The following is a 72,089-nucleotide window of genomic DNA, read 5'->3' as shown; positions in this document are numbered from 1 at the left end:
AAGTCACCACTTATCATAGGACGTAATGAGGCATCGTTTGATGGCTTGTTCTCTTGATAACTCAGTGCGTAGCAACTCAACAGGCTGAGTGGGGTGTTTTGACAAATATGAATTCGAATGTTTCCCAGGAACAAGGCATCGTGAGAACTTCAGTTGCTAAAGGCTCTTGCAACAGGTCTAAGTCCAAGCGGTCATAACTTAGAGCCAGTGACATGAACATGGCATCTAAGCATCTAAGACAAGCAATAATGTCATCCCATGTGTCTTTGGCTAGGTTTGTGGCTAGAGTTAAGAATGATCTCCGCTCGTAGGAGGGTTTGATCCCCCATTTTTTGAAGGGTTGTCGTGTAATGATTGGGGTCAACTCCATTTGATCCTTGCAAATCGGGAACTTTGTTCGCTGACGCTCATCACAATGCTTTACGAATCCTGTTGTGTCATGAAAAAGCATGGGCCACCACAGTTGAGACTGTAGCACCTTGCGGGATGTCGTGGCTCCGTCAAAGTGCCCTCCAGCAATTCCGTTGTGCACCTCTGTGAGTACATCATGCATCTCATGCTCGCATACGCATCTACGCAACAACCCATCTTGCCCTAGCCTATATAGTTGGCCTGCTATCAACTGATAGGGTTGGATTTTGAGGATACATCACCTAAGTTAGGATTTTTTTATCTATCGCTCAGGCACCAGCACCTAGATGATGTCATCTGCCCAATATGGCATTACATCAGCCTTGAATAAATCTCTCTCGTTGGGAAGGTTAAACAGATGGGTGTCCTGGCAATTCATCGGCAATGCCTTGTCCAGTGGCCTCTCTCGTGGGGATGCCTGACATGTGGTCAGCCATGTAGTGTTGTTTTCCCTTCCCTACAACCACAGAGAAGTCAAATTCTAAAAGTAGAAGGAGCCATCGAGCTATGCATCCTATAGCGCAGGGTTTGTTTACTAGATATAGCAAGGCTTGATGGTCCACAAAGAAAGTAAAAGGCGTAGCCAACAGATAATGCCGAAACTTCTTTATAGCAAATACCATGGCTAAACCCTCTCTCTTAGTCATCGAGTATTTCATTTCAACCTCAATGAGTTATCTACTAGCAAAGCTCACTGGATAGTCAAGGTTGTGTTCACCAGGTTGGCACAACACTATCCCCACGGTGAATTTCGAAGCATCAATATGCACGTGGAAGGTAATGGTCCAATCTGGGGCTCGTAGAATGGGTGCAGTAGTCAAAGCCTTTTTCAATTCCTCATACACTCATTGGCATGCTTCAGTCCACTCGAAGACAATCAACAGCTTCTACAAAGGCCTGGCAATCAATGCATAGTTCAGCTTAAACCGACGATAGTAACCCATATGGCCTAAGAAGCATTAAACTCCCTAATAGTTGATTGGGGGCAGAAGATCAATAATAACCCTGACTTTCGAGAAGTTAGTGGCAATGCCGTACTTGACACCACGTGCCCTAGGATGCATCCATGTTTCACCCAAAACTGGCACTTTAAGGTATTCAAGGAGAGATGATATATGCGACACCGCTCAAAGACTGCTCGGAGTTTGTCTAAGTGTTCTCTCTAGGTCAAGTGAACACACAAGTCATCCATGAAAACTTCCAATTCCTTGTGAAGCATGTCTTTAAATATGGTGCACATGAGGCGTTGAAAGATGACTGGGGCACCATTCAACCCGAGGGCATGACTATGTAAGCAAAGAAGCCCCACTCATCAGTGGCGAAGGCAGTCTTATGCATGTTGTTGGCAGGATGCACTTGCACCTGATTATATCCAAAGAAGCCGTCCAAAAAGTTGTAGGCCTCTTTGCCTGCCACTCTTTCGAGCATGTGCTCAGTGTACGGCAATGGGTAGTTGTCTCTCTTAGTGGCAGCGTTCACCTTCTTGTAATTGAGCTAATCTTTCCGTTTTTCTTCATCACTATGACTATGCGCGACACCCAATCTGTGTGCTCAATTTCGTAAATGAATCCTGCTCTCATCAGCTTGTCAATCTCCTCTTTGATTGTATGAGCGTGTTTTGGATTCATCAGGTACAGTCGTTGCTGCTTGACCGGCATTGCGTCTGGTGTCATGGGTATGTTATGAGTCACTACACTCGAATCTACCCCTTAAGCTCTTCTAAGGGCCAAGCGAATACATCTATATACTCTCGCAAGAGAGTAACAAGACTCATCTCCTCTTCCTCAGTCAAGTCATTAGCAATAAGGACCAATCAGGGTGTCTCCCCTTCCTGTGCTAGGTTCACCTCCTTGGTCCCTCGATGGGTTCACTCATTTGCCCTTGGCGTTTGGCACCCAATAGGATTACTACCCTGTCACCCTTCTTGAATTTCATAAATCTCTTCCAGAGATCCTGCAGCTTTCTTTGCTCTTCCGTTTGTGTGTCCCTAGGCTGTTTCGCCCTTTCTTCCTTCAACCGTCTGTGCCTCAGGTGGACAGGTAGGTCCCCCTTGGTGCGTCTTGGTCTAGGTATTTCTGGGTCGCTATCTAAGCTTAATTCTAACTTAGAATCGAACTCACCATTTTTGCTAAAAGAGGTGGTTTCTCCTAGCAATCGCAGCTCAAAGGGTGACTCTGTTCTAAGCACTGGTGTCGTACCTGGTTGGATTAGGCCTGCTTGTTCAAAATCTATGGCTCCTATGTGTTCCAACCAAGCGTGGTCACAATCCATGTGCATGACCCCTCGCTCTATCTTAATGACACTCTCTTTCTGTGGCTTGGAGTTTGCTTGTATCTGTTCTATTTCTCGTCCCTCAGTGTCGTATTCCACTGTGTCTATCTCACCCTCACTTTCGTCCTGAAAGAACGATACTCTTCGTACTCGTCATTGGAGTCATCTTCGTCCGCCGACTACTCATCATCTCCTAGGTTTTGGTATATCTCTTGTCTCTGATCGAGGACTAGGGCCCAATTGTACATGAGGTTTAAGTCATGCACCCTGGTCCATTGCCACCTTGGTTTGTCTAACAGATCTTAGAGTGGCTTGAAGTTTGCTGCTGGATTGCCAGCTAGCTTTCCAGTCAAATACTCCAGAATCTCTTAGGGTTCCCTCTTGTTATTTGGCACTTGGAATGTGACAGGTTTAGATCGCCCACGAAGGGTTCCTGCCATCATGCATACTGGTACGAAGGATGTGTCTTTTGACTTGCCAACTGTCTTGATGGCTTGCTCGTATGCCTCATGATCCGAGAATGGCAAGTTGATCATAGCAAGGACATGCATCCAATCTCGCTCATCCTCCGAGCATGGGATATACTTGGTCAAGGGCCCATAGGACTTCTTGACTTGAGTGTTACCTTTAAGCATCACAGAGATGGCATCCAAGTCAACTCGTGAGGTCTTCCAAGTGTCCATCTCTACCCTCACAGCTTTTGTTCTATTGCTAAGGAAAATTAAGCCATTAACCCAATCTTCGATGACTCTAGCATTGCGCATCCAGGGTCGGTCTAATAGGATATCATAGTCCACTCCCTTCATGACTATAAAGTCAACCGAGAAATGGATGCTTGCAATTTTTATCAGCCAATTTTTAAGTACCCGAAAGGGTTTCACTCTCATACCATTTGCTAGTGTGACATTGAACTCGGCAGTCTTGACAGGCGGGTTTTCCCAAGTCTGAAGCACTGTGTGGCTCAGTACACTAATCCCCGCTCATGTGTCTACAATCCCCTTTCTTGTTGTGTCACCTAGGGCTAAGATAGATAAGACCGCATGCATCTCGGTGCCTTCCTAGAAAGCATTAACGTGCAAGGAATTAGGCACAGAGTGTAGCATCAGACTCGGTATTTGTGACTCTTCATCATGATCATGCAGGTCTGCAATAGCTTGCTCTCATGATCCTTCAACCCACTGCTTCAGGTCTTGCCATAGGGTGGAATGCTACCTAAGCAGGTCTCCCAGGCTCAGTGCCACAGGGGTGGTCACTAGAGTGGTAAGGAGGTCGTTGGTTGCTCATCTTTCTCCTATTCCAAATAGCATCAAGGCTTTGCCTAAGCGGTACCTCTTGCGGCGTAGTCGCATCTCTCGATTTTGGTCGAGGGGTGAGACTAGTGTGCTTATACTAGAGAGATCTTTAATCTCATCCTCTAGGATGGCCTCAGCATCTTTTAGGTGCTCTTGGGCCTCTTTTACCCATTCCTTCACTTTCTCGATAGCCTCTAGTTGGCGCTTCAGATGCAGGTATTTCCCTACCTTAGCACTTCCCTTTTCGGCCATCTTAGGAGTTGAGATTTCAGGCTCTGCATTAGTGACCTTCTTTCCAGTAGGCAAAGTCGTGACACTCTCAGGTTTCAATGTGATCTTAGCTTCGGGTTTCTTCTTTCTCCGTCCACGGCTCTTCTTCCCGATCGATGCTGCATCGAGGTTGCTAGGACCTAGCAACAATATGCCATCCTACTTTGTCAGTGCTTGTGTCATGACATGCAATGGGATAGGTTTGGCCTTCCCATCGAGGTTCTCAATGCCAAACATCCCCAATGGGATAGATTGCACACTGGCTGAACTTGAGGATGGTTTTCGCTTGGGACAGCCAATGAAGAGATGAGTGATTCTGCCCTCACGGCACCTTAGGTCTACCTTGTCTCTATTTGGTTGCTCCTTTTCAAGACAAGGTGATTAGATGTGCCATGGATGACCGCAAGTCCAACATATGATTGGATCCTGCGTCTGCTCTCCTAGGCCTCTACCTCGGCCTCTTCCTAATGCCATCACCGGTACTAGTCGATAGTCCATAAGGACTGTGTTTCCCTCATCGTCATGTGAGACATATGGGTATACGTAAGTCTCTTCCTCATTTGGCTCCTCCATGTAGTGGACTGGAGCGTCACTCGGTGGATGGGTCACGTAGGGACCAGGCGGTCTAGGTATGCCTGTAGGGTTTAATTTCATTCTATGAACATCCGATTTAACATCGTTAGGTGCAGAAAGGACCAATGGGGCTCCCCTTCCGAAAAATTGTTGGGGTCTTCTCGCTAGATATGGCTGGACGTATGGCTGTGAGTACGGAAGTCTTGTCGATAATCCACAATGCACGACATCATGACCGAATCTACTGCAATTAGCACAAGGTTGTGACCTAGGGTCTTGACACTCGCCTGACAAGTGGTTTTTGCACCACAGTACATGCATTGGACGTGTGGGCACGTTGGTCGTCTCAACATATCCTGCATTTTGGTTGTCTCCTTTTTACCTCAGCCAAGTCTTGGTTTGTCTCAATGGCTTTCCCTTTGTCTTGGGCCCTTGGACCTAATCGTTCACTAGAGGCTCATGCTCTCTCTGAACTCTGTGAGTTGGTCTCTTCTAAATTTGAGCTCCTAGATCTCCGCTCTTTCAGCTGGTCATCTACTCGAATGGCCTCTTCAAACACCCTAGCTAGCGACTCTCGCTACAAGCTCGAGTTGCCTGCCAAGGCCTTATATAGCTCCTCACTCTGCATTCCACTAATAAACATGGTGGACACTACTCTTTTAGTAGGTCATTCACCCATGGGGATTCTCTTAAAGAGGCTCCTCACGTGGGTGACATAGGCGTGGATGTCCTCTTTCTCTTTCTGCTTGACATTCATCATTCTTACTAGCAGATTGTCAGAGTATCCAGGCTTGGAGAATCTCTTGATGAAGAGGTTTTTGAGGCCGTTATAGTCCGCTCGTTCTCCGACATCTAGACTCGTGTCTCCTTCCAGGGCTCTCTCATGATCGGTCTGATTCCCACCTACTAGGTTCAGCACCCACTGTACCTCGCGCAATTCTGTGTTCGGCCTAAGGCTCCTAGCAAACTGGTCTTAGTTGTATTTCATTATGCCTTGCAGCACCTAGTGGTCTAGCTTTCGTTCCTCTTCCAAGTCTGTTATGATGGCCTCTATCGTTTTGCCACGGTGCTCATACCGAGCGTGTGCATCGTAGCTGCTCACTAGCTGTCGAATTGCCTCTAGAAAAACTCCTAAGTCGAGTTCCTCATTCGGCCTGCAATTTGAGCTTTCCCCTATCATAATCACGTTCTCATGCTCCACCAAGGTGTCGATCAGGTTGAGCAAGTTGGTCAGATCCACTTCTCTAGCGCCGCTTGCTTGTTTCTACTCTGTACTTTGGTCATCCGTCTATGTCTTGGGATCTTCTCCTATTAATGGGTTCCTTGAGGTGTTTATCTGAGTGAGTTCCTTGACTTATTGCATCCAATCCTCAATTTATCTCTACTCAATGTATGTGTGTTCTTTTCCGTGTACTTGTGCTCGATCAAGCTTTCAGCTGTCCTTAAGTGTATTTCAAGTGCAGAAATTCAAGATGAGTGGGAAAAATAAGTATCTAAGCGGCTTACTCACTCTCGCTTCATTTTAGTCCTGATAGGCTTGTTGACCCACTTCTAGCCATCTTGTTAGATTTTAGGGTTTCTCATTGCGTTGTCTTACCCATTTTAGGTTTGTTCAAGGTCTTTGGCTCAGCTAGCTGTCTCTAGGACTTTGGGTCTCGCAATAGCCTACTCGAGCTGCTAAGTGGATGCGTCCTACGAATTTGCATATTCCCTTTTCCAGGAGCGAGTTCTGTGTGTCGTGAGGACTCATGAAGGTTTACGCGGCCAAACTCTAGCCAACGGGTCTAGTCTAATTTCTTGAAAATTTGGAAAAATCCTGACTCGGCCCAACTCGTCCGAATTGCAAGGGTCAAGTGATGGATTTGGATGGGCCAAGGGCCGAATGGAAATTGTGGGCCGAGTGTGTCGCTCGAAAGGGCTGAGTTGTCATGGCCGAGGGCCAAATGGGAAGCTCAGACAGGGTGACTCAGATGGGGTGATTCAGACAGGCCGAGGAGATTCACTCAAACGGGCTGTGGGGGTCTATTCGGACATGAGCCAAGACATGCGGGCCGAGGGCTAGAAGCCTGTTACTCCAAATTCATAACACTTCTAAAATATCCACCTACGATGGATGTTTCATAGTAAGTATCCAAATTTTGCAATGGTTTAAATCCACCCCTAATACGCATCTTGAATCAATGAGACCATCGGATTTACAAGATGCATTGATTCAAGTAGCTCCAATAGTTCAGGAGATTGAATAAAGGGACCAAGAAATGTAAAATTTTAGAACCAAAACAGTCAAAATAAGGGAAATTTCCAAGGTTATGCAAAAAAAGCCCAAGGACAGTACCAACCAAACAAAACAAAGAAGGCCAAATCAAATGTCGTGGGAAGCTTTATACCCCCACAAGAAGGAGCAATGAGACTCCAAGGTATTTCTATTGTAAGGAACTAGGACATTTTAAGAGGTAGTGCCCAAAGCTTGGCCAAGGTCAATTTCGCCGGGCAAAGCCAAGATGTCAGGGAAAAGGTCACTGGAATAAACCTAAAGGAAATCAATAACAATAAAGACCCCACGATGGAATCCGATATGGAAAGAGCCAGAGTACACGCCACTCTCAATAAGAAGGGTCTAACTCTCCAAGTCTAAGTAATTCAAACATTAGCAATTTATCAAGGTAAACCCTTTCGAATTTTAATTGACTATGGAAGTACCCACTCTTTCGTATTACTAAAATGGGTAGAAAGACTAGGCATAAACACTATTCTCGCACCTAGAATGCTTGTGGAATTAACATACGGCAAAGAAGTTCTATCAAAAGAACAAACTAGCATGGTAAAATTCAGCTTGGGTGGCAATTCTTCCAAAATGAACTTCTGAATTATGAATCTCGGGGCTTATGAATGTTTGTTAGGTATGGATTGGTTAATTCCAAATAATGCCCATATCCATTGCGGAAAAATGGCCAAATCACATTCCAGAACTCAAAGGGAGAACAAGTAACCCCTCAAGGAGAAGCAGGAAACCTTAAGGTTCGGCTGGCTAAAGCCTCCCGAATAGTAAAGGGACTGAAGAAAGGATTACTTGTCTATCTAATTCAACTCAACAAGGCTAAGCAGGATAGTTAAACCAAGGATCTACCGTCTTGGCTAAAAGAAATATGTGGATGTTTTTCCAAAAGACCTGACAGAGTTCCCATCCTTTTAGCCAAGGATCAACCATCTTCGCTAAAAGAATATGTGGATGTTTTTCCAGAAGACCTGATAGAGCTCCCACTAGCAAGGGAAGTAGATCATGAAATTCAACTTATTCTAGGCATTGCGCCCATCTCGCCAAACGGCCTTATCGAATGTGGATTCCTGAAGCCATTGAGCTAAAAGAACAATTCAAGCATCTATTAGACCAGGGATGCATTTGGCCAAGTAATTCACCATGGGAAGCCCCAATTTTATTTCAGAAAAAGAAAGACGAAACACTCCATCTTTGTATTGATTATCATGGATTAAACCAGGTGACAGTGAAAAACAAATATCCAATTCCTAGGATATATGAGTTGCTTGACTGACTACATGGAGCAAAGGTCTTCTCAAAGATTGATCTCAGATCAAGATATTATCAAATAAGAATTAGGGAAGAATTTATCCCTAAAACTACTTTTAACACGAGGTACGGTCATTATGAGTTTATTGTGATGTCATTTGGGTTAACAAATGCTCATGCCACCTTCAATAGGTTGATGCAATACATTTTTCAACCCTACCTTGACGACTTTGTCATCGTCTTCTTTGATGATATCCTAACATATTCCAAGGATGAAGAAGACCATGAACCATAGTACGAATAGTTCTTGAAACAATGAGAGCCCACAAACTCTATGCTAAAAAGAAGAAATGTGCTTTCTTCAAGAAGCTGATTGAATATCTAGGGTTCATAGTATCATCAAATGGCATTTTAGTGGATCCTGCCAAGGTCCAAGATGTACAAGATTGGCCACCCCCAACAACGGTCAAGGAAGTGCGAAGCTTTCTAGGGCTAATGGGTTGGTATAGAGTCTTCATTAAACACTATGTCTCAATCATCGCACCTCTCACCGACCTTCTTAAAAAGAGGTTGGATGTTCGGCAGCAATCTAGCTTTGAGAAGCTTAAGCAGATTTTGGTAACTGCCCTTATCCTAAGGCTACCCAACTTCAGCAAAGAATTCGAAGTCATATTAACTAACGCAAGCTCTCTTGCTTTGGGTTGTGTGCTTATGCAAGAAGGACATCCAGTAGCCTTGCTTCAAGAAAATCAAAGATCCATGAAAGAAACTATGCCATACATGATCTAGAATTACTTACTGTAATTCATGCCTTTAAACTATGAAGACATTACCTGCTTGGTAATAGGTTTTCTCTAGTCATCACTGATCCTAAAGTGGATTTTTACTAACCATATCTCAATATGAGACAACACCGATGGATTGAGTCCTTGCAAGAATTTAACTTTGAAATCAAGTATAGACTAGGCAAGGAGAATGTGATTGCATATGCCCTAAGCCGTAAATAATTCCTTAATGCTCTAATCTTAGAAGAACCCCCTAGGGCTAGAAATCTTGCCACAATGATTTCAATGCCCAGTAACCCTCTCATAGAAATGGCAAGAGAAGAGGCAGCAAAGGTTCCAAGCTATCAGAACTTGTTAAGAGAAATTTCTTTCAAGGATTCAAATCCAAAACTCAAGACTAAGTATCAAGATTTTTCCATAAACGAGGAGCTTTCCTATTACAGGACAAGACTATGTATTCCTACAAGTCAGGAACTCAAAAGGAAAATACTCTGGGAAGCTCACAATTCCCCGTTTTTGGGTCATCTTAGTTATGCTAAGACTCTTAATACAGTCAAAAGAAGCTTCTACTAGAAAAGACTCAAGGGTGATGTACTCAAGTATGTCACCGAATGCCTAAACTATCAACAAATTAAGGCCAAGTATGTCAAGTTTCCAGGAAAGCTCCAGCCACTTGACATCCCTCAAATGAAATGGGAGTATATCAGCATGGACTTCATAGTTGGATTACCCCAAGTACAAGGAGGATATAACTCCATAATGGTAGTCATTGATATGCTAACAAAAGTTACACGCCTTATTGTTGAGAAATGACAAATGATGTATGATCCAAGAAGAGATTTCCTAAATCCCATATGCACAGTGGAGAACAAGGGAACGATCATAAGCCTATAAAGTGATGTACCTTCTTATCATTCAATGATGGAATACAATTGTCCTTTGTCCTTACAACTGTCATTTTTCCTTTCAATCATAGTCAGCGTCATACTCAAGATTGTGTTTATGAGTCCAAGCTTCCATCTTGAAACCTAATTCACTTGAGTAACAGTTGGTCTATCTAATCTATGTTATCATGAACATTGTCTTTGTGTTCCATCCGCCATAGCCATGCTCTAGATCCATGCATTTCAACATGGTATCAGAGCTCAGCTAAGCATGGAATAGCTCCATACACTGTTGCTCTAATCTCTCTTCACCTCTAGTCATCTCTGTCTAGCTCACATCCACAGCTCATGACTCCATTTTCAACTTCACCTTCATCTTGACCTTGTGTCTGCCATAGCTAGAACAGTACCTACCCTACTTTGACCAACTAGATCTCTCTCTACATGTCATATCTTCCAGTGCTTCCTTCTAGGAAAGTGTTTCCTAACTTCAAACCTTCTATGTGACACATCAAACACCAACATTGCCCCACAGCCAGAGCCTAGCTTTGTCAAAATTCACCATCATTGTCTGAACTGCACCGTGAATTCTGGTTGTACTACTGCTGTTGTGCGCACACGCCGCAATCCTTCCTATGACCATAGGGAAATCAAAGGTGGGCTAATGAGCTTATTCTCCATCAAAGGACTTATCAAATGGTTGCCTCTACAAGCTGATATGGCCAAAAAAACCGGTCAGGTCTATCAGAAGCCCTAAAGACTCCATAGCCAAAACCTCAAAAGCTTGACATTTTTCACTGGGTCTTCTCATCCTGAAGCTATCAATAATGATTTTAATCACTGAGCTACAAGCATTGAAGTTCACAGGAAGATTCACCCATCAAACCAACAAGGAGGGAAGACTTTGGAAGAATTGAAGACCTCAAGCACCGAAATCCAACACTAAGCTCAAAGAATAGTATCCCCCATTGATACTCAACTAGTGTCAGTTTGACACTGATCTTTGTGTATCTCCTGACACATTGAATTACAACTCTTTTACTGGTTATTTGAAGCTAATCAACATGGCAGAGCTTGAGAAAATAGCCAAGTTCAATGGAGAAGGCTTTCGTGCCTGGAAGGAGAAGACCATGTACCACCTTATGCAAAAGGACTTGTGAGACCTATTTGAGGATGATGCAGATAGCAAGAAGGAAGATGATAAAGACAGGTTTGTTGAAGAAGACCAACTCAAGACAAAGGAGTGGAAAAGGATGAACAACAAGGCTCTAGGCATCATTTCTTGGCTATTTGATGATGTATTGCACCATATCTTTGGCATCAGAGATGCAAAAAGGGCTCTTGACACGATCTTTGGAAGTTAAGGAAAAAACTCTAAGTTCAAGTTGCTAATGCAGTTCTATAAGCTTCACATAAAAGACAGCACTTCAATGACTATGCATATTAACAAGTTCAAAAGTCTAAAAACTCAACTTGCCACTTTGAAAAAAACAATAGATGAAGATGAAGCCATTGATGTACTCCTTGCTAGTGTAAACCAAGATCCTTATGAAAATCTTATCTCTACTCTCAGCAATGTACATAATCTGTCTCACAGAAAGATATTGAGCACTCTCTTCTTAATGAAGAGAATAAATAGAAGAAAAGGAATGCAAAAGATGGTGTTCCATCATCTAGGGAAAATCTCTTATACACCAAAGGAGCTACTGGAGCAAAAGGCCAAGGCCGAGGATTCAACTCCGACAACAAATATTAGATGACATGTCATTATTGTGGTAAGATTGGCCATATAGCCAGTGAATATTTCCACCATAAAAGAGCACAACATATGCAGAATGGTAACCACTAGAATCAATTCATGAATGAAAGAGAAGAAGAAAAAGATGTTTATGCCATCAACAACAACTTTGACAGATTGTTTTGAAGAAATTATATTTCCCATAGTGGATCTTATGTTTTCCCACAGTGGATTTTTTCTTCTTAGTGGATTTGCCTTGTAAAACAAAACCCTTGCCAAAGATGTAAATTTTCAAGCTTTAACTTGACTAGGCTACCTATGAGAGCTAGTCTCCCGGGCCATGTCATCATGTAGGGGAGGCAAAAGCTAGCAACTGTAGAAACTCATCATTTGAGGGGGGGTGTTGAGAAATGGCAAATGATGTATGCTCCAAGAAGAGATGTCCTAAATCCCATATGCACAGTGGAGAAAAAGGAAACCATCATGAGCCTATAAAGTGATGTACCTTCTTATCATTCAATGATGGAATACAACTGTATTTTGTCCTTTCAGTCATAGTCAGTGTCATACTCAAGATTGTGTTTATGAGTCCAAGATTCCATCTTGGAACCTAATTCACTGGAGTAACAGTTGGTCTATCTAATCTATGTCATCAATGAATATTGTCTTTGTGTTCCATCCGCCATAGCCATGCTCTAGATCCATGCATTTCAACACTTATTCTTGTAAAAACCAATTATAAGTCTTTTGATATTGCCAAGCTTTTCATTAAGGAAATTTTTAGGTTACATGGATTACCCCAAAAAATCATTAGCGGACCGCGATTCTCTCTTCACCTCAAACTTTTGGAAGATTTTATTCGAAGCTCTAGGAACCGAGCTCTGCTTCAATACTGCTTACCATCCCCAAAGCGATGGTCAAACAGAGCAGGTCAACCAAGTTATTGATGAGGACATACTGAAGGCTTATTGTAATAGGGAACCCAAATGGTGGATCCAATACCTACCCTTAGTTGAATTTGCCTACAATGCATCATATCATCAAAGTTTTCAGATGACTCTTTTTCAGGCACTATATAGGCAAGATTATCTTACACCATTAAAGATTATCTTACACCATTAAATTTTTCCAATCCTACCCTACAAGTAGAAGCATCTAGGAAAATGTTGGAAGAAATGGATTAGCAACGTGAAAGCTATAAGGCAAGATATTCAAGCTGCCAAGGATTGAGAGAAGGCATATGCCGTTCAACAAAGGCAAGAACGCATCTTCAAAGAAGGTGACATGGTTTTCTTACGAGTTCGCCCAAAGAAAATTTCCTTATCTTTGGGGGAGTTCAAGAAGCTAAGTCCTAGGTATTGTGGGCCATATAAGGTGCTAAAGTGTCTAAGACCAAATTCCTACACAAAGCAACTCCCTAACTAATAACTTGAAAGCACATATTGTACTTTTCATGTCAGCCTATTAAAAGCATGTATCCCTAACCCAAACTATGTACTTAACCACCAACAAATTGTAATGTCAAGTCAAGGAGTCCTCAAACTTCAACTAGAAAAGATACTTAAGATGCGAGAGAAGACTTTAAGAACCAAAACCCTTAGAGAGTATCTCGTCTAGTGGAAAGACTACCCTGAAGAGGATGCAGCTTGGATTGTTCATGATTCACTATGTAACCAATATCCCCACTTTCATTTGAGATGGGGATATCTCAATTCCTCTAAGGGGAGAGGATGTGATATCCTAACTTTGATTCAAAATCTTCCTAACTTCTCAATGGACTTGAAGAACTTTAAAATCATTCAATAGAGAATATCTCAAGCAAAAAGACCCGAGGATCGTAACCCAATATTTTTTCGAATTAACAAGAACTATAGCCACCTATAACGGAAGTTACCGTGTGAATGAGAGTTATGAGTCATATTAGTCATTAATGTCAGTGTCTATACTATGGATGGTCCAAAAATACTATATTTTTGGACAAAACTGGCATATTTTTTATATTATTTATTGTAAATATCCTAAAAAGCTATGGAAACTTCTAAAATAGGGTATCATGCAAAAAAAACAAGTGGTTTTTTCACTTAGTTTTGGAGATTTCACGAAATAATAATAATTAGCAAAATCGTGTGCCTCGCGATCGCAGTTTACAAGCAGCAAACAACACTCCAAAAATGGGGAGAAGAATGAGTGATCTGGAAGAATTCTGAGTAGGTATCTTGAAGTTTTACCCCCCTTTCGGAGCCAACGAAACCATCAGATTGCATCTTGGAGCTTCAAATTGCTAATTTTTCCAAGATCCCTTCCATAAAGAGCTCTTCTCCTTAGCCACAACCCTTCTTCTCCAATTTAGCTGTAAATACGAGGCATGGGGAGCTGTTGAGGGTAGTTGGAGCAAGAGAGGAGAAGTCCTTCTCAAGAGTATAGAGCAAAAGGGAGTGGGACAAGAGAAACACGAGCACGGGAATTTCTTGTCAAGAAGACAAGGAGGATACTCCACAAGCTCTTGAATTCAATTCCTCCATCCCTTCCATTGTATTCCCCTATGGAATCAAGACTCTTCTTGATTTCTTGGAATTCTTGGTGATTGCTTCCCTCCCCCTCCCCCCTGATCAATCAAAAATTTCGTCAATCTAATTACCCCCAATCTCATTTTCCAAATTTCCATTTTTTGCGATCTCGTGATTAAGGACCATGGCCCCAAAGAAAGAAAGCTACGAGGGTCGCGAAGGCAGGAGCTGCCAATAATGTTGTGGACACAATTACTACAAACGGAATGGCGAGTATAGGGATTACAAACAAAGCTGCAAATACCATCAACCAAGCACCCATCATAGATCCTCACGTACTATTTTTCTTAAATGAAAAAAACCAACATGCCTCTATCCCATGAATAGGCAACAGAAGCTGCATGCATAAAATAAGATTTTATTCGATTCCTACATATAATTTCTTTGAGGAATTCTCAACCGCGAATTCCAAGGGCTAACTTGGGTCTGTACAAGATGAACCTCAGCAAGTACAAGGACTAGGTGGATTTGATCTTGGTGACGTGCAAATGTGCCGGATGAGACAGCACGTGAAATTGTAATTTTTCTCCTGTACAAGCAGGAGAACACACATTCTGAAACATAATCAATGAATTTGTTTTATCATCCTGATCATATATCCGTGAGTAAATTATGCAAATGAAAAACTGTGCATAAAAGGATTACTTTTAATTAATGAAGCTGTTTTTATATGTTTCATGTAATGTGGTAGGTAATTAGATAACTAAGAACCTCCATAGAGGGAAGCGGGTGGATGGATTCCCGATGAATCTAGTCCTATGGCAAGGTGGTCTCAGTTTAGTGGAGAGATTTCCCCAAAAACAAACGCTAGGAAGAAACTCTAGAAGGGTTGATTCGCTAACTTACATAAGGTTTGGTCTCAGAACCTGCACTACAAATTATCTTAGGGGAAAGGTACGGTGGGGCTCTGCTAGAGCACTACGAGGGATTTCATAAATCCTTAGTTTGCTACTAGAAAAGAGTGTTGTACTCCATGAACCAAGGATAATGGCAGTCGCTCGTTCTGGACAAGAAGCCTCTTGAAGGACACCTCAGGATGTGAGCTACTTGTTGATAGGTGACTGTTAGGTCAATTAGGAACCTTCACGTCGGTCCTCCATGGGTAACGACAGGATGCTTCCCCTGCGGGGTAGACCTAGGGTTAACTAGCCGAACAAAATTCGATTATTCTAGTTAGAGTACGGATGGAGATGACTGGAAGGTAAACTCTAGGCAACTACTAAAACACTCCTCGTCCCGTAATAAAGGCGGGTATGTTACACTTGCTGCTGCCAACAGTTTATGTTGCCTCATTTTCTCAGTTTGGACATAGATTTATGTGCTGTAATACACAGATTTATGTCTCAGATTTGTGTATTAGAACACATAAATCTCTGTCCAAACTGAGAAAATGAAGTGCTTGAATCAGCCCAACGTCATCTCACAGCATAGACATAACATCCTCAAAGTATCTAGCATGAATCATAGCCATTTGAGCATCAAATGAGCATAACCAAGGAGCATGAGGCATCAAGATAAGGAGCTGCCCTGGTTTACACAGCCTGTAGATTGTTCTTCACGATCCAGAACTGAAGATATGGTGGTCAATCTCGATACCAAGTATCAATAGTCGATGTCGCGGTTCATTGCCAAAACTAACCAAGGGTGTCACCAAGGAGGATAAGCTGCCATTGAGCTAGAATAGAAGCGAGAGAGGACTGATCTAAGAAGAAATAGGTCTAGGCAGCTGCTGGTGTGAATTTGCACCTGTTGTTCTTGGGGCTAGGTAGCAGCAAATGATAGCTCATAAACCTCAATCAAGGTTATAGGAAGGCTAAGATAAGCCTAGACTAAGTCTAGAGCAAGACTCCATTGCAAGCCAAGGGAAAAAAAGGGTTGCCAATCTCCATGTGCAGACTGAGGTGAAACTGCCCCGTAAACTGAGCTAAAAGCTCATTGTCTTGAGATTAACACAAGCTCAAAGAAGCCCTACAAAGCACTCACAAAGCCGGGGAGACGGGGAACCCCTTGTCCTACTCTGATACCATGTTCGACAAAATGAGACGCAGATAAAGGAGAGCCATAGAGAGCTAAGTCATGCTCTCATTCTTCTTCCATTGTTCCATTGTTCTTCTACACTTATTAAAGAGTAAGTCATACACTAGGTTGTTTCACTAACCATGATGGTTAGGTCACACCGACTAACTCGACTTATTAAATGTCCCACACATGTATAGTTGGACACAGCTAGGATATTGTCGAGATCACACACAAGATAATGAGCTTGAAGTCTCAACATTCGTACATAGGATGATAAGTGATAAAGAGTAAAGTCAATCAACCTATAGAATCCAACAAGTAGATGATGCATATGCAAAGACAACAAGAGCTAGAAGAAAAAAATAAGAAAAGGGTCAAGAAGGCTCGAAGGACTAAGCTAGAAGTGATCTAGAAGAAGAAGGTTTAGAAGGCTAAACTAGGAGACACCCTACAAGCTGCAAAACAAGGGAAGAGAAAGTCGAATACTTCATTCAAGAAGGGCAGAACAAGGGCACTACCAAAAAGGGCACTAGTGCAAAAAACCTTAGAAGAGAAGAGGAAGATCTCAGAAAAAAGCAAGAAGAAGATATGAAGTAGCATTCTTGAAGTAAATAGAGCACCCCACCCAAGATGAAGAGCTAGCCACAAGGAATCCAAGCCATCATACTTAGGTGGAGTTGGATATAATTGAAAATTTGAGAAGGGTAAGATTATCACACGTGGAGACTCATCCAAGCTTATAGAGGGCAAGAGAAAAGAACCATCCAAGCCTTACCACCCCCGGCTACACAAGCAATGGAGCCAACCTTGGCCACAACCCCAACATTCACTCAGCAAAGCTCAACTCATGATTCAAACAGCCAAGATATAATCTATAGTGTGATATTGAGATAGCCACAAATGCCTCAGAAGATCCGATAGTGGAAGATTCAACTATTGCATATATAGATTTTCTTAATGCATCTGAAGAGGTTTACAAAGCTAATGTTTTACTTGATGTAGGGACTCAGAGAGAGATTGGTAACTTGTTGGATGTACATGATTTGTGGGGCATAGTTGCTATCTTTGAGACAATTTATGAGCTACGGGCTATATGGATAGAGGATTAGGATACAAGTAAGGTGGTGAAACTTGTCAAAATTTCTTTGATTCTTTTGAACCAAATTACTTTTCATAATAATTGTCTCACCTAGTCCTTCTTAGAGTTGATCCCTTCAATGACTCGAGGAATGGCCATTGAGACTAGGCTAGTATTGGACAACAATATGTATAGATTCCAAGCTCCATGCTCCATTGCCACATGCGAGACAAGAGAAGAGAAGATAAGAAGAAGAAGAAGAGAGGAGAAGATGGAGAGCTTCTCCATCACGGTCCCTCACCCTCACACACTAACTCCCTCTCTCAAGCACAAGCTCAAGCAAGCAAGAACAAGAGGAAGAAGATATGAGGAGAGCTAGTTTTGGCCACACACAAGAATGAGCTTCTTCATTCACTTTTTGCCTTTTATACAAAACCCTAACCCTAATCCCCATTGGGCACCCATCCCTTTTTACATGACCGATCATCTTAGCCAAGGTCCTCTTTTCCTATTTCCTTCCTATTTACATTATGCATTTACCCATGCTTATCTACATTTACAAATTGCACAAGAGGGAGCCCGGTGCTCTTTTACAAGGATTTAGAGTGCGCTTTTATATTTAAAATGGGTCTTTCCTCTTTTGTGCTTGCCTTGAACTTTTAAGGTTGTCCTTGCACTTTTGGCCTTTTTTACTCTCATTTCTTCTAATGGGGCCACCCTTTTCTGCTTTGCCCTACATCTTTTAAATTTTCTTTTTGCTTTCTTTGCACCGGGGTTAACACCCACAACACAAACTTGGGGCTCATTAAGGGCAAGACATTCCAGGTCACTCAGTAGACCTATCTCCATGAGTATTGCATTGCATCTTCCTTTGCGCCAATTGGATCCTTGAGTGTGGAACAACATTCTGAGCTTACTCAAAATTTGACCCAACTCCCAGCTGCACCAACACGAGCATTAGCCATCATAGCACCCATGAGAAATACATACTCATTAAGAGAGAGCACTAGTATGTTTGCAAATACTACAAGAATGCTAAAAGTTCCCTTAGCATAAGTGGCCCTACATCATCCACTATCCATGAATCCACCCATGGTCCTACCTTTTTTTTTTTAATCCATCATAGAACCACTTTAATGGGCTACATGATCAAGGACCAAAAATGGTGGAAACCCTCAAAAGAATGTATAAAACAAAGGAAAAATAATGGATCAAGTCATTCGAGTATGTGCCAACTTCTGTCAGTTTCTTTCTCTAAGTTTTTGCCTCTACTCCTTTGAGCTCTCGTGTGTTGTTGAGAGAGGGAGTGTGAAAGAGAGAGAGAGTGAGGGGGAGAGTGTAATGGTGAAAGCATGAGGGATGTAGTGTGAAGCGCTTGGTGGTTCTCTACTCTGTCCTTATCCATGCATTATTCTCATGATGGTGACTTGAGGCTTGTTGTGACAAGCACATCTGGATTGAAAGCTTTCAAAACATAATGGCTGCACAAGGATCATGAGATACCCTTTGGCCTTGCAAGAGACTACAATGACAAGCAAGCTCGAGGTGTGTCTACTACAATCTTGGTATTATTAGTTGTTGTTACTATTTGTGAGGGTAGCCAATAGTGTGAGAGAGGTGAAAGACTTGGTGAGAACTAGTTTATATCGAATGGTTGAACTCTTGAAATAATAGGAGCTCCGCGCTTGTCCATTATCAAGCATAAGTATGACTTGACACGTGCAATTTGTATTATTGTGAGGAAATGAAAATAATTGTGCTCTCACATAGTTACTTCCCTTTGCTTACAAAAATGCAAAAAGAGTAAGGTGCAACCTTGCAAGCTTTGCAATGACACCAACCACATGAAGCACATTTAGTGGGCTTAGCAAGCTAGCTAGTTAATAGAATAGATGGATGTTCTCTCTCTCTCTCTCTCTCTCTCTCTCTCTCTCTCTCTCTCTCTCTCTCTCTCTCTCTCTCTCTCTCTCTCTCTCTCTCTCTCTCTCTCTCTCTCTCTCTCTCTCTCTCTCTCTCTCTCTCTCTCTTGTGTGTGTGTGTGTGTGTGTGTGTGTGTGTGTGTGTGTGTGTGTGTGTGTGTGCGTGTGCGCGTGCATGCGCACGTGCGTGCGTGCATGCATGTGTGTGTGTGCGCGCGCATGCACACAACATATTGACATCTATATAAATACACATGTACACACATTTCTCCATAAACAATATTTAAGGCTATTATAGCTTATCTCATTGTACGAGTGATACAAGAGGACGTTACATCTTATGAGAGAGTGAGTAGGAGACATGCAAACTAAATAGATATTGTAATGAAAGGTGAACATATCAAAGCACAAAAATACTAAGGATTTCTTACATGATAGTACTAGTAGGGATCTCTCTCTCTCTCTCTCTCTCTCTCTCTCTCTCTCTCTCTCTCTCTCTCTCTCTCTCTCTCTCTCTCTCTCTCTCTCTCTCGTTGTAGCGATTTTATTTAATGATGCAATGCATGATCCGTTAAGTGTGCACCTACATCTCTATGCATGCATATGTTTATCAATAACTAAACGTTAACTTATGTTGCTAAATCTATATGTGTAGCCTAAGTATGTGTGCAAAAGGTGACATGATACACACAACCTCATATTTTTCCAAGAAAGAGAAGAATTCATGCTACGAAAAGAAAGTGAAGTTACTAAGGTACATCTTTGTCAGCTTCACAACAATGAATTTTTGTATAAAGCTTCATGGACAATGAGAGGGAAATACACCGACACTAAATGATACATTGTTTGAAGGTTTTACAAAAATTAAGATATAAAGAGTATAAATTGTTTGATTCACATACAAACTACATTCAATATAGCACGAACCATGCTTTTTGTTTTTTTTTTTTTGTGAGAAAATGATAGAAAGTGAGCAAGATGTAGTCGCATAAGCTATGCAATGATGCTAACCACATGACGCTAGCTAGTCGACTTGGACTTGGACTACAACACTGGCTAGGCTAGCTAGTATATAGTATTGAAAATGCATAGAGTTCCAAGACAAGTATCATTCTTGGCCTTGATGGCATACATATGTCACTACCACCCCTATCTCTCCCACCCTTACCACTTTGTAGTACTATAGAATGTCCATTACAGCATGTCCTATTGTAGCCTTTGCATTTAGGCTTGTACCATTTAGGGTGACACTCTCTTAGAGGTGTCCAATTTGGGTCTCGATGTTTAAATGGACAACAAAGGATCTAGTTATGTCATGGACATCAATTGATCATATTAACTAGTGCTAGAGAACTATTTATCTCTTTTAGTTATCATCATCCTTTTATGGTGTTTAGACACTTTCATGTTATTCTTTAATCAAATTACAAAATGTACAATGGATTGAGAAATGAAAAAAAAAATTCACAACTTGTCAAAGAATCTTTTACTTTATCTATCCTCATTTGAACATTTCCCACTTTCTTCTCTAATCTAGAATTATTTGGAAAGTGATACGGAGGACTCAAATGTAATCAAATGCCTTGCAAATAAAGATTTATAAACCAACCATGGAGTTTGGCCAAAGTAAAGTGCACCTAGAAGGGATAGTCTTATTTTCTCATATTTCTTTGTCTAGTCTCCAATGTTTACTAGGGTCTCTTTCCATCCCTTTAACTTTTACTATGGTTTTTTCATTTTATACCTCCCGTTATAGGCATTAGTAACCCCCCTTTTTGAGCATTCACAAACACCAGTCTCAAATTAGTTACTATTAAGGACATACATGTAACATGTGCATTCAAGCCCCTATATGCAAATCCTCTATCCACATTTTGAAGGTACTTTAAATGCCATCAAATGTACAGAAAAGAGTGTCCGTGAAGGGTCTTTGTAAGTTTTACCTTCCCAAAACTCAGTCACCTCATCTACAAAATGATTTAAATGCATCCCCTATGTGACTAGAGATTGTCACATCCAAAAGCTATGTCAACAAATCCCTAGCATACATATATAAAATGTCCCACCATTTCCCTTCTCTTGTATCTCTCCATGCCACTTTATACCTCTAATTTGACTTTTGTTGCCTCTACCTCCCACGTCTAGCTTTACCTCTATCAATTTCTCTCACTCTTGGTACCCTTAAAATATATCCACTATATTTACTTATCTATGCCCTTCTCTCTCTCTCTCTCTCTCTCTCTCTCTCTCTCTCTCTCTCTCTCTCTCTCTCTCTCTCTCTCTCTCTCTCTCTCTCTCTCTCTCTCTCTCTCTGTGTGTGTGTGTGTGTGTGTGTGTGTGTGTGTGTGTGTGTGTGTGTGTGTGTGTGTGTGTGTGTGTGTGTGTGTGTGTGTGTGTGTGTGTGTGTGTGTGTGTGTGTGTGTGTGTGTGTGTGTGTGTGTGTGTGTGTGTGTGTGTGTGTGTGTGTGTGTGTGTGTGTGTGTGTGTGTGTGTGTGTGTGTGTGTGTGTGTGTGTGTGTGTGTGTGTGTGTGTGTGTGTGTGTGTGTGTGTGTGTGTGTGTGTGTGTGTGTGTGTGTGTGTGTGTGTGTGTGTGTGTGTGTGTGTGTGTGTGTGTGTGTGTGTGTGTGTGTGTGTGTGTGTGTGTGTGTGTGTGTGTGTGTGTGTGTGTGCTCCTATGGCTACTTTAACTCTCTCTACCTCTCTTCAAAAAGAGAGTATCCTAAGTCCTAAGACTTTTGATTGACATATCTCCTTAAAATTGTACCTTTGAGCAAGCATATAATTCTTCATCTTCCCTCTCATGATGTTGCATCTCTCCTACTAAGATCCTACTCTATTGTTATGATGAGGTAAGCCATTCTATCTACTCTTATTGAACTCTTTCCATCACTTCTCTTTATTCTCAAATTTTCCTCTAAGCTTGTTGGTTTGTGTGTGTACAAGTGGGGTTTAAAGATTCAAATGAGGATGGTAGAAAAAGCTCTAGAGGCAAGAATTAGTGATGAGGGTGATTTCGAAACTACATACCCATTGCAATAGAAGAAAGCCCAATGTGTCAACACAATGGACATCTTCAATTATGTATGGTTAATTGAATATATAAGTTGACATACAACTTAAGAGCTAGATTTGAAGCTCCAAACTTAATCCTTTTTTTATCAAGCTTATTTATAGCAAGTGAATATATAAGTTGACATACAACTTAAGAGCTAGATTTGAAGCTCCAAACTTAATCCTTTTTTTATCAAGCTTATTTATAGCAAGTGAATAGCTTTGGGATGGTTTCCCTAAGACACACAAGGGAAGTTTCATTGCATGAGTGAAGAGTATAAGACCATTCTGATAGTAATCTCTTCATTTATATTTCTTCTCTTACCTTCGTGGGAGTCTCTCACTCCCTTTTCCTTAGAACCACTCTACACTTCTCATATATGTATGTCTAAAAACACGTCTATGTAGGGGGTATGTGTGTGTGTACATGTGTGTTTGAGGACTTACTATATCGCGTGCATTCAAATCCCATATTCTAAATCCTTTATCAATTAAAATTTAAAGGAATTAATTTGTCCTTTTTTGTTCAAATTTGTAAAAAAAAATTAGATTATTTTATACAAAATGCTCCTATGAAAGTTTTTGTATAAGTTTCCAAAAACATAATTATCCTTTTCTTGAACTCTCGTGATATACATGTTTTTAAAAGTGAATGTCCATGTGTGTGTGTATAGGCATCTATATTTGGTGATTATACACCCATAAATGTATTCATATGTGTAGTATCTTTCTTTCTTTGTAACAAAACTAGAAGCATCACTAAGCAAGCATGCATTCATTGGATGTATTTATCAATCACTCTTTATTTGTCAATCTATTGATGTGATTGTTTGGTTATATGTCCATATGTGTGTCTCTATCTCTTTTTCTATTAATGAATATGTTTTGTTTTACTCTATATGTTGTTGTATCATCCTAAATAATACAAATCAATAGTTGGTCTCAATGGATGAAAAAGTGCGTGCATTATTAAGAATAAGGGGTGGGGACCTTGATTCACATAAGAATCCCTTTCACCTATCTTGTGATTAGGCATGCATACAAGTACCAAGAATAGCAAAAGGTATGTGATAGTAATTACAATTTGACATAGATTGTGATATCAATTATTCATAGCTAGCATGGAGAGGGTTTCACCTTTACCTTTTTCTTTTTATGAACTTTTGGACCTTGAAAGTTGAGGGGGATTTTGTGCCTAGTATGACCTTTCGTGCTACAACCTATGGTCATTAGTCCCCCTATTGGTAATTTCTCTTTCCAATGACATAAAGATCCTCCATTTGTAATTCCTTAATTGTTTGTCTTTTTGAAAAATATAACCAGAACGAATATATGTAGATATAGTTCTCTTTTTCTGTTGTAATGGAACAATGAACCTCAATATGCATAGAGTGTGCATCCTCTCAAAATAAATATGCTTAATAAGCTTAGTTATACATGATAAGATTTGCATTTAGCATTAGCATTAAATAGAACTAGCAAGAACACTAAGGAGGACAAAGTAATTTTCTAGCATGTAAGTTTAATATAGCTCCTTTAACCTAACACAACACCTTTTCAAGATTGAGGCATACGACCCTTCTCTTCACTTGAGAATGAAAACATGGAATATTTGTTATCTTATTTTTGCATTTAGACATCTACTTACAAACATCAAACTTATTAAACAATTTCAAAAATAAATGACATATGATTATTTAGAGCATCTAGTAACCACACATCCTTTAGGCATATTTGACTTTTTTTTCTCTTTATAATGTAGGAGTATAGTAAAATAAGAAAGTTCTTTGCACACCATGCAAAAGGTGCATCTTCAAGCCATGATGACTCTATGGCCTCTACTAAGACACTTGTTAGCTATGTTGAAGGTGATACATAGCTTTCTAGCACCCCTCAACACTAAAGCTATGGAGTTGTGGTAAAAGATGGAATATGGAGGTTTAGGAACAATTAACTTTTTCGAAGAAAGTACGCAGCACCTTCTCTAAGAGAAGTGTGGTTGATGACATATTTGCCAAAGTTGGCATCAACCAAAAGCGTTGATTTCCTTACGCACATTTATTGTCTTAAATACATGTGATTGGACAGTCAAAGCATAGCAAGTTCACTTTGTTTATGGAAAGAGCTAAAATGGAATTGTGATTTTTGGGATGGACCAAGCTCCTTACTAGACATAGAAAGCATTTGCTTTCTTTGGTCTTGTTAAAGTCCCCAAAATGGACCAAACACATTATAACTTAACGATTGATCTTTTAGTTGTGCATTTACTTGTGCATGATTCTCACAATTTAAAAAATCCTTTTAAGAAGATCCATGACAAGAACTGTCATTTTAGGCTTGCTAGAATTTTGCTGGAATAGGATCAGTTTTGGCCTCATTTTTCCACGAACAAGAAACACATAAGTAGACACTTGCAAAATGGGCAACATTAAAATTTGTTTTTTGGCTCAAGGTGATAAAAATAGGATTTAAGAATGAGATGATGGGATACAAGCATGTGGAGACAAGGTTTTTTGTCAATTACAAATAGTATACTATCACTATATAAAATAGAGTTTTTTGATTATTGATTGATTGTTCAGTTCAAGAAGATTGATACATTTTCTACATTCAAGAAATCCCATTAAGCATTCATTTTAACCCTCCTTGCAAGTTGATGTTTATCTACAAATGTAATTGAGGAGGTAGAACTTAGAATACTAAGCAAAATTATAGTTGATAGTAGTAGGTAGAAAGAACTAATACCTCACTCATGAGAAGGGCCTTATATGCAATTGGCATAGTTTTTCTTGCTCACACAATGTAATGTAGTTAAGCTACTTAAGGTAGTCAATTATAAGACATGTTTGTTTATGAAACTTGGTTCATAAAGATATCACACCCTATGGATACTTCAAGATTTTCCCAAGTAAAGTATAGATATATAAGCGATTGAATATTGTATGGACATGTTATGAAAACAAATGCTTGATCAAAACATGCAAACTCATACATTATTCTAAGGCCTTGTACTCTACCCTTGTCATGCATGTATCATGAGCATTACTGGATGCCTCTTGCAAAATTGGGCATACATGTACTCTTGATGTGCAAAGTAGCTAATGGACATAGAATGCTTAAGAATCCAAAAGAAGGTAGCCATGTTACAAGTACGATTTGCCATAGAACTAGTCTTACAATCCATTAGAAAATGGCATGGTTTCTGTTGTGAAGTACACCAACCCAAAGTGCATTGAAAAGCATGTTACATGTGTTTTCAAAGTCCATTATTTTTGCTTTCAAACACTCCATAGAACTAAAATCTTTTTATGTAGGTGTGTATAGTAAAGGAACTCGTGCTTTGTGGAATAGAATAGAAAGTAGTTAGGTGTGGGATAAGTGGGAGCCAAAGTATCGAAGAGTGGTAAGTCACCAATGGAAGTAGTATCCTTCCTACCATTTTGAGACATATGGCAAGAAGAGAATAATTTGTGGGTAGAAAAAGTGATATTAGGAGTAACTCTCAAAGCCCATGGAGATCTCCTTGAGTAGTATGATATTATTATGTGATGGGGTGGGTTGAATTTTCTCATGTCTAAGTTTCTAGAGAAGAGGAAATGCATGTTCTCTCCTAAGTGTTACCATCTATTCAATGTGTATTCTTGTTTACAATGTAATTTAAAAGAGCTTTTAATTTGCAAACGTGTGTGTCTTTCCCTTTTCCACTTAGGATTCCTAGTTTTGGGGAGGAGAGGTAAAGACCTTCTTACATTGGGATATTCCCTCTTATTTCGCTCTTCTAGGAGCAATTTATGATATCGGCTCCCTAGGAATGAGGGTCTTTTGAGATTTTCATGTTTGTTGATTTAATTTTTCTATTGATTAGTCATGTTGCACGTTCATTTTCTAAAGGCCAGCAAGTACAGGTTCAATAGTGCATAAGGATGTTTGCTAAAACTCTCATTGCAAGACATATCACAAAATATATCATTGTTTCACCCCCTATATTTAAAATCAAGGCACTATGAGAACTAGCACGCCCTAACAAGTTGCATGAAGAGAGCATGAAGCACAATTTGGGAAAGATTTCATTTCACCCTAAAGCTTGTTCGAATTTCAAAATGCCTTGTCAAGGCAACCTCGAGGAGAATGCTTCTTCAACATGCATAGATTTAGCTAAAAAACATGAATTTAAAAATGAATTCCACATTTCCTCTTAGGATGAAAAGGAAGACAACATGAAACATTTCTTGAATTATAGCATGAAGAAGCCCTATCTTGTTTGTAGGAGGGGATGGGTGGTTGATTTTATAAAGGAGGATAGACTTTGTTGGCCACCTATAGGTTGTTTTAGTGTTTCATATTTTCATTAAGTGCAACCTATGTTTTACTGAAGGATGAAAACAAAAATGTCTCTCTCCTCTTTCTCTTCCTCTCCATATTCTTCTTCTTCACTTTCCATCCATGACAATGAGCTTTTTCTTCCTCTTGGTCTTGTGTCTTCATGATCTTCTTTTTTTGGAAATGTGAGGTGTATTAATATGTAAAGATAGTAGTTAAAGCATCACAAAGGATGCATGCCCTTGAATCACTCCAAAATTTGATACATAGCAACCTTGGGATAAAAAATGAAAACCTCTCTGAGAGATCTCGTGAAGGGACACATTTGTGTCTTCAACTTCCTCTTTTTTAATGATGGCATTTAAGAAGGCGGCCCTTGCAGTTGCATTCTAATGTTCTTAAGAGATTATGAATTCCAGCCTTTTGCATCAAAACTTCGCTTATAAGCCCCCATATGTGATTTGAGAGACTAGCTCTAGTGATGTTCCACTAGCTATAAGCTCTGATCATATAGATAGCCTTCAAGCACCTTTTTAGGGATTGAGAAGGGATTTTTACTTGCATTAAAAAAGAAAGACAGTGAGATCATTGTTCGGCATAGTGTTGGTGAAAAACCTTTTCCCCATCCATGAAAAAGGAAGGAAGAGGTGGAAATGTGAACGGATAACAAAAAGCTGATGATTTTGATCAAGGGAAACTTGAAGTTCAACCAGTATTTCGAAAATCTGGCCGAAAAAATACGGGAAAGGATGGTTTTCTATGAAAGTTCATGAGATACTAGCATTTAAAGCGAAGAGAGCATGGATGGAGATAGGAAGTTCATTATTTAATGTGATAGAGAAGTTTGTTGGAGTAACTCCCATTTTGTGTACATTAATAATGAGACTAGGTATATGCAAAAAGTTTAGGTGTGTGGGGGGGGGGGGGGGGGGTGGGTTAGATACGAGAGAGTTCGTGTTGATGAAGGCGGGCTGGTGTTTTGTGTTATTGTCACATCCAAGAAACGGTTACGTGGATTCGGCAGACAAGAAGAAGAAAAAGCTTATGGGCATAGATGGATACCACAGAGAAAGAGAGAGAGCGAGAGAGAGAGAGAGAGAGCCGCCCTTCCCTTTATTCTCGAGCCATGGCGGTATTCGTGCTGCTTGCTTGTCGAGTACTTGGCTAACCTATTCCCCCACCGTGTCACCAACCTACCAACCCTACATCACCTAAGGTTTTGCATTACCCCAACCTAACCCCCCATACCACACCCAACCCTCATGCCACCCGGGCCTCTATCCATCACACAACCCACACATACATGCAAGGCACCCGCATATTCCTTCATGTTTGCTCGTACACTCATAGACCCATGCCCCACCTCTCAAGAAGGGCTTTGAACCCACTTATCAACTAAAACATGCACCCTGAACAGATATTTGGGCTGCCATAGAAGCACATCACAAGGTTTTGAACTCATGTACCTGTTATTAAACTCAAACCTAACTGGGTAGGAACCCCACTAGCTTCCTTCGTGCTTTCTTCTAACATAGTCATCTTTATATCTTAGCCAAGCTTCATTGTGGTCTTCTACGACCCCATTGGTCTTCTTCATGTTTTCTTCTAATGTGGTCATCTTTATATGTTAGTCGAGCTTCATTATGTCTCCTTCACATGACAAAGACAATACTCTAACTTTAAACCATGCACACCACTTTGAGGCATCAAGGACCTAAGGTGAGGCCTTTTAACCCAACTCCAATAAGCTTGTAGAACAGTATTCCAACCTAACTTTTCCAACTTACCCACGATGTAGCACTACTTCCACCTATTGACCAAAATGTGACCTCTCTCTATCATATAAATATAAAAAAGAGCTATATTGGAACAAAGCAGTGGATGGAGTAAAGATTTTACTAGAGCACAAGGCCACTATTCAAACGAAAGGCTATCTCAAGGCTAGTTCCCATCATGAATGATAAAGACAAAAATGTCCACATTAAAAAAGAACTTAGTTAGTGGATGTTGTGAAATAAGGAAAATAGAGCTTTTCTTTGCCACTATTTTGATTATTACCAATTATTATGAAGCTTGGAAGGAAGAAAACACCATTTTCCTATGCTTTCAATTAGAAAGGCATACATATTACTTGACACGAAATCCTTTATCAACTCTCCTAGATAAAACCTACCCAAGTTTCATGTTTTTAGTGAGTTCTCACTCTTCTAATACGTGCTCTTTAACATTGAAAACAACCAATATGTTGATTTCCATAGCAAAAGAAACATTGCTCTTCACACAAGGAAACTATTTGGTTTCATATACAAAGGACCAACAATACTTCCTCCTTGGCTCTATGTTGAGCGGTCATTGTTGTAGTGGACGGGGTGTGTAGGACTTAAAGATGTCACTTGCAATTTCTGGTAGACTTCCTCTAAAGAAAAAGTCATTGTCAAATATTTATAAGATGACATGTTAGCTAATGTTTTGTGAATAATGTAAATGGTTTAAGGGCATTCTACAACACTGCACAATTAGGACTTCTAACTTATGATTTGACTCCAAATGAGCAATGTGTTGGTTTTGGCCAACAAAATCATGAAGTAAGTTTAAATTGGCGGCTCGATCTTATGACTTAAAGTTGTCTGTATAAGATTATTTTGTCAAGTTTTAATTAGTCAAAACTATTGCATAGAAGTTTTGCAAGTTTGTGGTAAGAAAATGCTAACAATTACCTTATTGTGAGATTTGCAACCCATATATAACTTTTATGCATCAAGAATCATACACAATTTTTAAATGCAAGTTATACCATAACATTATGAGCTAATTAAAAGTGGGAAAGATCTATCATTAGAGTCCTAAGAGGGTTAAAATAACATGCTTTAAGAAACCTTGCAAGTATCTTGCATTGACCTCTAATAAAGAACCCCAATATCTAGAAGGTCCTTTTTTTGAAAATAATGTGAGACTTTACATTAATGGAGACAATAACTATATTTATATCATCTAAAAGATTATTTTGAGAGGCTTGATGTGGTGAGTGAAAGAGTTTGAGCAAGCTTGGCTCCAAGTTTTAAGGTCAATGTGGGCAAGGCAATTATTGTAGCAATAAAATGCTGTAGGAAACATCTAGAAGGTTAAATGAAGGTAGTCAAATAAGAAAAATGCCCTTTGCATACCTTAATTGACTATATGCACTTTGTAAGTGGGCTCACAATTATAATATTTGGGCATAGAGTTCTTGTTTCTTTGATCTAATTTCATGGAAGTCTATGGTTTTAGTTTATTGCCTCCCAATATTATGTTCATTTATTTGAACAATAACTAAAGCTAATAAACTATATAGAAAGTCCTTTGAATATTTGGAACTTCATTTTATATATTCACACAAGAATAGCAAAAGAAGGATGCATGCCATTCTACATAAGGTGCACTAAAGTTCTTAAATTGCTGGTGCCTATATATATGGATGATTTGGGAGTATTGTAAGCTATAGTAGATAAAGAGTAAAAGATTTATATCTCATACTTCTAACAGGGCCAAAGTTTAAACCAGCCATCACAACTTGTGACCTCCATTAGTAACCACACTTGTCATTCTTTCTTTTTTGGAGGAAATATGGAAGTAGATTGTACTAAAAATAAAAAGGCTCTTTAATAAAGAAGCCTTTCATGAGTGTATAACTAGGACTAAACTTTTAGAATTTACTATTGTCAAGGCATTTCAACCAAAGGACCTAGAGAAATTTTGATTGAACGGTTAGACTTGATTTGCAAGAGAATTTAGCAACTTCTCGTTCTTGGTCCACGAGAGCCTTGCCATCCTTTTCCTTTAGTTTCTACAAACTATTTAGTGATTGCAATCTTCCTCTTTAGACCGACTTTGTTGAATCACTTCTTTGAACTTTTTATGGCTTTTTATCAACTTGCAAAAGAAATCCACCTCAATGTAGACATAACATTGACCAAATGGTTAGTGAAAATGATTACATTTCCATTAAGCCAAACTAAATGACCCCTCAAACAATGGGAGGTATTCCGTTCTAGGGTTCCCAAGCAAAACCTCTCCCTAAATAAGCTTCATGGGATGGATAAATTGAGTATAAGCTTGACAAGAATGCCTCTTTTTTTGGGGGGGGGGAACATATATGAAAGAGATGAAGAATAGTTAACACTTACCACATTATGTCATTCCAAGCCTTTAGTGTTTGAGCCCTTTCCAAGTATCATTGTAGAAGGATTTGTCAAATAGGATACAAATAGCTTTGATAACCTTAGTCAAGTTGATTTGTGTTTTACATGGATCGATGGGGTGATTTCCTTATCATTATCTCAAGCAAAGTGTGGAATTTTGAGGCACCAAAATGGAGAAAAACTATTGTGATACATATGTTGTTGAAGCTAGAAAGTTGGGTAACACTTGCTCCTCTAGTAAACCAAGGTGGCATGATTTTGAATGGCTGCTTCTTAGGTAATCTTGATGAACTCATTTTTGAGTTCCTAGTTTAGCTACATTGCTAATCGTTTGTGATCCAAAAAGAAGTTTGAGGGAACACATTATGCTCTTGTTGAGCTAGGATTCAAAGCTAAGATCTACTTTTTCCATCCCGAAGCTCTATGCATTATGTAATACTTTCAGTTTCCAAGCATGCGCATGCATAAAGAATTGACACTCTAAGGATTATTTAACTTGATCGACAACCTTGTAGATGGCTATGATCTTCTTGAACAATGATGGGAGATCCTAGAACTTTGATTCCACAACTTTACAACTTCAAATGCAATGTGTAGGATAGTGTTGGAAGGATGTAGAATTGATGATATTATATGGGTGCAAAAAGAGGAATTGTGCAACATTATCTTAAGCAAACCCTGTGAGAGATAGTTCAATTGGTTGGGATGTTACATGTGTTGAATGAGCTTGTGGGTTTGAACCTCGTAGGGTGGCTCTAGAGGTCCATTATCTTCAAGTGAATGCGGTGGGAAAAATTAAACAATTATACACAATATCTCCACATTACAAAAATGTAATCTCACAAGCATTTTTTTGCTCCAAAGGTTTGAGATGCATGGTTGAGGATCTCACAGATAGGTCAACCCTATGAGTTGGTTAACATGAATGAAGTCCAATTCATCCACATACCCCATCATTCTTGAATGCAATATGAGGAGAGAGAATGAGGCAAGTTCATGTTAGACCCTAAGGCCAACCGCAACACAATTGCCAATGTTAGTTGAACTTGGTGTAGTGCATGGAGTATCCCCTTTTGCCGCTAATTCACAACTAGTCCTTGAATTTGTGGAGTCAATAGAGGCATCAATTTGCTAGACTGCATAAACTAGTACAGGTTGAATCGACGTGTGCATGTCATAGCTGTCAAGGCCCTCAATTAGTGATGCTAGTACTCAACATGCTTAACATGGTGTGAGATGGGGACGATAGGGGAATGGCCTTCTACTATTTCATTGAACCATGTCGCACAACATAACGCTAGGATTTGTATGATGAAGCGAGTTTTTCATGATAAGGACAGTAGCTAGTGAGTGACTATCTCTTGCATGGTCTCAACTTTCAAGTGAGCAATAAGATCAAGGGTTTGTAAAATGTAGCCAATCAAGAGAAGTTAAGGTACTAAGGACTTGTCTCCACCAAGCCTGAGTTCGCACCCATGTTGCGAACTCCTTGCCGAATTTGCTAGTTCTGATGGCTTGGGGTTTGCCACCTGACTGCGAATTGGAAACCCTTTTCAGCCATTAGTGAAAGCATTGGCCAAGAGGGTCGCTCCCAAGTTCACTCGTGTGAGAATTTCTATTGGCTAGCAGATCTCATTTTGCTTGAAAAAATATTATCTATTCCTTGTTAATCAGTTTGCACGTGCCAGATTGCTCTCTATGGGCTCTGGTAGCCATTTCCCTGGAGGAAACAGGTCTAAGGTTAGCAACTTTCGCAAAGGTTCGGGGCCACGGGCCACGTCATCACCGGCTGTTTGAAAATTTCAAGGAGGCTGGAGCCTGGCAGCCTCCCTCTTTCTGTCTTGTCTGCTTTCTCAGAGAGCAGAACTGGTCTCATTCACTTCCTCTCTGTATATCTCTGCAACCTCTAAAAATCATCCTATTCAGAAGCCCAAACCCAGGGAAAATTGCCCCTTTGATTTCCTTTCCCTGCACTCTGTTATCTAGGCCTGTCATCCAATACAGATACTCCGTCTCCTGGGACGTATAATTCGTTTGGCCAGTACTCTGTTTCCCTATCACCCAATACACATACTCTGTTGGCCGATATTCTGTTTCCATTGTCACTCTCAATATACACAGGCCTCTACTTTGTTTTGGCTCTCTCCCCTATCAGTCATATCACATTTACTGCGTCCACAAATAACTCTGTTTCCCCTGTAAACCAATACCACAGATACTTTGTTTCCCTTTCACTGAATACATGCACATATCACACTCCCTGTTCACTCAATAATCAACCATACTCTGCCTCGGCAAATACTCTGTTCCCCCTATCATTTAGGACCACATATACCATGTTTCCCTGTCACTGAATACACATACACCTATCACAAATACTCTGTTGCCGTTACGGATCCTAACCACTTCTGATGTCCTGCAACTATGCTCAGTTGGAAGATTATTCTGGCAATAGCCCTTGCTGCTGCTTTCGCCCTTGCGCTTGTGCTTCTCCTTCTCTATTTTTACCTTCGGGGAGATGGGTTTGCCCACAAGCCCATTGAGAAGCCCAGGACCCAAATCAAGCTCTTACAGAGGGTCAAGAGAGACCCTCTTGATGCAGCCTCGAAGCACAGCGGGAAAGTGGCTAGCGTGTGGAGGATGACGTACCCAATAAAGCCTTTTGATTGGAGTGAGCATCCAGCCCTCATAGCAGAGGCAGTGGAGCATGGTTGGGGGGCCTTTGCCTTCACATACAGCTGCTCCACCTGCCCTGTCACCATCAACCTGTGGGACATGTGCACTGCCCGATCCCATCGACAGGAATTCGAGCCAGAGATATCCTGGGAGATGGGCAGCGGCTCGGATTACTTGCAGAAGCTGTGGCTCAACCCAGGCCGTGTGCCCAAGAGGGAGAATGCCATCTCCCTTGTTCAGGCTCTCCAGACTGTGCTCCCCCTCCCCGGTCCGGCATTGGGTCCCCACTCTTTCCCTCAGGACGGCTACTTTGAGATCACAATCCTGGCCGAGGGGCGTGAATACAATGTCGATGCATCCCAGGGCTCTTTCACCGATAATGAGCATGTCAAGCTCATCTCCAAGCATTTCTTGTCGGGGAAGCACCAGGCATCGGAGCTCACATCTAACTATTCAAATGAGATGTTTGACAATAGCTCTGAGCATCCATACAACCAGGGGGTGGAGAAGAGCAGCAGCAGAGCTGCAGAGAAGCGGGACCAGCATGTGAGCAGTCTTGAGTTCACCAGGTTGAGCACACCAAAGAATGCATCAGGTCAGGGGACGGATCATCTACAAGTCATTGCAATAGGTCTGGCAGCAGGCGGTGCGCCGCCCTTCAGGCTTCCAGGTTCTGATGTTGGATCTGTTGGATTCCATTCAAGCGGTCAGGTGTATCTCAATGGTAAGCCATTGTCATCAGATGCATCTTATCTGGTGATACTCAAAACTGTGCTGGATCTACTTAGCAATGGTTCATGTTTAGATTGAGATGGTGATAGCTTGAATGGTCGCTCAGCCTTTGGTCATGTTAATATAGGTGAAATTTGATTGTGCAGGTGTTCTGCGTGTAGAGTCGGACCCAAAGATACCTGTTCTGAAACGTTCATGGGGTGTTGTTAATACGACAGTTGGGTGTGGATTCAGTCCGACTGCAAAGAGAGTATTTTTTACAGTGAATGGAGAGCATGCGTATGAGCTCACTACTACCAGTGCTGAGTTTGGAAATCCCCTGTATCCTACCATTGCAGCAAATTACGATGTGACCTTGCTAGCTAATTTTGGGCAGAGCTCCTTTGAATACACTCCTGCCAATGCTTATCGTGTTGCAGATCCATGTTTTAAACGGCCACTATCAAGGTCAGTGAAGAGCGGCTTTGAGGATAGCGGTGACCTCTTCTCCATGGGGAGAATAGACTCTCAGTGGTTTACAGAGGTTACTTCACCAGGCTCAGATGATGTACAACATCGGCATGTGCTGTCAGAGGCTGAGTCCGATTTATTTGAGATTGTGCTCGATACACGAACCTAATCTGGTTGATAAATTCACGATGCAGTTTTTGCTCTGTAGGGCCAACTTCCATGAATGTGTCTGCATTCCAGTTTATGACTGGTTATGGAGTACTGCATCCCTACAACGTGGGACTACTGATTAGTGTTGTCCCCTCGTCAGCTATGACCAAAACACCTTGTGGCAGCCAGGTGTAAATCACTACATAGAGATTTGAGGAATCTTCTGGCCTCACTCTGGAGTGTTCCAATCACGAGGATGCTCATGGATCTCACCAGATTTTCATGGCTTATTTCTCAAGTTTCAACCAAGACAGGTCCATGGCAAGAGCTGACATTGATCATATTGCAACAATGATGCAGACGAGGAATTCAAACTCAAGAGCCTCTGTTTTGTGTTCGGCCACAGTTCCAAGGCTCTATGGTTTTGTCAAGCTGCTGCTGACAAAAGACAGGCTGTACATATTAAGTTATTTTTTTGCAGCAAAGGTGTTTATGCATCAGGAACTAGTTGGTGTGAGTTCTTGCGATGTTGTTACAAGCTGTGAGCACTAAAGAGGGCTCTTCTCTGTTTTTAGACTTTTCATGCATATTAAGGGGCAACTAAATCTGGTTGTGCTACCTTTTTATTCAACCTGTTCTCTGTATACTCTGGCAACTCTATCTATCGTCGAAGATTATGTAAAAATGAATGATGGATCATGTGAAAATGAATGATGGGTTATTATCATTCACATTTTCAACCCAAAGAACCTGTTTGTGCTCAGAACTTGTTCACCCATTTTGAGCTTTAGTGAGACCCTTGTCAAGGCACGACATAAGCATCATTATGAGTGTGTCAATGATCAGCAAATGCAAATTTTAAGATAGTCACGTTTGTGCACATTTGTATCCATTTAATGTTTCCTCCTTTAGATATTGGTAGTCAAGTTTAGTGTGTGTATTCTTTCAGTGTTGGTGGTTTTGCTTGCTGCCTCACTGCCTTAATATGAGTGCAAGTTTGAAGGCCTTGTCTTCAAGGGACAATAAGAGTTCATGTACCGTTTGTGGAAATATTAGAAGATGACATATATCTAAATGGTCAGTAGATCAAGAGGCTACAAACAATTGGAAGGGGACTTCATCATAATGACTTTTGTAAGAAGTCTTTACCTTTGTATAGCTTCAATAGAAGCATAATGCAACTACTTCTGTTCTGTTGACTTTTGTCATGTGGAGTGTGCAGCCCATGGAGGTACTGCACAGTGTGAAATTTAGGTCTTCGTATGGAAGTGGATCTATCTGTCAAAAGACAGACTTGATTCATGTGTCATTGCTGATAGAGATATCTCAGTTCATCTTTCTGGTAGGTTATTGATGAGAGCTCGACTGGTAGCTCTTTATGCCAGGCTGCATTTGGTGGATTGTCTGGCTTCACAGTTTCTTGTGGCTGCTGGTGATGTGTAGTATACATAGCAGAGGCAAAGGAGGTTATCCACTTCTTTCTAGGAAGAAACTTAGGCTAACAGCTGGCAGTTTCAAGAACATATGGCCTGCAACAAAAGCACTCCAGAAGGGCTTTGAGCAAGGGGTGGAGGTTGGTTGTTTTTTCGACTCGAGAACACAATTGTGACCACATTGTTTTTTGCCATGTGCACATGGCATCCTTTTCTGTTGTCTAGTGTGTCTGATCTATGCACATGGAAAAGCGCTTCATAATGATAGAGGCATGGGAAGGCACTCCAGGAAGTCAGAAACTTGATGGCTGATTCCAGGATAACAGATGTACTGAAGTAACATGCACATTTGTGTTGCTCTGCCCTATGGCATGACTGTATTGGTAGCAGATGACCTCTGAACTCTGCAAGTCCATGTGAGGGAGGCATAGATGAAGATCAGGCAAAGTAGGGACTATGAGGAGAAGCTGTAGGCACAAGGGGTCCAGACCAAACCAGAAAGGAGGGATGACACTGCTCCTATACAGCAGATGCAGGTCCTGACACAAGTATGCCGCAAGAATAAAGGGAGTACAAATCTGAGAGGTGTAGAAGCCGAAGTGAAAGCAAAAGGTTCCAGACAAGGATCCAACAGGGATTCCAGATGCTGAATAGCATCATAGGAGATCAAGGAGAGCAATGGATGAACAGCTTAGAAATTATATCTTTTGTAGAAGGCATGCATTATGTGTGGAATAATGGTAAATCAGGTGCTTCAGTGGTGCATGTTACTCAGTTGAGGCTTTTGTAATTCAAAACTCAAAGGAAGAATTGCCATAGTTGGATGTTCAGGTGTGTGAAATGTCCAAATATGCTGAAAATTTGCAGATGCATATACATTCCTGAAAAATGGGGATGATCGCACGAGTTGAAGTAGGGGGAATTGGCAAAAGGGGTGTCGCCAAGACCCAGACTGAAGCTGATTGATCTCAACACACCCTCATAGAGACATTTTGGACATAACATGGAAATGACAGCTCAGAAGGCCAACTCCAACTCTAAGTAGCTCAAAATGAAACAAGATGTTCACAAGGGAATATCACATGAAACTAGTGGCAAAAGGAGAGCCTCTTCTCAATCTAGGATCTGCAACTCTAAAGCGTAGCTGATCGAGCTTTTTCAAGTAATAGCCTTGGTGAAAACATTACATTCACAGAACTACCTCCAATTTTATCTGTTCCCAAAAAAGATTGAAAGACCCACACGAGTTATGTGTATTAAATCCAAAGTTTGGAAGCCTCTTGTCAAAGATGCATGGTGCTGCATGTCCTCCCAGCAAGTCCTACTAATGCCTCTCTCCTCCTTCAGCTTAGGGGTGGGTCTTGGTTTTTATTGGCTGGAGTTGAGTTCCACAAGAGCATGTCATTAGCATGCAAGCTTGTATTGCAAAAAGGTTGTATACCTTGAGATCTTGCTTGAACTGGAAATTATGAATGTGTATACCTCTAGAGCTGGATCCTCTGTCACCATTGGGGAAATCTAGTGTAACTTTATAGATGTTCCGTTGCACACCTTCATCTCTCATTGCCTTGGTGCCAATAATTATCAAGAGAAATGCTTATGAATGGAATTGTATGCTTTTGTGAACTATGGAATCTCATAGAAAATTTACAGAAATTTTACCTGAATTTATAGAAAATTTATGTACGTAGAACATCCGCAATGCATGTCCTAGAACCATATCCAAAGGATTGGTTGGTCATGCTTACTGTCACTTCACATGATTGTACTGAGGTCAGAGTAAACTGCTCAGTGCTTGCGCACGTGTCGAGTTTGCGGGCTTATAAAAGACTTCTCCAGGCAACATAGCAACAAGGCTTCTTGCTGCAAACATGGGAACAAGATCCTCAAATCTAGAAAGAGTCTCGCATAATCAGGTGGGGATTACAAAGCTTGAGATATGGTTTCGAATGTGTCAAGACTTGCTTTTGGGTAGAGCTTATTTTCATGGGGCACAGTTGCTTGGCTCATGTCTCGTGTTTCTACCCTGCATTTTCCACACTTGCTCTGCATTCTGTAAAGGGAGAGATTATGAGTAGGCTCATTGCTTGGTGCATTTGAATTGCTCAATGCAGGTGATCATCAGCATACCTTCCTTTTAGATACAATGCGTCTCATCTCACTCGACCTTACTACGCCTCGAGAGGCTAGTGGGTGCGATTACAGGGTACTTGGTTACAGCACATTACAATGGCTTTTCCCCTCATCCTGATGTACGATGACTTAACTTCGGGGTGTCCACTCAGGGGGTGTTCTTTTGCTTTTATATGTTATCAAGTTGTATTCTGGTTTACCTTATGTCCTCGGAAAGAAAGACATACTTACTCTTGGAACATATCTCATAAATGGCCTGAGTCCTTGTGTAAGGAGTCAGGACTAACTGTTTTAGCATGCTGGTGCTCTCTTTTGATTGGATCTTGAGCTTGTGCTCATGCACAATGGGATGTTAGCATGACTAGATGGCTTCAACACAGGGATCAGGAAACATTTGTGGTGAAACATAGCAATCACTAAGTATTTATTATTAAATCTTACAGTTGCTACCATTAGCTGATTTCCTGATTTTTGGGAACTTGAACAGGTGTTGTTGGTGCCCCTTTTCACATCAAATGTGAGGAAGTACAGTTTTCTGCAGGTGGGTGCAATGAGGGAGATGAATTGGGCAATTTTTCCCAAAGGGGCTCTCATATCCATGCAGATACCCAATCCATTGTTAGATCATATTACTTAAATGATTAGACTCTCTGCGATGTGAGAAGTTTTGTGGAGGAGTTGCGATAGGATGCTTGCCTGAAGGTAGGCAATAGACATGCCCACACACCAAATGCTGCTTTTGCTCAACTCTAACGGAGCTCTCAACCTTGGCAAATGCCATCAACTAAACAGACACAGCAAAATCACCCAAACTTGGAAGCGTTTTCTTGCTTGCGAGTCATTGCATTAGTTCGTTGCACATACTCACATAGGTTAAGTTGCATCTTAGATGTGCATAATCAGATTAGGTAATGGCACATAGTTGTAGTGGTCATGAACGCTGCTCAATTGAGACCCTCAACAGTACTTTCATCATGATCTATGTTCTATTTCATTGTCAGATTTGTGCTTTGATGACATCCATATCATGATAGGGGAAAGGTATATGAAACTGAATACTTTGATCTGATACCCATCATGTGAAAGGATGATCTAGGGCAGAACATGAAGCACCACATCAAAATCCCAATTTTGGGGTTTAAGGAATTTCCATGAGCAAGACCGAAAATCCAGAGGCTTTAAAAAACAGGACAATTCAATGGACTACATCGTCAACTTCTCTTTTGTGTCTGAATGATTTTCTTCAGCAGCTCAGATCACAATCCTTAACAGCAATTCTTCGTAGGTGGTCCGAATGTTGCTTGATGTCTAACATCCTCCTGAGAAAGAAGCTGGAGTTTGAGTTATTAGGAACACATAAACCAAATCTGAATACCTTTAGAAATGTTATTACATTAGGAACACAAACAAACCTGGGTATGATGAGAAATGCAACTATACTAGCACAAGAAGTTTCAGACAAATTCCCACGAGAATTCCCACATTGTGAATAACGACGACATCATGAGCCTCTGCGGGGTGGCTGGGGGCGCATACCTAGGATAGGCGCAGTTGGGTACAGGTTGGGGCTAGCAGCTCCTAGTTCCCAACTGCAGAAGCTCATGATGCTGAGCGCTATAGGGATAAAAAAGGGGCGGGGGGGGGGGGCGCGGCAATAGCCCCTTTTCACACACATAGAAAAATGTGGTTATATGAGGAATACATAAACAAAATCTGGTTATGATAATGATTGTGGTGAGAAATGTATTTATATCAGGAATGCATAAATAAATCTAATAATGATTGCATATGTAGCAGCACTCTTATATAATGAATGCATAAACCAATCTGATTGAGATTACGTATGTAACACAGACAAATCTGATTATGAACAGAAATGTGGTTCACCTATTAGGAACGCACAAACAAATCCGATTAGCAGCTGTAATAAAACACAAATCAATCCTATAATTACGTGTGACAATGCAGGGAAGAAGACAGATGCCTACTCGCAAAGTTTTGATGAAAGAGAGGCAACATTACCAGACGTCTAAAGCGGGCCGAAGGCGTGGTCGCAGCTGCAATAGAAGGGTTTTCTGATCAAGGTTAAGATAATCAAGTTTAGGGTTAAGATCAGCATTAGAAGAAGATTAACCTTCATCAATGGATTAGTCCATTAGGGTTGAGATAAAGATCAGAAGAAGATTAACATTAATGGGTTACCTGCTGCCGCATCTGTGCTGCTGTCTGGACCATGGATTGTGGGCGCAGAGACGCCATCGCCAGCAGCACAAGCCACCACCACAATACATGCCAGAAGCAAGCCCCTCATAATCACAAATGCAAGCCACCCTTAAGATCTTCCTGAGGGTTCAGTCATAAATCCATTATCCTGTATTCAAAAACAACCCTTAGGATCCTCCTTAGAGTTTAGTCATAAATTCATTATCCCCTATTCAAATCCACCCTTCTCCTAATCATTACCTCATAATAATGCTCCTCAGCCATTGATCTTTAGTCATAATCCCCTAATTAAACCCTTAATGCACATAGCCTCATAATCCCTTGACCAAACCCTTGCTCTAATCTAATTCACATCACAATAATGTACATCAACCTTTGATATTTAGAGTTTAGTCATAATAATCACTTTTCGACCTTTAGAGTTTTAGTCATAATCATAATGATCTAATCAAAACCCTTGTCCTAACATTTCCACCGCCATTCTTCATTCTTGCTTCATTCCCTTTCACTTTAGTACCCTTCGGTAACATCAAGACATTCAGGCTTTGTGCAAGTCACCCACATTCAATTCTAGCCCCCCTTTTCAACAAAATTAGCCAATGTCTACATCTTCTAGTAATCTTTTACTTTTTCCATCACAATGGGTTTCCCAAAGGTCACAAGTTGGAACATGAAGAATGTACGTAGAGAGCTATTCACCGGTATTTGTAAGATGTGCGTTGGTGTAGACTCATCAAGATGGCCTTTAGCTCATGAATTCCCTTATTGCTTATAAAAGGACAACTTGTGTTGAGTTGCAAGGGTTTCTTATTTCGTTTTTTTGTTCAAGAAATGGCTTTTTAAATCTCGTTGAGTGTAAGACATAAGAATGATGCCTTTTTTCTGTAAGTTATATTATGGACGTAATGGGATCAATGGGTCGAAGATTTGGATCAAGGTTGAGGTGATGTGGATGTTTTAGATAATTTTTCATATGATGTTATAATAAAGACCCTCTTATATGCTTAAGATTTAAGCAATTGATTTCTAAACCTAGGACTTTTTCTTTGCTCCAATTATTTGTCAAATTTTCTAACTTTGTATGCCATTTGTAATGACTGTCATAGTTAATGTACTTTGAAATGATAGTACATAGGTAAGTCATTTGTTGAAAATTTTGAAGTAGCTTGATTTTAGTTTGATATTACAAGAATTCATTTGATTGATGAGGACTAAAAGCTTTTAGAGAACTTGTTTTTATGAATAAGCTTAACAGCTTTATGAAAGGAAGAGAACCTTAGTGTGTTTCATCAAGGCAACTTTATCCCAATACTTATATTAGGATAAGAAGCTATAAGCATTATTATCAACTACCTTGCTTATGTTTAGAAATGTTGACTTTGTCCACAAAAAACTTACCGAATTATGCTTTGGTATAAAGCTCTTTGATAATTTAAAAAGGTGTTTTAAAAAGTCTTATTATGTTAGTAGTACCTAAAAGACCATATTGTCTAGCCAAATATACCCAAAAGACCATGTTACTTTACAAAATGTGGTTGAAGGTTAGAAGAGAAGTTTCTCGTTCTCATTAAGAATAAGCAAACGCCACCCTTTTGTTAGGCTGCAAAAATAAACCAACCCACATTGTTTTAGAGAACATAATAGATATCTTGAACTTGAAAATTCAAGTTTGTAGAGAATGTGTAATAAATAGAGCATTATCCCATTTAAGTATAAGGCCTTTGAGAAACTTCTTTCAAAGTATACAAGGAGATACTACTAGCATCATAGTCAAATTTTTATGAATGACCACTCATTTGATTATAAAGAATGGGCATTCTTTGACCATCTACTTGCTTGCTACCTTTCTAATAACATGACGGTGACGCAATTGAGCATTAAACATAATCTCCATGTTGCTTTCATTTATTATATATATGTAACTTACTCAAATCATTTAATAAAGTTTGGCCAACCATGATTAGTTGAGAGTGAAGAAAATGGGATATGGGATTGCACAAAAATATCGGACATATTAACCAAAATTCATTTTTAAAATGTTCTACAAAGAACATGAGATACATGCATGCTATCGCATGTGCAAATATGACACAAAACTTACTTGCAACAAGAAAGACTAAAAGCAATTGGTGCGTTGTATATAAATATATTTCTATATGGATGTTGTGTGTGTGTGTGTGTGTGTTTGGACTCACTCAAAGAAAAAAGAAACAAGAATGGCAAGAGCTTCAACTCTCTAGTGCCTCACCCTTATCTGCACTCTCACTCTCTTTCTCTCCTTCACTCTCAAGAAAGTAAGCAAAAATTAATAAGAAGTGTAGAGACCCAAGTTTGCATTCACATGAATAACTTGATATATTCTTTTTATCCTTTTTAACCTAAAAGTTAGGGCTTTCCACCTTTTAGACGTGTTCGATGTTTTTTTTTTGGGTGCAAAACCTTCTATTTACCATGTGCTCTCTCCCTCTCTTCAATAAGGGGAGGGGGGACTTTGAAACGTTTTATTGTTGGAAAGGGGGCTATTGGAAAAGTTTTATTTTTTGAAAGGGGTTTAAAAATCTCAGAACCTTCCATCAATCATGTCTTTTGTGTGCGTGTGTGTGTGCGTGTGCATGTGCATGTGCGTGTGCGTGTGCGTGTGCGTGCGCATGCTCAAAACGATTGGGTGAAATCAAAGTTTTTCAATGCTAGGGTGATAGTTACGAATTCCTTTAGTTTATCATAGCTTTAATGGTGCTCAACTATCCAATTGATCAAGGTATTCTTTTTCAAGAGATTAGTTAGAGGGTTGTTAGAGGTATTGCTATGAGGGAATAATCATTGATGAAGATTCGATGCTATGTTGTTAGTCCTAAGAATCCTTAGATTTTCTCAATTCTCTTAGGTGTTGACTAATCTAGGATATCCTTAACTTTTGTAGGATCTACTGAGATTCCATTGGCACGCACAATATATCCTGATTATTCCATTTTCTTTGTGAAGAATATATAATTGCTATTTTTGGCATAGATCTTATTCTCCCAAAGGGTCCACAATGTCCTTAGATGTAAGTTTGTGATCTTCTAGGGATTTGGAGTATACTGGCGTGTCATCAAGGAATACCATCACAAAGTCATCCAGGTATGGCCAAAGTTATCTTGCATCAATTGGTTGAATGTTGCTAGAGCATTGGTTAGTTGAAAGCGCATAATGAAGAATTCATAGTGTCCATACCTAGTGTTGAAGGTAACCTTTGGGATGTTCTATTCTTTGATTTGGATTTGATAAGGCTCATATCTCAAGTCTACCTTTTCAAAGAGACTTTAGCATGGTGTATCAATTTAGGAGTTCATCGATCTTGGGTATGGGATACTTATTCTTGACCATCACTTGGATAAGTCTTCTGAAGTCAATACATAGTCTAAGGAATCCATCCTTCCTCTCCTAGAAAAGGACAAGCCTTCCCAAGGTGAATTACTAGGGTGGATGAATCATTGCTCAATTATTTTTCTTATTTTTCCTTAAGCGTGATAGCTTTTGGTATGGACATGTATGGCCATCTAATATTTGTTCAACTCTAGGAGTTAGTTCTATTTTATGGTCAAGCTCTTAGTTTGGTGGTAGTTGTGTCAACTCTTCTTAGAAGACATATGTAAAATTATTGATCCATGAAGGTAGCATACTTTCTTTGGTCTTCTCAACCTTATTTTGCTGGATCATATAGACTAGTTGTCCCTTCCTCAACCCCTTTAACAATTGACTTGCCTTAGTTAGCTAGAGTCTAGTTCTCTTGATTTTCCCATGAGTCTTCAAGATGTTACCTTTTAAGTTCTAGAAAATAACTTTCTCTTTGGTGCACAAAATTTGGACCTTATTCTTCTTGAGCCATTCCATGCCTAAGATATGATCCTAGCAATCCAATGGTAGAATTCGGAATTTGACTTCGATTTTGTGGCTTTCTAATTTGAATTGAACCTTTTCAATAGAAGTAATTTCCTTTCCACTCGCCAACTCTACTATCATTATCTTTATTTCCCTAGAATCTATATCAATACTTCAATAATCAATCAAAATTTTGAAGCACTTACCCATACAAGTGATTGGAGTGTGGATAACAAAGGATTGGCATTCCACTCTCTTGTCTTTTATAGTTGCATGTATGGACCCCATTTAATTTCCTCACCTAGGGTGCATTCTTATTTTTCTAGCTGGCATATCATAGTGTTCACTTAGGCTCACCACTCTTCCTCAACCATGGCCTTGATTGTTATTACCATTTCCATGGCCTTTTCTAACTAGTTGATTTGGAGTTGGATTCTAAGAGGATGGTTTGGGTAGTTAATTCTCAAGTCTCTAATCTTTATGCATTGGTAGCATCATTTTTTGCTTGGTCCCGAGTATTAGTATTAGCCCATTTATTTTCTCTAACATTGTTTGCATTAGCTCCTCGATTTAGATAGTCTCTTCCACATTTGTTGTTCTCAAGGTAGTTTCTCTAGCCATTCTTAGACATCTCCTTAGCTATAGGCTTTATGCACATAAGGGCATCTTCAAGGGTCATAGGCATCATTAATTCAATACAAGTGTCTAGGGGTGGATTTAGTCCTTGACAAAACTTCACAATCTGCTGAGCTATTGTCATTGGCAGTGCTACTTACAAAGGCTCACAACCTTTGAGTAGTTTTTTTGACAAAGGCTATGGAACTTGTTCATCTTGATAAAGTCAAAGGATGGAAGTAGGTATCATCATTTTACCACTTTCTCAATCTACTCCTAACTTTGGGAAGTTTTAGGAACTTCATTATTGCAGCATCATTGTTTTGACTAGAGCTTATTAACTTTGGTTTCAACGAGACAAAGACGAGCATTCATGGATTGATTAGCAACACTAGTTTCAATAGCCATACAATAATCATCCACGACTTCAATAGCCATGGTTTCAATAGCCATACAATGAGCATTCATGGATTGATTAGCAACATTGGTTTCAATAGCCATACAATAATCATCCACGGCTTTAATTCAAACTTTTGCATCTTGTTATCCTTGGATCCTTCTTCGCTAAATTTTCATGGTGGTGTCTATTTCAAAAATAATTTCTTTCTTGGAGTTACCTGTAGATATTATCCACTTGCAATTCTTGGGGATTTTGGTTAATGCACAAGTCAATAATTTAAAATTCAATTTCTCAAGAGTATCAAACCTTCCTTTCTTACACAACACAATCACAACACAATCACAAGTAGATAATATGATTAATTTAATATATAAAAAATAGTAATATCCACAATGGATTTTTAATCATGGACTTTGTGCAATGATACATGTACAAAGGTAAGAGGTTTCTTTATTATTTCTATGGCACTACATGCTATAGGCAAATGATGCTATCCCCTAATGGTATATCCATTCCAAGCATGTCTCCTATGTACCACAATACAATCAAGAGGTATGTTTCAAATGACTCGATCATACATCCAATGATGCAAGGCCATTATCTCCTTATTAAAGATTACAAAGTCCTCTATCCTTTGAACAAGAAGCAACATGCTAGCTTTAGTTTTTCCATCCAACGAACACTACAAGATACATGTCTCATACTGACATTCAAAGCGACGCAAATGTTCATTTAAAAAAATTGCCCCAGTTGTCACTAAAAGCATTGGTATAAGTGTCTCTACAAAATCCTCGCAGAAACCGTTGCTATTGCATTACTTTTGTGACACAAATAGTGACGATTTGCAACATAAATAACGACACCAATAGCGATGTGTACAGAAAAATTAGCGATGATTGCAAAGGAAAAAAAAAATTGTGGCAAGGCAGCTTGAGCACTATGTGATGTATAATATTCTACAAAGGAATTACATGTTAGGTACACAATGGTCGTCAAGACAAGTGCAAAACTACTTAAACCCACCACAAGACTGATAACTCATAGAATAAGTACAAGACTAGTGATGATAACTCATGACATTACATGGAACCATGGAGAGGAGAGCCAAAACAAACATGATATCTATTTGTAAATATCGCAAGATGCAATTTTATACAAAGGATGATAAGTACATCTAAGGAATACTACATGGAAGAGGCTTGCACAAATCACATGACCATAAAAGAAGAGGATCTGCGCTCCATGAATCCAAGCGCGTACTACAGATCCTCACCATTTGAAAGCTCATCCCAACATAAAGGAGCATTGAACGGACTTTGCAAAATGAACAACTAAACATTAGTCCACCATACATAATGCATTTTAAAAAAACTAGTGACTACAGACAAGAAAGATGACTGACTTATTGGGCCACCGTGCGTGTACAATCTATCGATAAGTGCAGTGAGACTGTGTCTCTCTGCAAATTGAGTCTCCAAACCTGTGGGATTGCGGTTTTGATGGAGTGCTGCAAAGAAAACAAGATACAATTGTTAGAAACATGATTGTTAGTACAAGTGATATTCCAAATAAGAAACTGAGAAGAACCAAAAGAAAACTTACAAAGTTCTCTAGATAAGTCATGTGGCTGCCACTTTCCAGATGATGTACGACCCCTGCCTCCAATCATGCCCTCACTGCTTGTTGCCGTCATCGTCCTAGAGAATTTGTGGCCTCCTCCCCGAGTCTCTACCAATCCTCTACGTCTATCCACTCAGGCTTTGAGGCACCACTCTTGAGTGCATCCGATTATCTATGTGACATGTATGCACACATACACTCCATCATCCACCCAATAAAAAACCTCTCTGCCACCATAGGTACCAGAAACTCCTCATGAAAAGATGCCACCATATAGTCATTTCTCCCCTTCGGTATATTCTTCCAATGATCTAGAACATTGTGCCTAAATACTTGTTGGCACAACTCTCTCATCATGCAAGACATCACCCTCCTTCCCTCATCGTTCATGATCACAACACCTGTCTTATCATCTATGAGGTATCCATACCTTGCTGGGTTATGTCTAAGGTGTGTCCTCTCCCACCTGCGACCACGCTCCTAGGCATAACCAAGAGACCCTTGTATATCTAGTGTGCCCACGGGGTAGTATCTCTCGGAGTAGCACCCATAGGGGGTGCCATATGCGAGCTAAGTGAAACCTGAAGTCACTAGAGTAGATATCCCTACATGTGTGACAAATCCTGGAGGTGACAAGTATCCACCCAATCGACGAGATGGAGACACTGCATCGGTGCCTCCACAACACCCACTTGAGCCACCCTCTCTAGAACCTGTACGAGAGCGAGGAGTAGCATCCCTCTTTGGAACTAACGGTGGGCTCACAACATCCACATCTCTGCAGCACCCCCAAGAACCACTTCCTCCATCCGGGGTCAGTCTAGAGCATCGGCCTTGTCTACTGGAAATCGAAGCATCAGAGTGTGCCAAAGTAGATCTCACAGAACTGCCCGATGATGTCTGTGACAGCTCTTGGTCTGCCATATCTCTAAATCGGGCCATTTGATTCGGAGACATATATGTGAATATCTCCTGCAACTCCTCATCGCTCATTCCTTGACTCATTCTGCTCTCCAAATATCATCAAAGGTAACTTGCACAAATAAAAAATGATGTTAGCATAATCAATATAAGGATTTAGGTAAAGCATGACAATATAACTCTATAAAAAATGATGCTAATTTAAATGCATATTCTAAAGCACCCTTAAAAGCAAATCATCAACGAATTGAGCAGGTGGATGCAAATATGACCTAGCCTATGGTCCCATGTCAATCTCTTGGCACAACTCCGCATACACTGGAAGGCTTATAGATAGGTCATCACGAAAGGACGAGTCCACTTCATTCTCAAAAAATTCATGGCCTCCTGTCTCTTCATCTACGTTACCCGTACATGTCTCCTCTACATGCTCCAAATCCTCTTCACCCTCCACCCTCTGCAATATCAACCCCTCCACCTACATACTCTCCTCATCTATGCTGGGAACATTGCTTTCATCATACACTCTCGCACTCCGAGGAGTGGTTGCTACAACATACCAACATCAAGTTTGTCCAGGATTTGGATAGAAGATTACCTGTTCAATATCACATACAAGAGTGAATCAACATTTGTGACTGTTTCATTATTACGTGAGCGGTGATCCAGAGCAAGCCTCACTCATAACCCGATAATAAAATGTTAAGGAGTGCCAGTTATGATAATTGACTTTTTCGGATACACAACAAAACACAAAAAAGTTTAATTATTCGACAAATACCACAAACCACACATGAAACACCAAACAACACACAATGCCTCTTGTAGCTCAAAAATAACAAACAAACTTAATTCTGGGTAGAGCATCACAAAAACCCAACAAAGCTCGAAAACATAAACTCTAAAGACAAAACCAATTGCACAAAAATCTCATACCTTAATAACCTTGAGTTGACACTTGACACTATAGCTTCCAAGTTCCAAATCTTCACTTATAGCATGTCAACAGTCCTCACTCTTGTACTTGTGCGATCCTCCACTCTCCTCACTCATGTTACAAGAAGTTTATGAGGAGTAGGGCAAGGTAAGGCCTCCTCAAACCTCCCTTATATAGTTCTTTTCCATTCATACATTCTCTTGTTGTGTTTGCTTTCCAAAAGCCTAAGGCTTTTTAAGTTTTAGCTTTTCTCTAAAGGTAAAAGTCTTAGTTGTTTAATTTGAACTTCCAAAGCCTTTAAGGCTTAGACCCAAGTCAAAAGTCATAAGGCTTTAAATCAAGCACTTTAAATTTAGTGTTTAATAACGCCTCTTCCACCCTGTGTCACAAAATATGCCGCATTTACAATTAAGATAGCTGGCATTATTCTATGTTTTAAAATGCCATTTTGCTCGCGTGTCAGAATGTCGCCATGTCATTGTGTTTTCAAAACACCAAATGCCATCATATTGTCAAGCCAAAGCCAATGCAACAGGCACACAATATCTTGATTCTCATCCAAATTCAGGAGACAAGATGCATCCTTTGTGGTCGGAACCTCTATTATATTAGCCTTGATAATCCCAAGTACTGTCTTTCCAACTTGCTGAAAGTGACTTTCTATGCTCCCTAGGATTCAACAACCATATGAAATCAACTCCACAAATATTTCCACAATGATATTCCATTACTAACCCAACGGTGAGCATCACTATCAGTATAGCTGTGTGTAGCATCATAAGGTGACAAAAAACCATGTGATCACAAAAACTTGTACACATAACCGCGTTTGTTGCCATTCCAATCTCCACAAAGAACAACATGATATTTACCATCCAAAAGCAACCCCCTTAAATCACATTGATAAGACAACCTCTCCTTTGTCATTGAATGCCTTTTCTTCAATAAAATATTATTAGCACTTTCATGGAAGTAGCTATCTTCAGCATGATGTAATTCTTTGGCCTTAGCATACATGCTACTAGTCAACTCATGTAGGCCTCATAATAATCATCGCATAACCTATCTCAAAACTCCATTTGTGATTCACAATATCCAAGACCAATCAACAATAGTGTTGATCTCTTAAAACACATCCCATTTTTCATAGGACTCGTCTCTTGAAATCCATGTTACTTGATCCATCTTTGCATCACCATAAAAAGCCACCCTGACGTGCTCATCAAGTCTTCAATGACTAATATTTCTTTTATATGTACTTGGCTTTGTTCATGCAATGTGCCCTAGCTTTGGAATAGAACTTCGTGCTCATCCATTCATGATTCGAGATAAAATGCAATGTCAGTTCCATGATGTGCAACCAATCAACTGATGCGAACACAAAAATTATGAATGTGAGAACGTGCCTAGCCTATCTATATGTGCTCATGCGTCATGCATAATGCAAACAAAGTTCCTTGATTAGATAAATCCTTAACCTCACCTCTCAACACTCAGCAAGAAAATATGTCATACTCCGCTCCACCCACCTAAATTCTCACCGTCGCTCAAGAAAATAATGGTCCTCAAGATGTTGACCAAGAAAAACAACGCATCTCACAATTAGTGGTGTCCATGACCCTTGAACCCACCCAACCACCTTATCCACTCATCCAGACATTCCTAATTCAGTGACGAATATCCCAAATATCGTGCATGCAAAAAACAATGAATGCTCAATGACAAGTGCTCTCTCAAGTGCGCATGTAACTAAGATTTATTGCATATAGTTGTAGTGGGCTTCATGCAGTGCTAGTGCTCAATGATGATGCAAAATGTGCTTCGACCTGACCTATGGCATGGAAGTATTTGATAAGAATAGGAGACGACCCCCGAGTGCAATGCATCAACAAGTGTAATGTGAAGTGCTCGTGAACCCATAATCCGCAAGATGTGCAAGAATCTCAACAAGAAAACAAACTTGTTCCACAATGCTCAACAACTATTGGCAAACTTCAACTCCAACTTGTCCAAAAAAATACCAAACTTGACCAAGGCTATCAAGTTTCCGCACTCAAAAAATCCAAACAAAACAACAAAAACAAATCCTAATCTAGACAAACATAGAAAATCCAACTTCAAATTAACAAAGCAAACAATCACACAAACCAGTAAGCTAACAAAAACCAAACCTAGGGTTTTTCAGTTTTCGCAAAAACGCTTGACATTGTGTCATGGAAAAATTAAAAAAAAGGTCATGCACCTATTCACAATGGGCCAACAGGACAAACATGAAGTGCAAATCCATCCATCTTTTCTTGGAATCTATTTCCAAAAATCTAGATGGACCTCGCCTAACAGTTGCCCTAGCTCCTTCCAATACCACTTTAAACCATTGTACATCAAATATGATCATGAAGAAGCTACAGTAATGCACTAAGATAACACTTTACAAGTTCCAAAAAATCCTCTATCTCATCTACAATGGTATTCGGATCCGTGGCCCACCATTGGCTCTCTTGCTCGAACTTTGCCATGACACCACAATCTGTTGTTGTGGAGCGCATTTTGTCGATGTGCTCAACACGAAAATGTTGCATGCGTGATCACGCTGCACTGTAGATTTTTTACTATACAGTGAAACGGTTAGATTAGTCGTTGCATAAAAAATCTAGATACGATAGCTTATAAAACATGCGGTCACCTTTGGACTGCATCCCCTTGAGAATTCCCACTCCTCGGTAGAGACCTCTATCCCTTCGCGAGAAGTTGCAATCAGAGCTCCATGTAACCACCGCATAGACATAAACCATGACATCTCCTCCATGCCCTCAGGATATCGAATCGATAGATGGCGTATACTGCATTGAAATTTTGATCGAGCTTCCTCTCAATATTTTTTGGCGTGCTCATACCTAGTGAGCCACTTCTCCATGGATGCATGATGCAACATACAAAAACGATTCACTTTCTCCTCCATGGTAGCATCCATCACTTTTTCTACTCCATTTACAACCACCACATCTCTAATTAGTCTATCATCTTCCTTCAATGACCATAGCATGCTATTGTCTAAATCCACCATTGGTAGCTACTCTGAAATATGCACTAATGCCTCTGACACCAGCCAACCTTTAGCCATGCATGGCAAAGCCTTCTTGCCACTAGGAAAGGAAACCAAATCCCAAGTATGATTCTTATGTAATGAGTCTATCTCAGACTGCATAGCCCTCTCCCATGAGTAGGTGTCATCCCTGTGCATAGCCTCATCATAGGTGAGAGGCTTTCCTGCATCTGTAACCAAGATATAGTGCATAGAGGGCTCAAAGCGGTTAAGAGGGAGTCTATCTCTAGTAGAATGCCTCACTGCATGCTATGATGCCTGTCCAACATCATATCTAACTTCCTGGCCATGAGTACCAACTACTGTTGCATGCTTGTCCACCTGGTTGTATGGGAGCAGGCAACTCCTCTTGAAAGATAACCTTGTGTATCTCCACTACCTTCTTAGGATGCCTATGCATTTTGTCATCATGGAACACAACATCATGGCTGCCGATGAATTTCCGCACTGGTGGATCCCAGAGACGATATCCCATCTCACCTGCATCTCCATAGCTAAGAAATATACATTTCACACTTTTAGGATCCATCTTATTGCACTTGTCCTTGGGCACATGGAAAAATGCCTCACATCCAAAGGCACGCAAATAAGTATAGGAGGGAGGCTTTCCTATCCATACCTCCTCTGCAACCTGGAAGTCAATGCCACTATAAGGTGATCTATTAATGATATGCATTGCAATCGTGACTGCCTCATCCCAAAAATATTGTGGTAAGCCTGCACGGCTAAGCATACTGCATACCCTCTCCTGGATAGTCCTATTCATGCGCTCAGTCATATCGTTCTGGGGAGGAGGGTAAGGGGCGATCAATTGATGCTTAATACCCCACTCATCACAAAACTGCTCAAAAGCACGTGTGACATACTCATCCCCATTATCTATCCTTAGGCATTTTAGCCTATGCCTAGATTGGTTCTTAGCTAAAGCAATCCAACACTGAAATACTGCCAAGACATCAGACTTTTACTTTAAGGGGATAAGCCCAAATCTTACGTGAAAAGTCATCAATATATGTAACAAAGTACTTTGCACCCCCTAGTTACTAACAAGGCATGGGTCCACAATCATCAGAATGCAGAAGAGCCAATGGATCACCCATGCATGACATACCAGACTTCTTATGCGAGTTCCTAGTTTGCCTGCCATATAAACAATGATCACATGACGCAAAGTCAGAAGAGTCAAAAGGCAGGATATACTACAAAGGATGAAGAATTTGCATTCCTTTAAGAGACATATGCCCCAAATGAGCATGCCAAAGAGATAAATGTGGGATAGAACCCACTGCCAAGACATGATCAAGAGTAGAATTAGAAACAACCAAGGGGTAGAGGCTGCCAGACTTGGCACCTCTTACAAGTACAAGCCTACCACGAGTAATTTTCCATGCAGAGTCCCCAAAAGACACATGATATCCTACATCATTAAGCTATCCAATGACATAAGATTGCGGGTCAATGCAGGTACATGGCGTACATCATGCATAAGAAAAGTGCTGCCAAAGGGAAACTGCAACATAACATCACCTATGCCCACAATATCAAGAAACTTGTCATCACCAAGATGCACAGAACCAAAAATATTGCAGTATGTATGAAACAAGTCTCTGCAAGGTGTCACATGAAAGGATGCACCCGAATCCAAAAGCCAACATTGGGCATACATAGAGTGTGAGTGTCATCTATCATGCATCACATGAAGAAGCTGCAAGAATATAATCTCCATCAAAGTCCTCGAGCTACATAAAATTAATTTCCTCAATCTTAACATTGGACTTTGCAAGTACAATATTGTGATCAGAGGACTTCTCCTACACTTTCTCTTTCCACTTTTCATTGCGCCTTTCATTGTGTAGTTCATGACATTGTGGCCTAATGTGGCCCTTTTTCTCATAATGATAGCATGTAACATTTGCATTCCTGCCAGGGGATTTGCTGTGTGATTTCCCATGAGACTTGGAGCGGGATCTCTAAGAATCCCGTCAACGGCCACTGCCACTGCCATTCTTTCTATTTCCATCATTCCTGCCTCTAATTGTCAATGCATGAGAGATGTGAGGCATCCAAATTATTTCTCTTTATCTCTTCCTCCTGAAGAAGAGCACTCTCAACATCAGCTAGCTTAAGTGTAGTAGCAAAGGCACACAAAGCAGTACAAAAGATATCCCAAGAGTCATTAAGAGTGCCAAGTAAGAAAAAGGGAGTCACATCCTCCTTAAAATCAATGCCTTGAAAAACCAAATGTTTTAGGATAGCATAGAACTAGCTCAAATGAGCAAATATAGTCACATTCTCTTTCATGTGGAGATCCATAAGCTGTTTTAACCAGTACATCTGGGAAGTGTGACTTTTCTTGTCATACAAGTTCTTAATTTTCTCCCAAAGATACCATGCACTCTATGATTCCTCAACTACATTGTAGTGTACCTATTATGTGAGAGACAATATGATAGTGGATTTGCACAATTCATCAAGCTCAAGCCATTGATCATTAGGCATCGTTGTGGGCTGATGCCCACTCAATCTCAGTGTTTAACTTGTGATTTCTACACCAACACTTGCAATATTTGGCTTTTCCAATAGCCATAGTTCGTACCGTCCAACCTAGTGATGTTGAATATAGCATTATCAGTGGAAGAACTAGCCATGATGCAAGTCAAAAATAGTGCAGACAGTCAAAATGGCTTGTTGTATGCTATTGTAAACAACCCAAAACCACAAGAAAACAAGACAAAATAGCAAAGTACAAGTGATCAATGATGCTGCCCACCAAGTACTATCAATAGTACATCAAAATGACATGATTCAACCCAATAAATACATAACAATCTGTATAAAACAGCTAGCTGCAAATAAATGACAACATTGAGTAAATGAGAGCAAACAATGAGCTAATAGAGATCCAATGACAATAGTGATCAAGCACGCATAACAGAGGCACTATGATAGCCAAGGAACATGAGCCAACCACCCAAATGTGTCAAGAGAGTCCGTCAGTACAACTGATACATCCCTTGAGTAATAAACAGGATGTATACACCACTGGCAAGACCTGTCGACAAACAAAGGTCGGTGTATGCTCAATGAAGACAGATCAAATCAGCTCATAAGCATCCAAGAGCAGACATGGAAGCATCTACCAAGCAAATATCATAGTCAAGGATGTGTGAGAGATCCCAGTCTCAAATCTCAAGTAATAGCTCAAATGCATAACCCACAAGCTTTGGGTAAATCCAAGACCATAAGCATAAAGCTCCCACTGGCACAAAAGTCGATGGCAAATGAGCAACCAAGCTCAGAGATAGTATGTAGATGCATAAGATATCTCATAGCCAAGACCGTACATCATGAGAGCACCAAGAGCATGTAAGCGATCAAGCATTTGATAGCATCCAAGTACATCATGTACAAACCCAAGTCAATATCTAGAAAGCCAAGAAATATCCAAAAGAGGTTTCAAAGTATCCAAATACAAGCCTAATTGAAGCTCCAAGTGGCAAAGAAGCTCAAACAATGTAGGTAGCATGCATCACTAACATATGCTTCAATGCATGTACCAACGGGTCATGCATAGACCATAGGTATAACCTCTTTCACAAAGCATGCCAGTGTAGAAAGTAAGTGCCAACCAATATAGAGGTCAAACGAGGCTCAAAATACATTCCGGAACCATCCAAGACATTTGCCAACCTCCATTTGCATCCAAATAGTCATAACAAGCATCTGGGAAGCACTTGAGACCAATAGGCATAACATAACCTGAGTTAAATAGCTTCAGCCCTACTCTATTACAACAACAAATTCACTATCAAACTGAGCATAAAAAAGGCCAAAAGCAGCACCAAATCAATGGCATATCATATGCATAGCTTTCCATAACATCCGAGCATGATTCAGGTACCAAATGGCATCAATAGCTAGTACCAAGCAAGTATGAACATCAAATGCTAATGTAGCACTATTTGGGGCTGCTTGTGGACTGTTATGACCAACTTGGACTGAAGTATATCAGACCCAAATGTCAATGCCAAGCTCAAGCCTTCAATTCCATGGTTGAAGCATGCTCCTATGCCTCAAATGAGATTGTGTAGTGCCAATGGTTTGAAGACGTGCTGGAGATGAAGGCCACATTTTTGACAAGCTGAGAAAATGATGCAACCTATTGAAATAAATTTTTTTATGTTGCAGAGGGATTTGGGGACTACTTGATGGTTAGGGAGCTTCTATGGCTCCCAAAGAAGCTTCCCAAGAGGCCTTAATAGGTATAAAAGAGAGAGAGCTCAGTTCCAAATCTTCATGGGCTAAGCCATGGCTGCCCTGTTCTTCAAACCCTGTGGATTGAAAATAAAGAGTGGAATGAGAGCTCCAATACCTATAGATGAATGCCTTGAGGTTGCCCAAGAAGGCCCAATGCTTGCCCAAGAAGAATGAGACCGACCGGAAGCTTGAAAGGTATGGTTATGGCTGCCAAGAGTGTAGGTATTCGAATGAATGCTAAAGGAGTGCCCAACCACATTCAAGACCTCAAAGAACCAAGCTCTGATACCACTTGAAAGGTGAGAAGGATTGAGCAAGAGAGCATGGAGGTGAGAGCTATGGTAGACGGAGCAAGAGTAAGAAAGAGAGAGACTCCAAATGTGGGAGCTCCAACAGTCACAATGTGTGATCAGCCTTCCATTTATTCAAATGTCACTGAAAGAATAAAGAATGAAGTGATAGTGATGGGCGCCCATCACTTGCAGTGTGTAGATGCGAGTACTGTCAGTGTAGTAATACACAGGCTGCTAGGCAGAGGCACCTTTACCCCCAACAAGCTTGTTGTTGCACAAAGCCCTTCAAGGTTTTCATGAAGCGCTCCAAGAAGAATATCCATCACGCATGGATGGGTTCCGTAATCTCCACTTTGTCTTTAGAGAAAGCGGACCTAAGGGAACACATCATACCCATTGGGGGGGTGTAGATAGACATGATAATTTTCTTCACAATGTACTCTTCTTCAGGGGATAGGACCTAAGGAGCACGAGGTAGTTGCAAGCGACCATCAGTTCGCATTGACTATAGCCAAAGTGCCTCCATCTTGCCTCTCTTTCCTATGATGTGGTCCCATAATAAGCTGACCACATTCTTGAAAATATGCATGGGATCCAACAAATGGTTGATCTGTAAGTGGGTCCAATACAACAACTCGTAGAAAACCAAGAATCATTGCATTCCATTTGGCTGTGACTCCTTGTCGACCATTTTCAACTCCTACGAGCGTTGGGCATTCATTCGTGTGCTAGAGGTCATCCAAGAAAACCTTTCCTCACTTCATGACCCTTTGGCAAGAAAGCGAAGTGTCTTTGATATACCATCTTCTTCATGGTCCATGACCTTCGAGAGTCTCATGATGGACATGTATGATAACTTGAGGTAACTAGATCTATCGCAACACCCCTATTTAGTCAACACAAACTTGAACGAGCTATGCTAGATATCACCAATGAGAATGGAAGCCCACTTACATGAGCACTCCGCGAATCCTGGAAAGTCATGCATGGTCCACATGAGAATGGCTCATATATTAGCAGACCCTCGACCATCGTGCTTGCTCATGTCTTCCATAGCAACCCCCTCCTCCCACAAAATCTTGAGCTCATCAACTAATGGATGGAGATAGATGTCCATGTTCTTGACTTTGTAGCACCTACAAACGAGCAAGCTAAGGATTAGGTGTCCTTTCTTCAGAGAAATCCATGGCAGGATGCTGTAGTTAACAAGGACTACATGCCACACACCGTAAGAAGTTTTCCTTGGCTCTTGTACAAAGTGTGAAAAGGTGGAGTCAATGTGGCTCCATGTGCGTGAATCTGCTGATATCCATTGGACTTCATTTGTGATTCTATTCTGCGCATGCCACATTGTCAAGCTTGCCATGCCTAATGTACGAAATATGTGACGTATACGTAATATAAGTAAAAGGTGTCTAAGAACCTTCTGAGGGATGATTTGCCCTTGCAAGTCCTATCAATACCTATGAGTGCCACACTTTGGATATGTCTCCATAGTCCCGTACTCTCCTCAAAACAGCACATAATCGTTGACACATGCATGGATTATGTTGTTGTCCATGCCAAGCTTTCGTAACACCAGTCATGTGTCATCATTAGGCTTAGGCATTGTATTTCCAGGTGGTAATATATGATACTTTAGCAACTTGAAAAAAAATCAAAAGACCCCTTGAAAATCACAATAAGTGTTTTTTATAGTAGAGTCAAAAAAATCAACAAAGCATAGAATGTACCTGAAATAACTTGGTCACTCTCGCATTGCTCCACATGTACTTTTTCTGCACAGTTAGGAGCGCAAGTAGCATCTTCAGGAGAGATACTCGGTGTAGAGGCGATCAATTGCCAAGACCCACTGGCCGCTTATTGTTTCAAGCATTCCAAGTCGAGCACTAATGGCTACCTCTTACATAGCCAACACATCATCCATCTCTATGAGTGTAGTGAGCTTACCTCCACGTTCGATCGAGTTTCCTCCTCTCCCAAGCACTTCAGTAGCTCCACGATCCAAGTGCAAGCTTCAAGCAAGCTCCATCCTCAAGCTCCACGCTCCAAGCTCCATCGCCGCAAGTAAGAGAAGAGAAGAGAAGAGAAGAGAAGAGAAGAGAAGAGAAGAGAAGAGAAGAGGAGAAGATGGAGAGCTTCTCCACCACGATCCCTCACCCTCACACACTCACTCCCTCACTCCCTCACATTCCCTCTCTCAAGCACAAGCTCAAGTAAGCAAGAAAAAGAAGAAAAAGAAGAAGATGAGAGTTACTTTTGGCCACACACAAGAATGAGCTTCTCATTCACTTTTCAACTTTATATACCAAACCCTAAATCCCTTTTGGGCGGTCATCCCCTTATCCCCTTTTTTTACATGGCCAGTCATGGCCTAGGCCCTTTTTCCCATTGTTCTCCTATCTTCCTAGCTTCCTTTCTATTGCCCATCTACCTTAACAATTTGCACGGGTGAGAGCCCGATGCTCTTAAAATAAATCATGATGCGCCTTGCGCTCTTTTACAAAAGTATTGATTTGCACTTTTCTTGTGCGCCTTTCTCCTTGATTTAGGACTTTCCTACACTTCTTGTGTCTCCAGATTCTTCTTTGGCGTGTTTCACCTTTGCCTTGGCCTTGTCTTCTACTTCAGATTTTTCAAATTTTCCACCTTGTTCGTTTGAGGGTAGTTAACATTAACCCCCATCCAGATGAGTGCCGGTCCCATGGCACTCGCCGCCGTAGGGAGCAGGCTTTGGCATGTGCCGAAGACGTGGGTGGAAGGGGGGATGTCGATGGTTGCCTTGGAGGAGTCTTGGTTGTGGGATGGATGAAGGTTGTGGGAGCCCTGTTGTTGGCATGGGTGGCTGGTAGTAGAGTTGTTGGAGGTGGGAAGAGGGCTATTCATTGTTGGAAATTGCACTGGTAGCTGGCATAGGTGGGGATTCTGCATAGGACGATTCTTTGGTGGGCTTGTATGATGAAAATGGACAAGAGGTCAGAGTTGAGTGTTGATGAAGAGCAGACGGCGCCTTCATTGGATTCCACAATACTTGCAATTGGAAACCTCACAGATGTGGTCTGTCCCTGGGGTTAGAGCTAGTCTTCAGCACAAGACGCAGTTTGATTAGTTTGGGAGACAAGTCAAACTTCTCCATGAGTTGAGAGTAATGTCATGCACTTGAGGACCCAAATTGTGTATAGAGTGTGGTTTAGATAGTATGTGAGTGCCTGTGCATACTTAGATATTACGTAATTAGAAGACTGTTGGTTTGGTGCCTCATAACAACATGCGGATGAAACAAGGGTTCGGGGGGTGGAAAAAGTTATCAATGTTGAGGAGAAGTACACATGAAGGTGTACGAGACTTCATTTGTTCTGTGACAACACAATGTAGCATAATTGAGCTCATCGACACCTTAACTTTTGGTAGCTGGTAGATACTTGTATTGCTTGAGGAGCACGGTGTACTTTCCATGGTCGTTTCTACATTGCTTACCACGATCGATTGCAATGGTATACTAAGGTGGAGTGCAAAAAAGGAATCGTGCAAATGGGGCAGGGTGACATATCTAACCATAGGCGAGACAAGCTCCCTAGGTATGTCGTGCCCTAAACAATTGTGGGGGATGTGAAAAGAGCTAGGAGACTAGGGACAAAGCCAGCCGACCAAGGTCACTGGACGTACCTAATTTGAGGACCCCTAGGTGCCGTGCTATGATTGTGAGTGTTTTTTTCTTTTCTTTCCTTTTTTAATTTTCTTCTTGTCTTTTTTTCTTTTTGAAACATGAATACAACCATTACAATACCTTGAGGCTATCAACCCTTCATTGGAAAATGTTGATATTCGAAGGCTATGAAGATGGATATTACTACAAGGACAATTGTGTGACTAGCCTTGTTGCTTAGAGGAACAATCGTTGAGATGGAGAGATACACTTGATATTTTTCAAACCCCTTTGTAACATGTGAAGCATCGGTACAATTGAGGTGGCAGCTGTAGTGAGCCAGATGGAGATTTTTGGCCAAGAGAGAGTGTTGGTTAGGGCTTCCCACGGTAGCAATGAGGGATGCATGTCCTCTACCTAGAGGCGGGAACGGTCACACAACTTCTAGACGTGTGGTGAGAGGAGGACCCTAGGAGCTTAGTCTGTCAAACCCAAACTTTTTTCCATGTGCTTGACTGTCATTTCTTGTGTGTGTTGGTATAAGCAAAGATCAGATCTGCTACTACTGACTGGGATCTGCCCCATAGTTGAGGCAGGATGAATATAACCATAGGGGATAGTTGCTCGGACTAGTTGTGATGGAATGAGACAGGACTCATCCCCAAAAGGATAGATCAAAAACGGGGGAAAGCTTGTAGAAGGGGATGACGCCCTGCCTAAACCCTCAAAGGTGTTGGTCAGGGCTTCCCATGGCAGCAATGAGGGATGCATGCCCTCTACCTAGAGGTGGGAACGGTCGCACAACTTTTAGACGTGTGGTGAGAAGAGGACCCTGGGAGCTGAGCCTGTCAAACCCACACTTTTCTTCATGTGCTTGACTATCATTGCTTGTGTGTGTTGGTATTATCTATACACAGTTACAAAACTCATTGCTTATTTATGTACATATTTATGAATCCATGTCATTTTGAGAGGATAAAAACCAATTGTAGAACTCAGGATTGTACTAGAGTGTGGCACACACATCCAATACTCGTGGTAGCCTACTCAATAACAACAAATATTTTGCCACATCGAGTAGCATGGTACCTTGTCTGATTCTACTTGCAACATGTAACTCCTCCTCAGTGAGAACCTTATCAACCAGAGAGTTTTCTTGGCTAGTTCCGGCTAAGTCCATACCCCAAATGGTAGTCAGCACCGAAAGGAAGTTGGTGCCACATAGGTTGGGTCTCTTTGAAACCTCCATTTGGCCAATCGCTCCTCTGAGGCTGTCATAATCTGGGCTCCTAGTTCGGCCATTGTAACGCAGTTTTCAAACCAACGTTTTTCAACAAATTGACTTTGACCCTCTGATTGTCACTTTAGTTTCTCTATTTCTAAGAGATTTGGTTGGCAAAGTGCTTCGTTGAATGTCACAGTTAAGCGTAGTCGGCCTCCTCATCCAAGATGAGTTACATGCGCTTATGTAGAAGCGTATCGTAGTGGTCGTTAAGATATTATTGCTTTTCCTAGGATAGGGGGCATGGCAAGTATTCTTCAAGCTGCTCCCTAGGGAATGTGCCCATGTCTGCAAGGATGTAGACACATGAGAATAGGTTGAGTTTAGCATCCAACTCAATTGAGCACTTTGTGATACTTCTATGTTCTATAAAGGCTTGCTCAGTTGCTATCTCATGCAAGGTTCTAGGAGTTTCTCTAGGCTTTAGCATAGTTGGGGGATCGGGCCTAGATGAGCAAGATTGGTCAATGCTAGGATTGCTTATATCCTCAAGTTTTTCGTGTTTCTCCTAAGGCTTTGCTGCTATTGTGTCATGGTTCTCCTTGGATGTGACTGCTATAGTCTTGTCACCTTGTTGTGATAGTGTTGTATCCATTCTTGATTGGTCAATGTAAGTTCCGCTATCAGTGGATTGAGTGTTGCAAGTAATCATTTGATGGTAATGGTTGCTTTGATTTTTTAGAACACATGAATGTGTCTAAGGTTTCACTCCTACTAGGAGAGATGGAAATGGGTTCATTGGTGGATGGACTTGATGCTTTATTCCTCAGCTCTTCAGTGCTCTTGGTCTCAATGTTCTTGGTATCCACAGCCACTAGCAACTGCTGTTTTTTTCGTTGTTTTCTCCTCTTTTTCTTGGGCAATTTTGGTGTATCCTTTAAGGACTTAGGACCTTGAACTAGGTCAGATGTTGATGTGCTTGATTGGGCCTCAACATTCTCTTCTTCTAGCATGTCCTTATGGGACATAACCGTGGCTTGTTGAACAGCCTCGTGAGGTTGTGATGATACAACTACCTCTTCTCTTGGGGAGTCTAGCTCTTTGGTCAAATATCCTTTGTTTGGCTCCCCATCCGATTCCTGATTGGAAATAATAGTCACTAGTTCAGTGGTTTGGCTATTGTTGGTGGATTGCAGTGCCAAGTTCTTAGGCAGATCGGAAGTGGTCGTGTCTTTTGTTGCCCATTCAGCATTCACTTATGCAGGTTGAGGATTAGTTGAGCCATGCGCAATGGATTGCACACGCATATCCTTAGGCTGAGAGCTAAGGGTGGTGTCATGTCCAACCTCTTGGACATTCGGAAGCTTAGATGGAGATAGAGATTGGAATTGAGTAGCCGCACTTGACGATTGCTGTTGTGCTTCCTGTGTCCGTTTAGGAAAAGAGGGTGTAGGAGATTTGGGACTCCTAGGTGGACTTGGCACTGGCTAAAAGATTTGCTCATGGATGTTAGATGATTCTACCATTTGCTTTGTTGAGCAATCAACCTTACTATGAGCAATGTTGTGCCTATGATACTCATTATCCTCTTGGGAAATAAAAGGCTCCTTGGACACTAGTGGCTTTTGTGCACACTTAACGGTTACATCTAATGTCTACTCGTTAAGCACACTAGGTTGAGGATCGACCTTTCGAATAGTCATGTTTGGTTTCTTACCTCGAGACTTGGATTTTCGTCTAGATTTCCTCTTGCGCTTCTTTGCTTTTGATGCAGTCTAGCCTTTAGTTGATAGAGGAGGTTTAATAGGGGGTTTGGTACCCAAATCCATTGGTTACCTGCGTAATACCCTTGAGCACGTAGCAACACTTTGGATATCCATCCCAGCGTTGTGCTAGCTCTCCATCGATACCTTCGTCTATAAGGCTTGGGCTTCTTTTGTGGTCTTCTACGATCTTTGTAAGCCTATCCTTGGCATTGTCTCCTGACCTTCTTGTTTCAAGCATGGCCTCACTCATTGGTTCTCTTTGTTCAACATGCACTTGTATCAACTCTTCCAACAGGTCCTTGCTCTCGTTAGTAGGCTTGTCTGGTATGTCAGAATGTTCCTTGTCTTTCCCTCGAGGTTTGATAAGGTCATCTTACTAAAGGTTGCGATTATCCTCACACTCGATAGTGTCAACTGTATCCTCTGTGCTACATGGTTGGCCTCACACTTCGTCGCCCTTTTGAAAGGTCTTCCTAGGAGGGTTTCCTTTCCCCAATCAGCACTATTTGGAGGAACATGGAATAGGATAGGCAAGCTTTTAGTTTCAATAGTTACAAGGATTTTGCACTTCCCTATAAATGCTTGTGGGTGCCCCTTGTACGGACTAAGAGTTGCATTAGTTGGTGTGAGCTTTGGTTGGCCTAGTAGGGTTCATGCTTCATAGGTCAAGATATTAAAATATGCTCCTTCATTGATGAGAGCATCGACACTATGATCTCTTTTTGCGGTGAGTTTGACCCTAAGATAAGCATGCGGTACTATGTCTTCATCTTCTGGGTCTTGGCTAATAAATTTAAGCATTTTGATGCATGCCTTTGAGTCCTTAATTGCACAACCAAATGTGGACTCTCTACTGATGTCTTGGGTGGTCTATGCAGTGACATTCAAGGTGCATCTATCGTTAGGACTGTCATTTCTAGTCATCCTCCCATTGTAGCTTGGCATTGTTCCGTTCCGCTTTGACTAGATGCAACTTGAATGCAACATATCCATGCTTTTGTGGTGTGGCCTCCTTGTTGGCTAGATTGGCCCATTGAGGTTCTAGGGTCTCTATTCGTCTTTGTTTGGTGGGTATGGGCTTTTTCCTGCTGTTTTGTAAGTGAGAATCTATGCTTGTGTGGAGCCCTCACTACACTAGGATCTAATTTGGAGGACCTTTCATGGCACACGTTTTCTCTTTAGCCTACTTGGGGGAGGTGCAGAGGGGGTAGAGTCTCCTCTGTAGGGGTCTGGGGGGGCCAATCCCCTCCAGCTTGCATGGCCGTTACACTAAACACCATGCACGATTTGAAGGACTTTGTTTGTAGCCAAGTTTTGAACTACTTGCTATAGATTTCAATCTAGTGATAGATCTATGATGTGCTTTTGGCTCTATATGGTCTCTAAGTCAGTTTTAGGGTCTATAAGTTAACATTTTGAAAAAATCCAAATTTGACCCAACAGGTCCGAATTGTAGGGGCCAAATGTCCAATTCGGCCCGTCCAAATGGTCGAGGGTCGAATGCAACTGGTCCGAATGCCAAATTTGGCCAATCCAAATGTGGTTTGTTCAAGGGCCAGATAGCGAACATTAGTGGGCCGAGTCAACTGGGCTGAGGGCCAAGTGGTTCATCTGAATGGGTTTGGGCTGAACGGTCAAGGGCCAAGTTAGGTGGGCCGAATACAAAGTGGTCCGAATGGTGAATTCGGTCGAGCCAAATATCAGCTTGTCCAAGTGGAGTTGGGCTGAGTTGGCAGAGCCAAGAGCCAAATCAGGTGGGTTGAATATTAAATTCATCCAAATGGTTGATTCGGACGGGCCGAGCAGTGGGCATCTGAGTGGTAGTGGCCGAATGCCCGAATATGAGAGGGCCAAGGGCCGATTTTAGAACTCGGCCCAGAATTGCCATCACTCAAACAGGCTGAACACAACACAGTTTTTTTTTTACTTACACAAAATTTGTCGTGTTGAGTGATCGAGGTCTTCCCATTGGTCAAGTACCTCTAGATCCTAGTTACTCATGCAGGAGAAGGTGTGGGAATACCTATAGTGGGCAAAGAACTCCTCAACGACAAGATCGAAAAAGGTCTACGCAATGAAGCTCTCTCTCTCTCTCTCTCCAGCTCTCCTAAAACCCTGAAATGTAAACTGAGGTCTCCCTTGCTACTCCTGGCCTCTTATTACCCTGCCCAGGCCTGCATTCACCTTAGTCTTGCTCCCTTTACCAACATTCAACACAAAATTTTATTTTTTGCCATTCTTTTCTCTATTTCAGCCTTTTATACAGTAACAGAAAACCCTACTATGTGCTCAAATGTTTTGCTCCTATCCTACCTAAATGCAAGCAAAAATCATAAAGAAAACACCTACACTACTCCCACCTACCTTTCCAAATCCAAAAATCCAAAAACTTAATTGCTATAAGGAGATCAATCAAACTCCCTCGCTTCCTACTTATCTACCTCAAGCACCGGTTCGGGGAAAACCCTACTTCAATGCTCGATTCGAAGCATGCAAGTGCTCAAGGTTTGAATTTGTTGGTCTCGGAAACAGAACCAAAATGTAGAGGCAATCAACTGCCAAGACCCACGGACCGCTTATTGTTTCAAGAGTTCTAAGCCGAGCACTAATGGCTACCTCTCATATAGCCGACGCACCATCCATCTCTATGAGTGTAGTGAGCTTACCTCCATACCTGATCGAGTTGCCTTCTCTCTTGAGCACTTGGGTAGCTCCACGATCCAAGTGCAAGCTTCAAGAAAGCTCCATCCTCAACCTCCACGCTTCAAGCTCCATCATTGTGAGCAAGACAATAGAAAAGAAGAGAAGAGAAGAAGAGAGGAGAAGATTGAGAGCTTCTCCACCATGGTCCCTCACCCTCACACATTCACTCCCTCACACTCTCATACTCCCTCTCTCAAGCACAAGCTCAAGCAAGCAAGAATAAGAAGAAGAAGAAGAAGAAGAAGAGGAGAGATACTTTTGGCCACACACAAGAATGAGCTTCTCATTCACTTTTCAACTTTATATACCAAACCCTAAATCCCTTTTGGGTGGTCATTCCCTTATTCCCTTTTTTAACATGGCTGATTATGGCCCTTTTTCCCATTGTCCTCCTATCTTCCTAGCTTCCTTCCTACCGCCCATCTACCTTTACAACTTGCATGGGGCGCTCTTAAAATAAAACATGGTGCGCCTTACGCTCTTTTACAAAAGTATTGATTTGCCCTTTTCTTGTGCGCCTTTCTCCTTGATTTAGGAATTTCTTGCACTTCTTGTGTCTCCAAATTCTTCTTTAGCGTGCCTTCGTCTTCCATTTCACCTTTGCCTTGGCCTTGTCTTCTACTTTAAAATTTTTGGATTTTTCACCTTGTTCGTTTGAGGGTAGTTAATACTCGGCACCCATCATATAATAGTATGGACGCTTTCTCTCTCAGTGGATCACATGACTTGGCATCCATGGGCATTAATGCATTCATCATTGCCTCTATCTCAGGCTTTCCAAGATTGGAGGAAGGTTCGAAAGATTGACTATCTCCTCTAGTATTGAGGGTGTAGACTGCGTCGTGCCCTCCAATTGGTGTATTAGCTCAGGCACTCCATCCATCGTATACTCACCAACTTTTCTAACGAGCCGCAATAGGTGCATTCCTTGGGATGAGGTGTCACCTCCTTGTACAAATTTCATGGGCATGTCTAATATTTTTGTATATGATATTCAATTACTTTGCGAATGTAAAGTATAATGGATACACGCTTTTCTTACTTTTTGCTCAAAGTCCAAGATCACTTGATCAATAATCTTCGATTGAAACTCATCAAACCGTCGTATGTATTATATGGACAAACTATGCTTTCATCAAATTGCTAGCTTGCATTGAGTGTAAGGATATGGGACACGCTGATTAAGATACATCTCGCGATCTTGGACATCACGACCATCATCATTCTCCATTTGGTCTATGTTATAGCAAACAATAGGTTTTTGTTCCCCTCATTGATGATCTTTCTTCATTTTAATCTCTGCTCCTCTTTCTCTCCATGTTTCTCTATCTTTATCTATCCCCCTCTTTATTTCTCTCCCCACCCCTCTTTCTCTCTCTCTTTTCCCTTTTTTTATTTGCCTCCCTTCATCCTTCTTTGTTTCTCTTCCCACCCTTCTTTCTCTCTCTCTTTCTCTTTTTTTCTTTGTCTCCCTTCATCCTTCTTTGTTTCTCTCTCCCCCCTCTCTTTCTCAATGTTTCTTTCTCTCTCCCATCTTCCCTCCCCACTCTCACTTCTTCTCTCTTTTCCTTTCCCTCCTTTCTTTTATCTATGTCTTTCTCTCTTTTCCTCTCTACTTACACTTAACACATCTCATTTACAATGAAAATCAAAGATAGAAAATAAAAAACTCATAAAATAGGGACATTAAAAGACCCTCTCTCCCCACCCCTCTTTGTGTCTCTCTTTCCCCTCTCCCTTTATTTTTCTATCATTCCATTCTCTCTAATTCTCTCATTGTTTCCATTTTTCTCTCTCATTCTCTCTCGCTCTCTATTTGTTGTTCTCTCTATCTCTCTTTTTCTCCCTCTTTCTGTCCCTTTTTCTCCCCCTCTCTCTCTAGCACTCTCTTTTTTTTTCACTCTCCTTCTTCTCTTTACCTCACCCTTTTATCCATCTCTTTCTTCACTCTTCGTTTCTTTTTCTCTCCCCCTCTCTTTCTTTGTTGCCTCTCTCTGTTTCTCTCTCCCCTGTTGTTTCTCTCACTCATTCTCCTCTTTCCCTCCCTTCATGTCTCATTTCTCTTTCTCTCTCTTTGTTACCCTTTCCCCCTTTCTCTCTCTCTTCCTCTCTTTTACTATGTTACCTTTTCTCTTTTTCTCTCTCTCCTTTTCTCTCTTTTCCTCTCTCTCTCTCTCTCTCTCTCTCTCTCTCTCTCTCTCTCTCTCTCTCTCAATGCATCTCATCACAAAGAAAAACAAGCAAAAGAAAAGAAGAAAACATAAGAACAAAGCAAAAAAAGTCGATGTACCTACCACAAAGGCTCGAGGATGGATTCTTCGCCTTCTCTTTGTGACATTCCTTCTTTCACCCTTGTGCACTTCTCTCTCTTCTTCACATATGGCCACGGCAGCGATGGTGGCGGCGGTAATGAGAAGCTCTCATTCTCTCTCTTTCCCCCTTCCTCTCCCTTTCCCTCTCAAGGAAATGATCTCTCTTGCTCTCTCTTTCACTCTCCCTTTCGAAAATATTTGCCACAAATGCCGCGCTCCGGTTTTTGGCCCTTTTTTTTCTTAGATCGATGTCCCTATTTGCATCACAAATAGCATTGCTAAATTTATTAGTGACCCTATTTACGATGCAAATAGCAAAATTTAGTGACGCCACTATTTTACATTGCAAATTATCGTCGTTATTTTTCCATTCCCTTGTAGTGGAATTCTCTTGAGATCTACTCAAAGGTTTCCAATGTGATCTTGATTGATCATGAAAATTTTTTAAGATATTCTCTAAGAAATTCCTTGTGACCGTCCTTGTTGGATCCATGTATAATATAGATTCTAAATGCTATCAAGAATAATCATTATGATTTCACACATAAATTAATATTCAATCTTAATTGTATTTTGAGAAGGTTGCAGAAGCGCAAGTACTGGCTACTATGTTTTGGTGGATATTATTTTTGTGAAGCTACAACGTATTATTTTGTACTTATGGACATCATCACATTATCATGGATGTATAATTTTGTAAGAGCCCAAGCTCACTCCTATGCACATTGTATTATCACCCACGGTTGTATTTGTTACACTTGCAAGTGTTGCGTGGTTCGTACACATATATTTGTGATTGAATTAGCATGGGCTAGATCTAATGAGGCTAAGATATAATCATGCTTCAAGGATTAACTGGCCTAAAGTCCACTAAGTGGGTAGGATACCCAAAAGAGAGTGCAAACCCTAATCACAATTGTGGAAACCCCAAACACAAAAGGGGTGCAAACTCTAAAATGCAAAGTGGGGCACAAACCCTAATCCTAAAATGGTGCGCCGTCCTAGAGAGGTGTGTTGAGATATTGAGCTCCACTCGTGATATGGCAGGGTGAACGTTGTGCATTTATGTCACCGACTTGTCAATTGCAGATGCAGTTGGTACACCACCCATGAATAATAGCTAGATGACAGCTATCCTTATCTACTCTAGTTCGTGGCTCGGTTAGTATGCCACCTTAGTTAGTTGAGTTTGGTTTGAGACCCATATATAGGGTTCTTCTATTTCTATGTATTAGAGTTCTTTTGGCTTACACAACTAAGAAGAGAAAAACTGTTTTCAGCCTCCACTTTTGTGTGTATTCCCCCATTGTGCAAGCAAGAAAGCTACAAGTGAGACTCCTTCCTTCTCTCCCACAATCTTGACATGGTATCAGAGCCTTGCTCGTGGTAAGGAGGTCAAGAAAGCAAATAAAGTTCGCGGTGTTCTGGTAAGAGGACCAGTGTTGCTTTCATTTTTCTGTTTTGGGAGCAAGTCTCTGCAGGCATAGCTGAAAAGTGCAAGAGTGCATTGTCTTAGATTGAGATGCCCTTCGTGGTGTAGCAAGAGGGCAGTATATGCTGCGGGATAGGGCTTTAGCCTTTGGTTGCTCTGTTTTTTTTATTTGAGGCCATTTCGGGGCCTGTTTTGGAGGCGGAAGTTTTCTGCACGCACTCAGGAAAAGGCCCTATTTTATGCTGTGTGACCAAAGTTCTACAGGTCGGTGAAAAGTTGCTGTAGAAATTGCATCGTATGCCTGTGCGCAGAGACATTGGGAGTTACAGAATCATCCTTGTTGCCTATTGATGCAAAATCGTCACTAGGAAGTGACTATTTGGTCAAATACCACTTTCGTCAATTTTGCAGATTTGCCCTTGTGAGGCTGAAGTTGTGTTCTTTGCAGTGACAGAATTTTTTGCAGTGTTCTGTAATGGCGTCTGATTCTCTTTCACAGATTGTCAGTGAAAAGATTGACAAGAACAACTTCCAAGCATGGAAGTTTAGAATGACGAATTTCCTTATGGGAAAAGGATATTGGGAATTCGTTGCAGGAAATGAAGAAGAACCAGTTCTTCCTGATGTTCCCAATCAACAGCAAATGCAGGCATTTAAAGCATGGCATGAGAGAGCCAGGAAAGTTATGTACTGGCTGTCTATCAGCATTTCAGACTCTATGATTGTGCATATTCAAGATTCAAGTACGCCAAAGGAGGCATGGGATACTTTGTCAAAAATGTATAGCACAAATACGTAAGCCAAGAAAATGCAGCTCAAGCAAGAGTTGCACAAGGTGCAAAGAGAAAGTATGAGCATCAATGACTACCACATGAATATGAAGAAGATTTCAGATGCACTTGCTTCCATTGGGTTGCCAATGAAAGATAATGATTTAGTTTCTGTGACCTTAAATGGTCTAGGAAAGGATTATGCACAGTTCTGAACATCCATTTCCGTCCGTGAAAGATTTCCTAATTTTGAGGAGTTGATTGCTCTTCTAATTTCTGAGGAGCAGAGAAATGGTGGTGCATCTTCTTCAGGAGGAACTTCAAAAGAAACTGTCTTCTACTCAAATACTGGAAGAGGTAGAGGCAGAGGTAGAGGAAGCTGATCTGCGTGGTAGAAATCAGAATATGCAGCAAACTCAAGAAAACCAGTCCTATGGAGGAGGATGTTGTAACTCTAGAGGTAGGGGGAGCCAAAGAGGTCGTGGTGGATGGCAAAGAGGCCAAAATGCAAACAACAATGTTGAATGCTACTACTGTGGTAAAATGGGTCACATGGCTAAAGACTGCTATAAAAAGCAAAATGACATCATGAATGGAAAACTGCAACAAGGGAATTATGCATCTTCTAGTAGACAGGGTGATGACAGAAATGAGCATTTGTTTATGGTGTAGCACATGAACAATTCTGTGACAAGTGCAGAAGAAAGCAACGAAGTGTGGTATGTTGACTCAGGTGCATCAAACCACATGACAGGTCATGCAGAATGGATGCAGGATGTAAGGAAAATGGAAAAACCAGGATTTGTGGAGACTGATGATGATACTGCACACCCTATTGTGCAGATTGGAAAAATTCCTTTGTCTATGCAGGATGGGAAAAAGAAATACCTATCAGATATATTTCATGTTTCGAATATCACCAAGAACCTGGTTTCTGTTGGGTTGAGCAGGGCTTGCAGGTCAGATTTAATCCTCATGGATGCTTTGTTGAGGATATGAAAAATAAAGGTCGCTTGATAGCAAAAGGAAAGAAGAAGGGTAGAATGTTTACATTGGATGCAAACATGCCTGAATTGAGTGCAGCAATGTTTGCACATGGGACCGGTGTAGTTGCAGATATTGATATCTCGCATAAATGCATTGGTCATGTTAATGTACAATGACTTAAATCAATGCAAGCCCAAAATATTGTTGCAGGATTGCCTAAATTCAAGGTTGCAGAAATGCATAAGGTATGTGAAGCTTGTTAATTTGGAAAACAGGCAAGGAAACCATTTCCTAGACATGTTCAAGAGAGTAAGAAGCCAGTGGAATTAATCCACTCTCCAGTGGATATGTGTTCTCTTTTGGGAGTGCTGCAGTCACTTGGAGCAGCAAGAAATAGCCTACAGTTGCTTTTTCGAGCACAGAGGCTGAGTAAAGGGGTGCAGCAATGGCTGGATGTGAGGTAGCTTGGTTGCATAAGCTACTTTATGATATACATCAGCCTACAGATGGGCCAATTGTCATTTATTGTGACAACATGAGTAGTATACACTTGGCAAATAACCC

General features: G+C 40.9%; 1 protein-coding gene and 1 long non-coding RNA gene across 5 annotated transcripts; one reads left to right on the top strand and one right to left on the bottom strand.

The window, feature by feature from the left end:
• Positions 1-32,711: 32,711 nt before the first annotated feature.
• LOC148024928 (uncharacterized) lies at positions 32,712-37,939 on the top strand. Its single transcript, XM_087694607.1, has 2 exons — positions 32,712-34,283; positions 34,438-37,939. The coding sequence occupies exons 1-2, from the start codon at positions 33,308-33,310 to the stop codon at positions 34,908-34,910; spliced, it is 1,449 nt and encodes a 482-aa protein (XP_087550733.1). The 5' UTR covers positions 32,712-33,307; the 3' UTR covers positions 34,911-37,939.
• A 1,328-nt stretch (positions 37,940-39,267) lies between these two features.
• On the bottom strand, positions 39,268-41,051 carry LOC148024927 (uncharacterized). 4 transcript variants are annotated; one of them, XR_015693261.1, is made up of 3 exons: positions 40,660-41,051; positions 40,480-40,532; positions 39,268-39,788 (listed from the first exon to the last, which is right to left on the bottom strand). It is a non-coding gene; the product is annotated as an uncharacterized LOC148024927 (long non-coding RNA). The 4 variants fall into 4 exon arrangements; XR_015693263.1 differs by having other exon boundaries at positions 40,480-40,514; XR_015693264.1 differs by having other exon boundaries at positions 39,268-39,776; positions 40,480-40,514.
• Between the last annotated feature and the right edge of the window lie 31,038 nt (positions 41,052-72,089).

The sequence above is a fragment of the Lygodium microphyllum genome, chromosome 15, assembly GCF_053477565.2.
Source record: "Lygodium microphyllum isolate KBCC chromosome 15, Lygodium_microphyllum_v1.1.10, whole genome shotgun sequence".
Classification (NCBI taxonomy): Eukaryota; Viridiplantae; Streptophyta; class Polypodiopsida; order Schizaeales; family Lygodiaceae; genus Lygodium; species Lygodium microphyllum.
This window is presented reverse-complemented; position numbering and strand designations above follow the sequence as displayed.

What these genes read in the sequence shown, in the direction of transcription:
- LOC148024928 (XM_087694607.1), top strand. Translation starts at nt 33,308, where the DNA reads ATGCTCAGTTGGAAGATTATTCTGGCAATAGCCCTTGCTGCTGCTTTC. An exon ending in CGGTCAGGTGTATCTCAATG is followed by an intron (nt 34,284 to 34,437) that starts GTAAGCCATTGT and finishes TTGATTGTGCAG; the next exon opens with GTGTTCTGCGTGTAGAGTCG.